Source organism: Colobus angolensis, unplaced genomic scaffold (assembly GCF_000951035.1).
Source record: "Colobus angolensis palliatus isolate OR3802 unplaced genomic scaffold, Cang.pa_1.0 Scaffold61, whole genome shotgun sequence".
Taxonomy (NCBI): Eukaryota; Metazoa; Chordata; class Mammalia; order Primates; family Cercopithecidae; genus Colobus; species Colobus angolensis.
Window position 1 is genome coordinate 1,304,955 of NW_012119710.1, and position 65,368 is coordinate 1,370,322.

General features: G+C 51.8%; 1 protein-coding gene across 1 annotated transcript; it reads right to left on the minus strand.

Annotated features, from left to right (window-relative positions):
* Positions 1 to 11,530: 11,530 nt before the first annotated feature.
* On the minus strand, positions 11,531 to 60,706 carry ALX4 (ALX homeobox 4). The gene is made up of 4 exons (XM_011963273.1): positions 60,124 to 60,706; positions 26,414 to 26,724; positions 18,295 to 18,423; positions 11,531 to 15,973 (listed from the first exon to the last, which is right to left on the minus strand). Exons 1-4 carry the CDS (start codon positions 60,581 to 60,583, stop codon positions 15,644 to 15,646), a joined length of 1,230 nt encoding a protein of 409 aa, XP_011818663.1. The 5' UTR covers positions 60,584 to 60,706; the 3' UTR covers positions 11,531 to 15,643.
* Between the last annotated feature and the right edge of the window lie 4,662 nt (positions 60,707 to 65,368).

Genomic DNA, 65,368 nt, shown 5'->3' on the forward strand with positions numbered 1-65,368 from the left:
CCAAGAATCTTTGACGGTTTTCAGCCAAGATAGTAATCAGAAAGTAGATGGAGCAGAGACTGGGTTTGGGAAGTGGTGGGGTTCTGGGAAGGCTCTTCGTAGCTCTGCAGTTAGAGCCTGTGAGGACCCAGCTGATAGGGTAAAGGCTTTGGGTATTGCAGACTTCCCATCAGCCACCCATCCTGAGCCTGCTGTGTTTCCTTTGCTTTGTAGCTCCTTTGGGGGTATGCTGCTTTTTCCATTTCTCTTGGCTCAGGTACTCTTCCACTGCAGCAAGAGAAGCCACAATGGGCTGTTCCCCAAGCAGCCCTGGCACGGAGAGGCAGAGTAGAGAATGCTAAACTGGCCCCATACCTCTTCCAGCCACTTCCTGAGGAGCAGTTCTGGCAGGAGTGTTAACCATATTGGCAGCAGCTTCCATCCAGAGAGACTTTGAAAGCAACTTGAGCTTTCCACTGCAGGGCCTGGAGGCATATGAAACCTGTGGGGCCTGCCCCTACTCACCTCACCCCTGAGCTCTGTCCAAGCCCTGGAGCTCCTATCCTCGGCGTGTGTTTGGTACTCACCCACTTTCTACTTCTGAGCAGAATCAAGGGCAGCATTTGGTCCCTTTATGCCAGCCATGCATCATCTATGAACAGGCCTTATTGAGCTTACCTTGGCAGAGGAAAGTCAGGCAGGCAAGACCCACTCTAAATTTTAATGTTTCCCCCTCATTTTAGGGTAGGAGCTGTGAGTTCATTTGAAGACGGGGTAAGGGCATTGTAAGCTCAAGCCACAGCCTCTCTTCCACCTCCATTAAATGCACTGTTAGGGATCCCCAGCTTCCCCACATTTCCTGGGAGGGTGTGTGGATCTGTACAGGCAACCTCGTGTCATTCTTTCAATCTCTGGCTCACCATTGCTGGCAACAGTGGGAAGATAATCAGAGAAAGTTTGGCTCCCTCTCCTAAGTTTCCAGGCCTCTTTCCTTTTCAAGAAATAGTTGAGTCACCAGCATCTGTATCTGGCATTTTGTTTCTTCACATTTGCAACCATTTTAGGGTAGAGCTTTTTTTTTTTTAAACAGAGTCTCACTCTGTCCCATCGGCTGGAGTGCAGAGCTGTGATCATGGCTTGCTGCAGCCTCAAACTCCTGGGCTCAAGCAATCTTCCCATCTCAGCCTTCCAAGTATCTGAAACTAAAAGCATGCACCGCCATACCTAGCTTATTTTTTTTGTAGAGACAGGGCCTCACTATGTTGCTTAGGCTGGTCTCTGACTCCTGGGCTTAAGTGATCCTCCTGCCTCAGCATCCCAAAGTGTTGGGATTACAGGTGTGAACCACCATGCCTGGCCCAGGATAGCACTTTTTCCTTTCTTCTGCTCTCCATTGGTTGGACCACTGGCTACATCTCTTCCCACTCTCCCTGAAAGGCACAGAACTATCAGACAGAAGACAAGGTAGTTCTCAAGAGGTACCAGGCAGCTATGTCTGCTAGAGGCTTCCTCAGCAAAGCCCCATCTTGTCTACAACCTCTCAGGAACTGCAGGCGGGGTGGGAGCGGCTGACAAAGCAGGGATCCATATGTCTTAGACCAAAGCCACCAGTCAGGCCTTGCCACCATATAGAACTTTCCCTTTAGAATATATTTATTTGGACTTTTACTTATAGCTGCAAACATACCATTGGCTACTATACCCAAGCATCAACTCAAGGAACATTTGGTTTTCTGGGGAGCACAGCTGAAGAACAACCAACTAGTTACTAATCCAGTTGAGGGAAGAGAACGTTTATTCAGTCATTCTGTTATTCCTACTATTCATTTTCTCATGAAAATGTAGTCTTTGGCCAGGCATGGTGGCTCACGCCTGTAATCCCAGCACTTTGGGAGGCCGAGGCAGGTGGATAATGAGGTCAGGAGATTGAGACCCTCCTGGCTAACATGGTGAAACCCCGTCTCTACTAAAAATACAAAAAATTAGCCGGGCATAGTGGCGGGCGCCTGTAGTCCCAGCTACTCGGGAGGCTGAGGCAGGAGAATGGTGAGAACCTGGGAGGCAGAGCTTGCCGTGAGCCAAGATCACACCACTGCACTCCAGCCTGGGCAACAGAGCAAGACTCCATCTCAAAAAAAAAAAAAAGAAAGAAAATGTAGTCTTTGCCAGGCAGTGTGGTAGGCCCAGGAGATACAGGAATTAGAGCTAAGACAGTGTCCTCACCCTGTTCTTGAGCTCCAGTTCTAGTGGGAGTTCTTGAGCTTGGTAAGATGGTATGAGTCCATCAGTGGCCCAGGACTCTAAGCATGTATGTTTTAGTCCCAGCTATAAATGAGGATTCCATTAACCCCATCTTCTCCAATGTATGGAGGATGCAAGAAGCTTTAAAATGTCCTTTTCTCACAGTGTCTTCCCTTGACCATGCCTTAGTTTCCTCAGCCAGAAATTGGAGATAGCAAGAGCACTTATGCCTGAGTTGGTGAGATGGAACGATGTATCAGATCTCTTCCCCTTTTATTAACTGGATCGTTTACCAGATTGTACCTGGTGATGCTGCCAGCCAGCCCTCTTCCGGCCCCTATTTCTGCTTACCCTGTTACCAGAGAGCCCGGGGGTCTGGATCCTATCTGGCCCCGTCAGGGTGGATTACCAAATGAGCAGTTCTTTTGCCCCAGTCCCTTTCCTGTGCTATAAATAAGCCCCATGTTTATTTTCTTACGTTATTGAAATGAGCACTTGTGATTTGGGCCTCTTTTGAGGAGTACAGAGAGCGTCCATCCGGTGCCTGGTGAGGGCCCTGCATGGCTGGCTGCTGTCTGAAGCTATTTGGAGTCCTCTCCCTGTGTTTTCTGTGTGGCTTAATTTCAATAGAAAGGGCTGTATGCAGCCCTGTATCTGCTGATTTTCAGGTTTCAACTTTCTGCCAGCATCACTGCCTGCTTAGAAGTAAAGTTATGTTTCTCATTAAGGGGATAACAGCCACAATTGAGGTAATTAACTAAAATTGTACATTGGTGGCAGCAGCTCCTATAGGATTTCCAATAGTCTTTCTCTAGTAGATCCTTGGGGGCTCACCTTGATCTCCTGTCTTCTGTCTACCCTGCACCAAAATACCTTGTCCTGTTTTCCAGATATAGTTTCAATAATTTTTTTCCTAACAGCCTTTTTGTCACCAGTTGGTTTGATATCTTACAACTTGGCCAAATGAGGGTTCCATTAACTCCATTTTGTCCAAAGCATGGAGGATTCAAGGATTTTTTTTTTTTCCTCTCTCTCTCTCATAGCACCTTTCAGTTGCCAGTTGTACCCTGGCCCTTCTTTGGAAGTCATAATGATGAATATCCTTTAATAGGAGATTGATGCTCTTTCAACTCTCATGTCATCTGTACCATCTCAATGGAGAGGATGACTTTGGATGAGGTTGGGATAGAAAGGAAACATTTGGAAGTCCACTGCAGTGCTGTGTGGAAGTCTGGGGTTTAGGAAATATTTGGAGGGAGAACTTCCTAAGGAATGATTTTTGGTTCCTTTAGGCCTTAACAACACACCAAAAGTATCCTGTGAGACTATAAGCAGGACACAACATTGTTTCTCGCCTTGGGCTGTGACTATTATCTACTTCTCAGTACAGATTACTTTGGTTAAATCACTCAGTAAAGAAATCTTTTCATGCCCACAATCTGAACCTGAAGGCTATTACTGAAGAGAATTGTATCTGACACCAAAATTTACTTTACTTTCAGAGAAAGAACCAAGAGAAGGTAAATTTTCACTCATGTTTTTAAGTCTATTGTCTTTAAAAGATTATTTTCCCTTAAAAAGTAAAAAACCTAATGTGATGGTTTCCTTCAGTCAACAAATACTTATTGAGCAGTTATTGTGTGCCAGATACTGTTTTTGGTGTGAGGATATGGCACGGAACAAAACAATATACCTATTTTCTCAAGCTTACATTCTAATGAGGAAGATAACCAAAACAAGTAACTGAATATAATTTCAAATGTCAATAAATGCTGTAAAGAAAATAAAGCAGAGTATTACATGTGGCTAATGACTTGGAGACATTTTAGGTAGGTTGATCAGAGGTGATATTTAAACACAAATGTAAATGTTGAGGAGTAAACCATGAGCACACCAGGCAGAGGGAAGAGCTGGTATAAAGGCCCTCAGGCAGGAACAAGCTCAGCTTATTTTAAGAACAGTAAGAATAATATCTGAAGCGTATTGAGTATGGAGAGCATGATAGATGATGATGCCAGAAAGGTAGACCAGTGCCAAATTGTGTTAGGATCATATGGGCCAAAAGGATTCTAGAGTCTTACTATGAGTAAGGATGGGAAGACACTGGATAGTTTTAAGCAAGAGAGTGACATATCTGAATGACATTTTTAAAAAGGTTATCCCTGCTACTGAGTGGACAATAGGCTGTAAGGAGCAAGAGTAGAAGAAAGGAATTCAGCTAGGACACTATTTTAGGGACCCGAAGTAAGCAATGGTGACCTAAACTAGGATGGTAGCAGCAGAGGTGGTGAGAAGTTATATTGGAAGTAGAGTTTGTTGGATGTACCGATGAATTGAATGTAAGACATGAAAAGAAAAGAGGATTTACAGGTAACTCCAAGGTTTTTATCCTGAGTAACTGCATGATACCGTGAGCTGAAATATGTCAGACTGAGCAGGTGAGGGCAAGGAAATGTTGACAGAGAAAAATCAAGAGCTCTACTTTGAACATGTTAAGTTTGTCTATTGGACATCTAAGGTATAGTGTCATTTAAACAGTTGGTTATCTAGAGCTCAGAGGAAAGGTTATGACTGAAAATAAAGATGGGATTTAAAACCCTAGGACTCAATAAGATTACCCAGAGAATTAGTGTAGTTAGAGAGGTGACAAGGATAGCAGCCCAAGTACTAGGCCCACTCTAACATTTACAGGTAGAGAACAAAAGGAAGAACCAGCAAAGGAGACGAAGTAGTTGCCAGTGAATTAGGAAGAAAACCAGGAAGGTGTCTGTAAGATACCTGTGATAAATTAAAAGTGCATGGTGTAAACTCTAGAGCAACCACTAAAAATCACTTTTAAAAGAGGCAAGGCTAATAAGGCAATACTGGAGATGGAATATCAAAAGTATACTCAATCAAAAAGCAGGAAAAGAAAAGTAAACAAAGGACAAAAGGGACAAATGGAAACAAAGAGCAAGATAGGGTTAAACCCAAACATGTCACCAATTACATTAAATGTAAATGATCTAAACACTATAATTAAAGGGCAGAGATTATCAGGCTGAATTAAGCAGCAAGTGCAATTACATGCTGTCTATAAGGAAAACCCCTATAACAGTTAAGTTTAAAAAGTAAAAGGGTAGAAAAGATATACTATACAAATAATAGTCATGAAAAAGTGAGAGTGATTGTATCATCAGGGAGCAAGAGGAACATTTCATAATGATAAAGAGGCCCATTCATCAAGAAGACAGAACAAGATAATCCTAAAATGTGTGTGCATTAAATAACAATGCCTCAAATATATAAAGCAAAAAGTAACACTTAAAGAGAAATAGAAAACCCACAATTATATATAGATGTTTCAACACTCCTCTCTTAGTAACTGATATAACAAGTTGATAGAAAAATGTAGATGACCTGAATAACACTGTCAACAACCTTGGCTTAATTGACAGTTACAGAACACTTCGTCTGCTGTAGCTGAATACACATTCTTCTTAAGTGCACATGCAACATTTACCTCAAATGCGTTACACAAAAATAAGTCTCAGTAATTTTAAAGGAATTGAAAACATTAAAAAGTTATCTGACCACAGTGAAGTTAAATTCTAAATCAATAACAGATATCTGAGAATATCCCCAGTAGTTGGGAATTAAATAACGTTTCTAAATAATGCGTGGATTAATAAAGACACAAAGGAAATTAGAAAATATTTTGAGTAAAAATGAAAACAGTGTATCAAAATGTGTAGGGTACTTAGAGATTTATAGCCTGAAGAGTTTAAATTAGAAAAAAAGAAAAGTCTGCATTAAGAAACTAGGAAAAAGAGCAAAATAAACTCAAAGTAAGTAGAAAGAATAAAGATAAGAGCAGAAATCAGTGGAGTAGAAAATGGAAAACAATGGAAAAAATCAAAAACTGGTTATTTGAAAAAGATTAATAACTGCTCAAGACTTCTAAAGGGAAAAAAAAGAACTAAGATACAAATTAACAGTATCAAGAATCAGAGGGGAACATTGGAACAGATTCTAAACATATTAGAAGGATAATACATTGCTATGATCTGAATTTTTGTGTGCCTCCCCGCACCCACTCCCCTCCAAATGTATGTGTTGAAACTTAATCCCTGGTGCACTGGTGTTGGCAGGTGTGGCATCTGGCCAACTAGGTGACTGACATTTATTAAATGCTGGCCATGTGAGGGATGCCATGCCAGGTTCTTCAGATAAACAGGCAAAGGAGACATCATTTCCGCCTTCAAGGAACTCATTGAATTGATAAACACAGGAGATTAATCAGTTGATAAACACAGGAGATTAATCACAGGAGATGTATCAGTACAACTGATATGCATAAGGCAGTGCATGACAAAGGGCAAATTGCACACATTCTCCACTGTGGAAGGATAGTAGGATTTCTACTGACTTGGTCAAGGAGGTACCACTTGAAGGGGCTGTGAAGAGTTAATGCATGAAGATGGGCATTAGGTGGACAGGGGTGTGTTGACCAATAACCCTCCTGAACATAATTGCAAAATCCTTAACAAACAAAGATGCACGCTGGGGCAGGCATTCGACCTGAGGGAAGTGAAAGGAAACAAGAAGATGGGAAAATATAAAGGATGTGCTAAGTTTTCAGGAGCACAGAGCCCAGACTGGGGAATTAGAAACAACAAGGTTGAACAGGATTTGAGGGCTACATGAAAGAGCTGGAACTCCAGTCTGTAGGCTGTGTGAAGGTTTTCAGGTTAATGTGCTGGTAAAGAATGGATCAGAGCTGGGTTTTGGCATCCCTATTGTTGATGGAGTGGACCAGGGAGAGACTGGGAATGAGATGTAGCCACTTAACAGTAGCCTGGGTAGAAAGTGAAAGGGCGCTGAACCAGAATGGCTGCTGGCAATGCTGAGACCCTTTTGGATATGGGGATGGGAAAAGGAGCCCCCTGTCCATTTCTGTGCCTTCCCCTCACCCCGATAACACATACCAGCCACACTGCTTGTTGTGTGCCCTCCCTTCATGTACTGAAGCCCTAACCCCCAATGTAACTGCATTTGCAGATAGTGCCTTTAAAGAGGTAATAAAGGTTAAGTGAGGTCATAAGTGTGGAACCCTACTCCAATAAGACTGGTGTCCTTAAAAGACGAAGGGGAACCAGACCTGTCTACATGTGTGCACAGAGGAAGGGCTATGTGAGGACACAGAGAGAAGGCGGTCTTCTATTAACATAAGCCAGAAAGAGGCCAGAAACCAGATTTGCCAGCACCTTGATCACGGACTTCTGGCCTCCAGAACTAGGAGAAAATAAATGTCTGTTAGCCACCCACTGTGTGGTATTTTGTTATGGCAGCCCAAGCAGATTAATACACTACTCTCCCCCAGGTCCCTCATTGCCTCCCCACTCCGCCAATCTGATAGACATAATATCGGACGTTCCCAGTGCTCCATAGTACGGTGTCACTTTTGTGAAGCAGTTATCTGATGTTTGGCGCCTGCCCTTAGCCACTTGGATGGAAGTCAACCCCTTTGGCCTTCCCAGCCTCCAGTGTGCGTGATTCCCCCACTGTACAACTCTCCACTATTTTCAAATATTTTTAACTTTTGGACTTTGTAACCACCTGATGAGATAAGCAGGAAACAGTTATCCCCATTTTACAGATGAAAAAATTGAACATGAAAGCGTTTTTGTGGATTGCCAAAGGTAACAGAGGTAGGTTGCAAAGTCAGTTCATAAACTCATGTCTCCTGTCTCTTGCTTCACCGTGTGGGTTCCTGGACAGTGCTCTCCCATGCTTTCGTCTGGACAGTGCTTTCTGTCCATACCTATCTTGGAGAAGAGCTGTAGTTTGCCTTGTGTTTCATCCTTCCTTAGGCTTTTATCCCCTTCCCCTGTCCTCTCAACACACACACACACATGCATACTCATTTATTTTCATTCTTTCCCATGATGTAGCTGGCCCTACTATCATGGCCACAGGGAGCCCCTTCCTTTCCCGAAGAGCCTGGAAATTACAGAGGTACACTGTGGGTAGAGGACAGAGAAGGGATGGAGAGGGGGCTTGTGATGCAACCAAAGGAGAAATCCCAGGAGGCAGGGCAAGAACACTGTGTCCTCTGCACATCTAAGAACCACATCCTGACTGGGGTTCCAGGCAGATCTCATGCAGGCACTACAGTGGGTTTTCTCCCAACTAGTTAAGGCAACACCTTAACACATGGTGTACACATGCTCATAAACTGAAGCTCCCTGTGGAGGTTTGCCCTTCCTCAAGCCTGTTGGTCTGTGTTGAGCTTAAAAAAAAAAAAAACTCTGTTTGGAATCACACAGAATTCCTGGGAAAATTTCAACTCTCACACCCCATTGTCTTCTGGCACTAACTTGCATCTTCTCACTTGTGCACATAGACAGTTTGCAGTCAGCCCTATTTTGGGGAACTGGCTATTTGTGGAGAGCCTATTGTTCCTTAGCTGCTGAACATGCAAGTCTAGACCTGTGGAAGGAGAGGTACCACCACCACTCCACACCCTGCTCGCCAGATTGAGGATTCTGCTGTCACATGGCCCAACCAGCTTGTGGAGCCCTGGGGTTGGCTCTGTTGCCTGTAGCAAGACTTGGGACAATGGGATTGGTGATGAGCTGAAGGCAAGAGTGGTTTTTGCTGGGGTTGGCACCAAGGCAGGAACGGAGCTGTCTTCAGCCAGCCGCTGAAGCTGGAGTTGAGAGTAGAGGGCTTAAGGGCATGAGGATTATCCAGGGATGCTGGAGCCCAGGGACAAGTGGAGAAGCTTCCAGATGCACACTCTTGGACACAGGACCTCTTGCGCCATCTTGGGGAGCTGGCCTGGTGCTGGCCCAACCCCGGCAACACTAAATAAAGAGGCCAGGTTTACTGCCGTGGCCACAGCTCATCATGAATGCACGTGAACCCTGGAGGAATGGGGTGGATGGGGTTCATGGTCAAGCAGAGGCTCTGACACTCCCGGAAGATCTCTAGTGGGCTGAGTCAGCTTCCAGCTGTCTCTAAAATGAATCCCTGAGTGTCCTCTGACCTCCCTCCTCCCACCCTTAATCAAAACAGAGCATCTCATTCTCACCTTCCCATTCATTCACCCAGTTACCTGACGTTCTTATTCTCTCAGGCATTCAGATGTGAACACAGCCTGTCTTCTCTTTGAAGAGCCTTTCAGGGACGTGAGGAAGTCAGGTAGATAAATAGGTAACTTATATGTATTATGTGCCGTCATGGTATTATGACACAAACAGTTTTGTGGAGGCACAGAAGGGCAGATGTTGACCTAGAGGTGGAAGTTGAGGTGAGGGTGTGGGCTTAGGAAAGAGCTTCACAGAGGGTGCTATCATTTGGAGGATACACTGCAGAGTGGCTGGGTGCATTGGAAGGGATCTAGGGAGCAGATAGAGGCATTCTACAAAGAGATAGCAAGTCCAGTGGTGTGGCCAGGTGAAAGGGCCTAGATGGCTTGGGGAACAATGAGCTGTGCTGGGTGGTCAGACAGCGAAGGGCTGAGCCATAGTCCACAGCCAGAGGAGGCCCTGCTGGCCCTGACCTTGTCCTTGTCCTCCCCAGAGACCACTGAGGCACAGGTCCCAGGGGTGGGCTACCTGTATCCCCCGTGATGCCTAAGTCACCCATCAGGCCAGTCTTCCTCTTCAGCAGTGGTGCTCATCTGGACTCTGGGATTTGGGGAGTGCTCAGCTCCCACAGGAAGAAGCAGGGGCGTGAGGTAGAGACAGCACCCCGTGGCTTCACATGTGGTTTGCACATGGCTTTTCTCCCTCTCTGCTTCAATTCCTGCCCTGTGACTTGGCAGTGATTTGGTGTGGAGCGTCCAAGTGCTGCCATGACCCTGAGCCCTAATATAGGACAGGTGTCATTTTTTAAAAAAACAAGGTCCCAGTCCAGGTCAACCTAAAACCCAGTTGGGTCTATACTGAATGTGAATGCACTGGCACAGGTATCAAATCTGAGATGTGGTTCCAAGAGAATAATGTTCAAATAGTTGGAAAGAGAGGATGAAAAGGAGCTTGTTGTTGTTGTTTTATCAGACTCACCACTGGGAGCTGGAGGGAGATGTCATTCTCTGGGAGTAATCATTGTCCCTTATGTCACTATGCCACGTCGGCTTACAAAGCCCATGCATGGACATTGTCCATTTAATCCTCCCCACACATTGGTAAGCCAAGCAGGGACAGGTCTTATTTCTATCCTTCAGATGTGAGAACTGAGAGTCAGCTGGTTTGGTCAACAAAAATGACTCCCTGTCCACACAGTGGTCCCCTGGAGGCTGACTGCCTCTTCCTGAGTCACCTTCATGCTGGAAAGCAAGGAAACACCTATTCCACAGTAGAACCTGGGTTCCTTCTGCTTCATAGTTTGTCTTCAGAGATTTGCTTTAAAAGTTGTCTGGCCATACCTCCCGGAAGGACAGTTCCCCTGGCCACTCAGTAGCAGAGCCAGAACTGGGACCCGCCTCTCCTGGAGGTCCCCCGCTCTGTGCTCCTGGTGCCAAGCAGCCTGGACCTCCACGCTCTGGCCCTCTCTTGCTTTCAGAACAACCCCTGGGAACAGAACGGTACTCAGTGGCACCGAGGGGCTGGCAGTGCTGGTTGTGAAGACCTCACTGCACAGTCTGTGCCAAGCACACCCCAGATGCAGGGGAGGCAGAGAGCTGCTGCTGCAACCCTTTGGGCTGCCCGAGAAGTGGGCTCTAGTACCCCCTGTCCCCTTCTAGCTTCCCTGCAGTGCAGACAGGTCCTCTGGGACAAGGGGGCTGGGTATGTCCCAGACCTTCGCAGGCCATGCACCCCTTCTTTGTGCAGGAGCATCAGCCGGCCACCTGTTGTTCATCTAGCCCTGGTAATCCCTTCTGTACTGTGTCAGCAGTTCAAAAGGGCACTGTTAGTATTTTTTGCCGACTTCAATTAACGTGAGATTTCAGAGGCCCCTCTGATCACATTTCATCTGTCACAAGTCAAGAACAAAACAGACAGATTCCAGTTGAGAGGAGGAAGGAGAAGGAGTTTATTGCAAATAACAACAACCAAACAGTTTGGGCTGGGCCAGCAAAGGGTGTTCTGGGAGCGCCCAGCTGCCTCTGCACTCCATTTTGCCCCGTTCCTGGGCCCCTACGTCTCCTTCCCATCCGTGTTCCTCCTCTCTCAAAAAAGATGTAAGTGCAATAACTTACTTTAAAAGGCAAGAACATTTCTTTTAATATTTTGCTATAATGTAGTTACATGGTGGTATAGGCAGTAAAACTTTATGGAACCGACCTCTTTTTTTTTTTTTTTTTTTTTTTTTTTTTTTTTTTACATTTTTCTAGATTTTTACTGTATTTTTAATATATATTTTTAATATTCCACCCCAGGCCATTAAGCTAAAGGAAAAGTTGCATTTATACAGGGTTAAAATATCTTACAATGAGAACAATAAGTATCGGTTGAGGTTCATGTTCCTTCTAGCACTCAGCTCTCTTTTTTCAACCACTGCACACCCAAACAGATGATTAGACATTGAAAACTGTCCTTCAAAATCAGTAGTATAAAGGCCTAGCTCTATGTGTGTGAGTGAAGAGGGAAGAAAGGAGAGGCTGAGGTGAGGTCATGGAAGCACCTTTCCTCCCTACAGCATCCTGAAAGAAGTGAAGTGGGATTGATGGGTCTTTGTCACCTTCTTATTTTTTAACTGGATCGTCACAGAATATTATCCTGGGGGCCCGTTTACCAACCATCCTCCCCCAGCTAGGCCTGTTTGCCTTTGCACCTGACAGTCAGGGCCATGAAACAGACCAGGAACCCCCACGTGTCTTTCGGGTTCTCAAAGATGGCCCCCCACTGTCTAGCCCAGGGAGGGAATGACTGCATAAGCAGGGTACATAAAAGTGTATGTTTCATGGAAACGTCCCTCTTGTCTGCCCAGCCGAAATGATGGGAGATGGGGCACGGAGCTGGGTCTGGTGTGATCACAGCCGTGTGTGCTGGGGACCCACCCCATACTTGCTGCACCCACCCCATCGCAGTGTCTTTGAGCTAACCTGGCCACAGTGCTTCCCGAAGCTGGAGGCATGGTACTGAGCGCTGAGAATCAAGTATAGTTAAAAGAATTCAAGGAAAGTTCTAAAAGCCCATGTCCTCCAAGTGCTATTTCAGCCTTGGAGACAAGCCTCTCTGTGTGCCCCCCAGAGCCCTCGCTCCCATGCCCCAGGAGTAGTGCTGGCATCTGGAGGGCAGTAGCAGCACCTTAGTGTCGAGCCTTGCCATGCTGAGACCTGTGCCCAGCAGGGACTGGAGGCTGTCAGTGTGGGGAGGCTGCCCATCCATCTGCTGGCTACCCACGACTTCATTTTTAAGTCGCCATCTCTGCTGAGATCTTAGGCAGATATCCAAAGGAAATCCTCACCTCTCTTAGCTTATTCGCATAGCAGTGAACCACGTGGCAGATAGATGCTTCTCTCCACCTGCCTTCATGAGCTGTAGCTCCAGACGGCCTTGGGCAGCTGCCCTGACTTGCTCAGTCAGCCTAGGAGCTGACAAGGCAGTGGCCCCCTGCTCTGCAGTGCAGAATGCCGGGCCTAGCCACCTGTCTGGGAAGGGACCGGGCCCCAAGGTTCTCTTCTGGAGAACTGAACTGCTGAGCGAATGCTCATGAGGCACTGGGGAGCTCTGTGCAGCACCGGCCACTCCCAGTGCCACCGACGCCGTGTCCCTCACACCCTGGGTGGCACATCCCAGGCTCCTCTCTCAGCTTAGTCTCAGGGCAAATGCAGGTCAGGGCAGTCACTTCTCCACTCTGGGCCAGGGTCTTCTCTGTTGTGAAGGGACTGGACTAACCAGAGGGTTTCTAAGCTTCCTGCCAACTCGGTGGTCCTATCATGCTCAGTGTGGTTAGGTGGACCCCAGGGGCTGGGCCAAGCCGCGGACGACATGCCTGGGGTATGTGGCTGCCTTTGACGAGATGAACAGGAACGTTTCACATTGGCGTGTTTAATCCTAGCCACTTCCTGGGTGTGTTGGGACAGGCAGCCATAGCCACAGGGCCTTCTAATAGACGCCTTTTCTTCTCAAGCTTTTGGGTTGAAATTTGCCTGACTTGGGTCTAGCCTAGCCACAGAGCGGACCCATGGAGGAACTGAGTGCCAGGGGCCCCTCCGGAAGAGCCCCCTTAAAGCTCTCGCTCTCCCTCCCTGCCTGCTCTGGAGCTCCCTGTCTGTCCTCCTCTTTGTCCTGATTCCCTCACTGTCCCTCCTGGCCCACTCTGGAGCTACCTGACTCTCCTCCTTTTTGTCCTGATTCTCTCATGGGTGAGAAAGACCCGGGGTGAAAGTTCCTTCCTCCCCCATCCTTCTTCAGCCATGAACATTTCAGAAGGGAAAGGGGGAGAAATGGGGGAACTGTTCCCAGCCTTAAGTTCTTCCTTTCCCTGGCTAGATTTTGGGGGAGTCTGGGTCATTTCAGCAAACCTCAGAACTAGAAAAAACTTCCCAAAAGTCACTCCAAGATCCTCAAATATTTGAAACACTTAAAGCCAAGCCTCCAAGAACATTTAATTCAATGTCCAAGACCCTTTCACCTCTACAAGCTCAATTTTAGAGCTACGATTCACAAAGAGGTCTGACTCTTATTAAGGGAGGCCATAGCCAGACCCTTCCTCAGCCCGGTTTCTAGAGCAGATGAGAACACCAGGCAGGTGGGAGACTGTCACTCCCAACCCCAGAGACCCTCATTCAACACCACCAAGTTTACCCTCAGCCCAACCCAGCAGGCCTTTCTGTGCCAGCGACCCTGAGCCCTAGTCCATGACAGGAATCAAGGGAGAAGGTAGGAAAGGCCAGCGCTTCAATGCAGGGGGCTGCCTGCTGGAGGGACCCCCCTGGGGTCTGACAGGCCTGCCTCTGGACGGTTACTGTGTACTCCCAGCTGAGGTGAGGGCTGGGGCTCAGGGCCAGACCTAAGCTGCAGGGGTCAGGCAGGCACGGAGCTCCGCTTCCTGGAGCGGGAAGCCTGGTTTCAGGAGGGCATCTTGCCACCCCCATCTGCAATAGCAAAGCCACGCCGAGGAGCCCAGGCCGGGAGCCCTTCCGCAGGCTGGAGAGAGGGCAGAGGGTCCCGGTCCCTGTGGAAGAAGTGTAAGGACGGAGTGTGGAAAGCTGTGTGGAGAAGAGCAGCACCCTCCCCAGTGCCTGGAGGGACAAAGAGCCCCCATCTGCCGTGGAAGGCTCTGGGCAGTGATGACACTGTGACAGATATGGCAGGGAGGACAGTCAGTCTGAGGCCGTGGCAGAGCCTGGAGGCCAAGCACGGCCACGTGTCCTCTAGCAAAGCCTGCACGTGGCTCTTGACCCTCTGCCGCCCGACCCCCGAGCCCTAGCTTGTGTGTTCCGAGTTGTGAGTCCTTCCACGCCGGGACACTGCTGAGCAGCCCCAGGGAGGGGCTAGGGTAGGGCAGGGAAGGGACGCGCCCCTCGGCATCCTCCCAAAGGGACCCTGCCTGGGCTCCGGATGGAGAACAAAGCTGCCTAGACCTCCCCTCTGTACCGGATGCCAGGCAGGCGGGAGAGCGGGAGAACTGCCCGGGCCCCTGCCCCACCCCGATGCCTCCCCCTCTCCCAGGACCTTTCCTTCTTCTAGCACCGTGGGAGCCCTTGTGGCATCCGTGTTCTCAGCCTCCCTCAGGTCTGGCTCCTCCCCTATAGTGTCCAGTGAGGGGCTGGCCCATGTCTCCCCTGGGGACTGGCATTGCTAGATGGCAGCAGGGGTCCTCGGCTCCAGCTCCTGTCGTCCTCTGCCCACTCCCTCCAGGTGTATCCAGCCCAGGGGACAGCCAGGATGCGGTCAGCCGGGCTCTGTCAGACTCGCTGCTGTTTGGGGGAAGGTGGAGGCCGTTGCCTTGGCCCCAGCTGGTCGGATTCCATGTGCTTTCAGAGAGAGAAAGATGGGAGGGTAGGAGGCCGGTTCTGCAGGGCAGCCTGTGCTTCAGACACAGCCACCAGCCTGGTGACCAGGGGACCCCACTAGGAGGGGGAAGGATGGACAAGACTGGGCTGGTGAGGCTGCTGGGTCTGCACGGAAATCTAACTTTGACTCATGGTCAACTAGGCAGGGCAGAGGAGGTGGCAGGAGGGAGAAAGCGCCTTCAGCTTATCATGGATGCGAAGCCGAAAAACGTGGCCGCTTGGCTTTCTCCACTGCCTGTGGCCGGGAGCAGGGGTCAGGGCCTCAGTGCCAGGAAGGGGCCAGGGGCCTGCTGCCCCCTCCCTCCCAGCAGTCCACGGGGCCTCAGACTTGGGGCGGCTGAAAGTGCTGAGGGTCAGGCCCCTGGCCCAGGCCAGGTTCCTAAGAGGAAAGTCGAGTGGGAGGCTGGGGGCCTGGAAAACATGGGCGTGGCCCATGGTGTCCCGAGGTGGGGACGGGGCAGGGGTGCCCTGTCATGTGGCCCAGGAGATGGCCGCACTGTGCTCCTTGGCCTTCATGCGGAGGGCCGCGATGCTTGAGGTCTTGCGGTCCGGCTCGCCATTGAGCTCATAGCCATTGAGGCCTGGGCTGAGGCTGGCTGCTCCAAACAGGCTGCCCATGTGCGTCTGGCCCACGTGACTGCCAGCTCCAGACACACTCAGGAAGTCGGTGACGCTGCTGGCCCCAGAGCCAGGAGGGTGGGCATGAGGGGACATGCAGGCAGGCACCGGGTCGCAGGGGACCACGCAGGCCGGCACTGGTGAGGCAGCCCCGTTGTTGCCAAGCCAGGACGGGTTCTGAATCTGGGAGAGGAAAGGAGAGATGTCACCGGCTGGCGGGCAGGCGCGATATGGAAGGGGCTCGCCCCTTCCCCCAGAGCACCTCTCGCGTCACTGTCCATCCTTCCCATGAAGCCCCTCGTGAGCATTTAGCCTTCATGGACATCCAGATACCCCTGCGGGGGTGGCTTTTACACCTTGGCAACCTCTGTTCCCAGGGCCAGGCTAGCAGCAGAGGGAAATTCAGTTCTAAGGAGTGACCTCAGGCTTCATCAAGGGTCCAGTGGAAGGGTGACACCCCAGCAACCCCCAGCTGGCTTCCTAATTTTAGACTCAGCTGTAGACTTGGCCTCCATCTGCGGATGGCAGCTGTGTCTCATTCACCTCCAGCTCCTCCCCAGGGCCCTCATATCCGCAGGCACCTGAGCAAGGTGAGTGGCCCTCAACTCAGAGAACTTTGGCATCACAGATTCCCTTGGGCCCCCACCAGTAGAAGGGAAGATGGAGGGGTTGGGTAAGGTGGGCAGCAGGGGCCTAAACCTCTCAGAAACCAAGGGTAGTGGCTGAGGTTCCAGGGCCTGAACTAGGAGGCTTCAGAACTAACTCAGGATGGAAGGGGCTGCCTCAGGAGTGGACAGCCAGAGCCGAGGCCGGACCTCCTCATACGAGGAGGGGGCGAGGGCATGAGCAGGGGTGAGCTGGCCATCTTATCTTCCATCGGTGCCACTGGGCTTCCCTTCCCTCCCCAACGTTCACCTGGGGCTTCCATCTTCCTCTGCCCTCTAGGCACGTATAAGGAGGTAGAATTAGGGTGTGGGGGAGATCCGGGAACCTCTCAGCTTATGCACACAGGATTCCTGGTAACCTCAGGTGGGCTTCTGCTGGCCTGCCCTCCTGCATGTGTCTGGAGCACACTCAAAGGAGGCATTTGAAAGCAGGGAGAAGGAGCTCAGCCCCAGTCCAAGAGGGAACCGCATTTCTCTCCGCGGTGCAGGGGAAGGGGGACCAGTTGGCTTCCATCACCCCATCTTGGAAGAGGTCTGGGCACGCACTATGTGGTGCTGTAGGTGAGGTGGGGGTAGGAGGGGGTGAATAGGGCCCTGTGTTGGTTTCTGCCTCCAGCTGTGTGCTCAGGCAGCAGAGCTCAAAGCCAAGGAGGGAGCTAGAGTTCCATCCTGCGAGGACAGAGGGAGGCTGAGTTTAGGGAGGGAGAGGGGAGAAAGAATGGAAGAACACAGTGCAAGCTCATGCCGATGGCGCCTGTGTGAGACGTCCCATATTCCTCAGCCTCACCTCCAGGCCTGCCCCCTGCCCCCCTGCCCCCCTGCCCTGTGAATCCCGGGTTGTGGGAGAGCGAATGGAGGGCTGGTCTGGGTGGAGAGCCCAGAGACCATTTGCTAGCACAGAACCTGCTCAGGGAGAAGTAAAGGAGGCAGGGGCGCCCGTGCTACTGGCTGGCTGCTGGGGAGGGCCGGGCTTGGAGCTGAGGCAGAGGTCATGCCAGAATGAGGCCTGAGCAGGGAGGGAGCAGCCACTTCTGCTGGGCAGGCTGAGAGGGGTCAGGAGTGGGCTTGGACTTGGCCAAAAACACATCTCTCCAGGCCTCCCAGGTGCCTGATGTGACTCAACACTGCTCGTCCCTTGCATCTCACACTGGAACAGGGGACTGGCTGACAGACACCCAGGGAAAATGCTCTGGGTGGGAGGGGAGGACATGGCCCCAGAAGCTGAGTGCAGGCACACAAGCTTTTTGAAACTGTACGATTCACAAAATACTTTTGCACGATTGAATTTAGACCTTACAACTGCCTGACAACGGAGTTGAGCAGATGCTTTTACCATGTCCAAGGTACAGGTGAAGAAACTGAGGCTCAGAGACTTGAGACTTGCCTGAAGTGAGAAAGACCCGGAGCTGGAGAGACAGCCTAAGTCCCCGGACTCGGAATCCCAAGCTCATTCCAACTTGGCCACGAGTCCTGGAGAGTTCAGAGCTCGCTTTTGGAAGAGACCCTCCGAGCGGTATCTGAGGGCCTGGTGGCCTTCTGCCTGCCTTGGTTCCAAAGCTCACAGCAGAAGTGGCCAAAGCTAGTGGAGGAAAGAGCCGTTCTCACTGCCCTAACCTTCCCTTCCCTAAAGTTCAGCCAAGCCTGGTTCAATGACTAGTTGGACAGAGTAACCCTGGGCCTCCCACATTCTGGCTATAAACAGGCACACCCCTGGAAAGAGACGGAAGGGCAGCCTGGAGCCATAAGTCATCTCGGGGGACCTGGGCTCTCCTCCAAGGGGCTCATTCTCAGAGCACCAGGGGCTGGGGATCGGTGGCGGCAGCTCAGGGCGGGACTTACCTGGGCGTAGTTCTCAGCTCGGGTGAGGAGGGGCAGCTCATACGCAGTGGAGAAGTGGGTTCGAACCTGCTGCATCTGCCCAAAACGCTCCCGCTTCCTCCACTTGGCCCTTCGGTTCTGGAACCAGACCTACAAGATGAAGAAGCCGATGTCGCGAGGGTGAGACGCCAGCCTGGAGGCCTCACTTTCAGGCAGTGCAAACTGTTCCCTTGAGCCCCCCATCAGTTGCAGTGTGTTTGGGAAGCGGTGGGGCCACACATAAATATCAACGTTGGTCTTTGTCCTCAAGAGCTGACGATCTAGAATCATCCACTCTGAGCTGGGAAGGTATCTTACCCCCACTAGCCATGGGTGTGATCCTGAGCCAGAACTTTATTTTTCTAAGCTTCAGAATCCAGAGCAGCCAAGTGTCACCACCTATGAAATAAGTCACTGGTCATCTTAGCAGTCATCTAACCCACTGTGGGTCACAAACTCCTGTGGAGAAGCTGATAAAAGCTACAAATGCTCCTCCAGATACGTTCTCCTAGACAGTCACACACAGTTTTCCAAAAGGTTCATGGCTGTCTAAGGCCTATTGGTCCAGATTCAGAATGCCTTCCTCCCTGCATCCTGTCTGCAGCCTTCTTGTTGGAAACAGTCTCCCAGCTCAAAACTCCCCTGTGTTGAAGGGAATGAGACCCTGTGGCAGAACAGGGGCTCTGCTGGGCAACAGAGGCAGTCAGGGAAGACTTCCTGGAGGAGGGACAGGAGCTGGGCCTTGAATGGTTGACTGAAAGGAGGAAAGCCAAGGCCTGGGTTTAGAAACAGCGAGGCGTGCTCCAAAAGCCTAAAGAGGTCAATTTGAAGGAAGTAGTGGGAGAGAAAGAGACAGAGGCAGATCGCAGGGGGCCTTGAATGCCAAGTAAAGCGGTTTGCCCTTGGTGTTGTCCGTAGAAGCAGTCGCTACAGCATCTTGTGTAGAAGAGTGGCCTGATGCTGAGAGGAAGCGGAGGCCCACCTGTCACTGAGCACGGGTGGATGGGATGTTGGCCTGATTGGGAGGGGAGGGGAGGTCTCTGAGTCAGCTGTGAGCACTGGGGTCTTTGGTGATGGGGAGTGTTGAGTCCTTTTCCTTTGCACAAGCATTTCTGGAAGGCTGAGAACTGTCCCAAGGCTCAGGAACGAGAGCTGCCCTACCCCTGGCCCATGACTTAGGATCTGGAGAAAGGGCGATGGGGACGGGGTGGGTGAGAGAGGGAGAATGAGGAGGGATCAGCTTCCAGGCCGGGAATGGCTTTAGGCTGATTCAGAAAGGGACCATGGTGCTCCTCAGAGGGAGGCTTCTGCCATCTTGATGTGCACCTGCCTGCTGGCTTTGCAGACTCAGATGCAAGTGGGCACACCTCAGACAGCACGCTGCAGACCGGGAGAACAGAGCCATTACAACAGCCTCAGCTGTAAAGCCATAAGGAGCCTTGCCAGGCCCTTCCAGGCCCAGGCATCAAGAAAGCCAACTTTCCTGAGGTCCAGTCCCTGCTCTCCAGGTGGAAACACTCCTCCATCCATCACGATCAATGCAGCTGCTAAGCTAAATATAGGAGTCAGCTCTCAAAATTCCTCTGCCTCAGAGCCTTTGAGCTTCCTAGGAACCACTGCAAGGAGGGGAGAAGGAGGCGTGGACATGCTTCCCCACAGATGCTGCCTGGCCTCTTCGGGCATCCAGTGTAGCTGGCCAACAGACAGGCTCATAGAAGCACTGGCATTGCCAACGGCCTCAGTTTCTGCGTGGCGAATGGTGCCTCATAGTCGCAGCTGGGGAGATAGATGGGAAATGCAGTCCAAAAATGTTTAGAGTACTTCCCATTTGTTTCTTTACAGCTCCTGATCTTTCTCACTGTCTTTTGCTAGAGGAAAGAGAAGTCAAAGAAGATGGGAATGTATCTCATGTTACTGTGAGGAGGGTGGGGGTGAGCAGGGGTGCGCATTAGTATGTTTCTCCACTCCTATACCAACTCACTTTCCCCTTCCTAATCCTAAGCATGTGTGTGTGTGCACGAGTGTACCCACTAGTGTGGCTGCATGCACGTGCGTGTGTGTGCACACATTGACTAGGGGAGGAGAAGTCTCTTCCCTAGAAATGGACCCTCTCCCAAGCTTGGGGTCTCAGCCCCTGCCCTGGCCTCCCAGGGCCCCTTTTCCTCCAGGGATTCCTAGGGTCCAGGCCCTGGCCGCCCACTGGGAGCCAAGGGCAGATGGGGTCTCCTCTCTGCGCTGCTGAAATGGGATCCCTCTTTATCAGTGGCCTGGGATGGGAGACTGGGGCCAGGATGAGAGAATGAATCAGAGGAGCTTGTTTTCATTTCATGTTTAATTTCCTGCAGGCTTAGCTCCGTCTTTCCGCTCCTTCCTCAGCCTCCCAGGGTTTTCTGTGGGGGAAGCTGGGGGGAGGGGAGAAGCCACTGGAGGCGCGCAGAGAGATGGCTTCTCTTTTTCTTTTTGTCACCGTGACTGTTGGGGTTCCCCTTGTGTCTCTGTGGGTTCCAGGTCCCCATGGTGGGGCTGTGGAAGTGGAAGATGTCCCTGCAGGCTCTGGAACAGAGGATCCAGGGATGGGCGGGGAGGGACCCTGAAGAGGGAAGGAGGTGGCCAGCGCCTGGCAAAGGGGTCTAGAGTGGAGGGAGGAGCCGTGTGGGGGAGTGGAATGTGGGGTGCGGGCTCGCTGGAGCTGAGTGTGAGGGAGGAGGAGATGCGGGTTATCTGGGGAAGACAGATGACCAGGCGGGGGAGAGGCCGGCAGAGCTAGCACCGTCTTTGGAACAGGAGTGGAGGAAGGTCAGGCTGAGGGATTTATTTGAGGGCTGAAGATGGAAATGGTGAGAGGCGGGCGAGCGGCCGCTGGGAGCAGGGCTGCCCACCTCCTCCCTCCTCCTGTTCCTTTGTCCTGGGGCCTTACCCTGTGCACCCAGCTCTGGATCTTCTGCCCAGATCCAGACATGAGCTAGGTGAGCCTGGCCGGTCCTCAATATCCTCCCCAGTAAATTGGAGGCGGCAAGGGTATCCCCGCGACCCCTTCTATGCGCACATCGGCAGGTCCTGAGGCTGGGAGTGTCCTTCCACTTCCGACCCCTGGCGCCCTAGGGGCTCCGAGAGCTCCCTTCCAGCTGCCACACCAACCCCCCGGCCTGCTCCTGTGCCTCCGAGCTCTGCACCGCAGCCTGTCTCCACTGTGCAGCCCCAGGAGGACAGCCAACCATGAGGTCCCCACTGTTCTCCCAGTCTGAATGTCACACCTCAGGACCACCCTGGCCTGGGCCTACTCAGCATAGGCCTCTCCGGAGGACCGGTCTGTGCAAGGAACCAACTGTCTTGGCGGAGGCCTCGCTAACCGCAGCCCATCTGGGGCCAGGGCGGGGTGGCCCAGGGCGGGGAGGCCTCTGTCTTATTGTCTTCAGACACCAGCTGCAGAGATTGGAATCCCAGACAGCAGAGAGAGGCCCCTGCAGCCCCCTGGAGCAGGGCCAAACCCCAGGCTTCTTCCCAGGAAAAGTCCATCTTGGGGCCCCCAATGCCCCGTCCCTGTCCCTACCACCACTCTACTCCAGGCACCTGGCTTGCCACCAGCTGAGTATGGGCCCTGAACAAACACTGCAGAGGCAGGAAGGGGGTTCCATCACCACCCCCTTACCCCCCCAGGGCACTGCCAGGCTTAGGACTCAACCCTTCAAGTCTGACGCACATGAAGATCCCACCCACCCTGCTGCCTTTATACAAAGAAAAGCCTCTGAACAATCTGGCATGCGTCCTTGTACAGCAAACTAAAGTCAAAGAAGCACTAGGCTGGGACTCAGGAGTCCTGGATTCCAGTCACAGCGCCGCTACTGAGTGGCTGCTGTTAACTTCAGGTTGTGACTTCCCACCTATGGGCCTCTTCTTCCTCGTCTATCAGGTGGGAAGATGGGGTGATCATTTCCAGCACTACTGTTCTATAATTCTATGGTCCTCCTACGAGATGATAAGATATGCAGCACATCAGAGTTTCCCTTTCTGCCTTGGCTGCCAGGAAGCTCCAAGTTGAAGTTTGTGCTCAAAGGCAGGCAACCATGAACCTTAGCCTAAATTTTTTTTAACCACATTACCTCTGCATTTCATGCCGTTGTTCTTGTTTTTAGATTGAACAAATCAATCTTTAATTGTAAGCTACCTCAACTCCATTTTGGAAGTAGGTATACGTGTGTGTGCGCGCGTGCATGTGTGTGTGCATGTGTGTCTGCAGAGAACACTGTTTTAGTTGTACGATGGTAACTGAAAAATGCTCTGTGTGCCTTTGTTTTCATGTTTTGTACTCATAGTGTCATTCTTCTTTCAGTACTTAGTGAATTCTACTCCCGGGCACTCCCATGTTTGTTAGGAAGCACACATGCAACCCACATATGCAAACACAAATATACACACATACTGCATAGAAAATGAACTGGTTTATCCCACACCAACACAGCACCTACCAGGCTGTCCCATAACCAGCCATGCCCCTTTCTCTACCTACACCGGTGGGTCCTCCACAGTCCATTTGCTGGAGATCAGGCTAGATGCTAGGATTCCCGTCAAAACTCAGGCATGTAAGGTCATGTGAGTGGCTGGTTGTCCAAATTCAAATGAGATCTGGGTGTGTGAGGGCTTCCGGATTCACAGGAAACCCCAGCTGCCCTGTTGTCCTTCCTCGAACATGCATTAGGCACTGGAGGGGGATAAAATGGCAGCCTTGCTGGGTGCAGCGGCTCATGCCTGTAATCCCAGCACTTTGGGAGGCTGAGTTGGGCCTGAGGTCAGGAGTTCAAGACCAGCCTGGACAACATGGCGAAACCCCATCTCTACTAAACATACAAAAATTAGCCGGGTGTGGTATGTGCACCTATAATCCTGGCTACTCGGGAGGCTGAGGCAGGATAATCGCTTGAACCCGGGAGGCAGAGGTTGCAGTGAGCCAAGATCACACCACTGCATTCCAGCCTGGGTGACAGAAAAAGACTCTGTCAATAAAAAAGGCAACCTGGGCCGGGCCATGGTGGCTCATGCCTGTAATCCCAGCACACTTTGGAAGACCAAAGCGGGTGGATCACTTGAGGTCATGAGTTCAAGACCAGCTTGGCCAATATGGCGAAACCTCCGTCTCTACCAAAAAATACAAAAAATTAACTGGGTGTGGTGGCATATGCCTGTAGTCACAGCTACTTGGGAGGCTGAGGCATGAGAATCACTGGAACCCAGGAGGTGGAGGCTGCAGTGAGCCAAGATCATACCACTTACTCCAACCTGGGTGACACAGTGAGACCCTGTCTCAAAAAAAAAAAAAAAAAAAAATGGCAACCTGCCCTCAGGGAACTTATAGCAACTCAACCATGCAACTCTTCAGCATCACTTCTGGTAGCTGCAGTTTCTGAACAGCTACATATTTACTGATAACCGCTAGTCCTTTTCCACATTAGCCATTTTGGAAAAAAAGTTTGTAGACTCTATTAGAGATGCCTCTGCCTTCTTAAACAGAACATGGTTGTAACAGATGAACCTTTTACTGACGCCTTAGAACAAGGCTGCTGAAGATGCTTTTGTGAATTAATGCAAGAGTCCCTGGGGCCTGCTGAGGATGGCAGGGTGGGGGCATCTCTCTCCTTACATGGAAGGGCCCAGCCCACTGAGCTGTATGGCGCTTTGCTGATTAAAAAAAAAAAAAAGATTGCTCTTTGTTCTAAAGCTGTTAATTTTTCTGGCCCACTGGAGAGGGAAAAACTGCTATATGGCAACACTATTTGCTATTTCCAACATGCTTTGGGTTGGAAAAGCAGACTGATTATGACATTTATTTTGTGTTTAAATTGAAACTTAAACTTGAGTGTGTGAATTTTGTCACCTGTATTTTGGTTACTCATGGGTCTTTTTTTTCTGATCCTTTCTTTGCTGTGAATTCATGCTGGTGGGGGAGACACAGCTTTCTGGACAGGGGTTGATTGATCCATGGATACTTATTTTTTAGCCTTGATGCTCTGCATTTGGCTTTCTCTAATTGGTGGGAATACAGTGATGAACAATCAATCAGTGCTTGATCTCGAGGAAATCACAGGTTAGTGGAAGGGGCCAAACAAGTAAAATAACTTAAGCCAGTCAAAAATCCTAGAAAGAAGACAAAATAGGAGTTGGGCACAGTGTCTCATACCTATAATCCCAGCACTATGGGAGGCTGAAGTGAGGGATTACTTGAGGCCAGGAGTTTGAGACCAACATGGGCAACCTAGCAAGACCCCATCTCTATAAAAAATAAAAAAACTTATCCCAGGCATGGTGGTGTATGCCTGTGGTCCCAGCTACTCAGGAAGCTGAGGTGGGAGGATCCCTTGAGCCCATGAAGTTAAGGCTACAGTGAGCCATGATCACACCACTGCACTCCACACTGGGTGACAGAGAGAGATCCAGTCTCTTTAAAAAAATGGACTAAAATACCCAGAAGATAAAATGGGCCCAGGCATGGTGACTTATGCCTGTAATTCTAGTACTTTGGGAGGCTGAGGTGGGAGGATCACTTTAGCCTAGGAGTTTGAGGCTGCAGTGAGCTCTAATCATCTTATTGCACTCCAGCCTGGGCGACAGAATGAGATCCTGTCTCTAAAAAGAAAACAAACAAACAAAAAATTTTAAAAAGTTTTTTTTCGTTGTTTTTTTTTTTTGAGACGGAGTCTCACTCTGTGGCCCAGGCTGGAGTGCAGTGGCCGGATCTCAGCTCACTACAAGCTCCGCCTCCTGGGTTTACACCATTCTCCTGCCTCAGTCTCCCGAGTAGCTGGGACTATAGGCGCCCGCCACCTCGCCCGGCTAGTTTTTTGTATTTTTTTAGTAGAGACGGGGTTTCACCATGTTAGCCAGGATGGTCTCGATCTCCTGACCTCATGATCCACCCACCTCGGCCTCCCAAAGTGCTGGGATTACAGGCTTGAGCCACCGTGCCCAGCCCTAAAAAGTTTTAAGAAGATAAAATAGGGCAGTGTAGCAAAAAGTGAGCTGGGTTGGTTGTGTTATGTTGGGTTGGGTTGAGTGTGTCAGGCTCCATTGTGTTGTGTTGTGTTAGGTTGAGTTCCATTGCAATGTGTTATATTGGGTTGTGTTGGAATGGGTTGTGTTAGGTTTAGTGTGTTGAGTTCCATTGTGTTGTGTTGGGTTGAGTTGAGTTCTATTGGGTTGTGTTGGGTTGGGCTTGGTTGAGTTCTATTGGGTTGCACTGAGTTGGTTGAGTGTGTCAGGTTCCATTGTGTTAGGTTGAGTTCCACTGGAGTGTGTTATATTGGGCTGTGTTGTGTTGGAATGGGTTGAGTTGGGTTGAGTGTGTTGAGTTCCATTGTGTTGTGCTGGGTTGAGTTGAGTTCTATTGGGTTGTGTTGTGTTGGATTGCACTGAGTTGGGTTGAGTGTGTTGAGTTGCATTGTGTTGTGTTGAGTTAAGTTCTATTGGGTTGTGTTCCGTTGGGTTGCAGTGAGTTGGGTTGAGTGTGTTGGGTTCCACTGTATTGTACTGGGTGGGTGTTTTGGTTGTTGACTGGTAGTAGGGGGGCTACTGCTTTAAGCCATGGTGGTCAGGAAGACTTGTCAGAGGAGGTATGAGTTGGGACCTGAAAAATGGAGGGGGAGGCAGCCATCTAGGCAGAAGGAAGAGCTAAACTGTTCTGTTTCTGCCCATTGCAATGCTGTAGACATTATCTTCATGTTTGATGTTTGTCCTGTTTCCTGTCTAAGATATAGGCCTTCCAGAGCAGGGACCAGTAACCCTTCTCTGTGAAAAAGCCAGGACTCTCACACAGTGTAAAGCCCAGAAACAGCCAGCAGCAGCCTTCCTGCCCCTCTTCTGGGAGCCCTCCTTCCTTTGCCCCCTCCCACAGTACAGAAGCCCAATATTAAAGAGGATAAAAGCAGAGTTGCTCTAGTTGGGACAGGGGCATGAGGGGCAGGCTAGGAGCCCCTACTCTCAGGCTCATGATGAACTGAGGTAAGGAAAGCCATGGTGTGGTTGGTGGGCAGTCAGGATACCCCAGCTGCAGCCAAGAGCCCAGGGGCAGGCTCTGCTTTACCAGCCTCACTCCCAGGTGGCCCTCACTGACCTGCACGCGGGCCTCGGTGAGGTCTGTCCTCATGGCCAGCTGTTCTCGTGCATACACGTCTGGGTAGTGGGTCTTCTGGAAGACCTTCTCCAGCTCCTCCAGCTGGTAGCTGGTGAAGGTGGTCCGGTTCCGCCGCTTCTTGCCCTTGTTGCTCTCCGAGTCGGCCTTCTCCAGTGGGCTGGGGAGGTCTGAGCTGGCCCGGTCCTGGGGCCCCTTCACCCCTGCCTCCTTGACATTCAGGTAGCTGCTGTCCATCCCCACAGTGTCAGAGTCGGGGGGTAACTCTGGCTCACCCAGAGAGCTTTCTTTAGCTGAGGGAGGAGGAGACAAAGTCAGAAAGCAATGGTTGAACGAAGCAAGAGAAGGGGGACGTCGGCGGGGGGACACTTGGGTACCACCCCCTGCCTTTTTCCTCTTAAAGCTCATTAGATGCAAGGTCAGGAGACTTGGCTTCTAATTCTGGCTTGTCATTAACATGCTGTGTGACCTTGGGCAAATCTCTTCCCCTCTCTGAGCCTCTTTGCCATCATCTTAGACTAGGTTCCTTCCAGCACCAATGTTATGTGAACCCAAGTCAGCCAATCTGACCTCTGCGACCTTTAGTCCCCACCTCACTGACCCTGAGCTCCTCTCTCTAGAGGGATTCCCTTCATCAGGACTTTTCTGGGTCCCGAGAATTCTGACCCCAGTGCCATGGCCTCCCTGGATGGAAGGGAAACTCATTCAGCAGCCATGTCTGGCCCAGTGGGGCTTGGGGTGAGGAGGACCCAGCACTGAGGCAGACAGGAGTGCCCCTCCTTTCCTAGCCTAGTCCCACCAGGAGTTCAGCAGGAGCTGGAGACTCTGCCCCAAGAGTCCAGTGCTGAGGGGTCAACACCTCCTTGCCCGCCCCCCAACCCTGCACGCTGGTCTCACCTATTGTTCAAGAGAAGGGTCTTTCTTCCTTGGGGGTGCATGGGATCGAGGCATGGGCCACATCTCCTGTTACAAGCAGCGCCTGCACATTGCTTACGGAGGCTGCCCAGGCACCTTCATCCCCAGCACGCTGACCCCGGGCCTGGGTGGGTGTACATGAGCACGGCTCCCAGCCACTGCGTCTAGCAGATGGAACCTCCTGGCACATTCCTAGGAGCTCAGGACTGCAAGGACCAATCAACCCATACAGGTCAAGGAAGAAGAGGTGGAGACTGGGGTGGAAGAGTGAGGCGGGAAGCCACTTTACCACCACACAGCCTGGTGAGCTTCCTAGGCAGACACACTCACCTCCTGGCAGAGAGTTTAGGACAGCAGTCCCTACCTTTCTGGCACCAGGAACTGGTTTTGTGGAAGATAATTTTTCCATGGATGGAGGGGGTGGTGGTGGGGAATGGCTTGGGGATGAAACTGTTTCACCTCAAATCACCAGGCATCAGATTTTTGTAAGGAGCATGCAACCTAGATCCCTTGCACGCATGGTTCACACTAGGATTCACGCTCCTGTGAGAATCTAATGGCACCAGTGACCTGAAAGGAGCCAGAACTTGCGGTAATGCTTGCTCACTTGCCGCTCACCTCCTGTGTGCGGCCCGGTTACTAACAGGCCACGGACCGGTACTGGTCCACAGCCTGCAGGCTAAGGACCCTTGTTTAGGGCGTGGACTCTTTAGCCTTGCTATGAATCCTGTGGCCGCGACTCCCCAGCTCTGTGCTCAGGAGAGCTTACCTACCCTCTCTGTGCCTCAGTTTCCCCCTGTATAAAATGGGGATGAAGATGCTTATAGGATCTTCCTCATAGGGTATCTGTGGGAAATAAAGAGGCTAGAGTGCTAGCTATGTAGTTTTGCCATTATTGATATTCACATTTCTAGTCCGGACTTGCAAACCCACAGACCCTGTGAACATTAGAGGACTCTGAACCCCGGAGAAGTCCTCCAAGCATGCAGGCCCTTGGGCGCAGGAGCATGTGCAGGGCGTGCACAGACGCCTAGGGAAGGGCAGCCAACTGGGTGTCTGCAGATGTGGGTGTGAGCTCCTCGAGAGCTGCATTCCTTGTCTGTAACTTGGGGAAAAGGAACTTCTTGAGTGAAAGAACGAACTCACTTAATAAGACGTGTGGGGAGCATTTGACACGACCTTTCGCATGCACAAGTTTTGGTCATCACAACAAGCACGTGTGGTAGATGTGAGCATCAACCACGCTGACCCTCGGTTTCTTCTTCTGGAAATAGGTCCAGGGGATGGGCATTAAGCATCAGAATGATGCCTGTGGTCCGGGTCTTCTGACTCCATCCAGATCCTGAGGGCTGAGGCTTCAGACTCAGTCTCATCCCTGGCTTTCTGTGCACACCGGGGAAGCTGAGAGGGACATTTGGCCTGTGGCATTCTCACCTCCCTCTCCAAGGCATCAAGGAAAGGGCATAGAGGTGAGTGGCCAGAGTAGGTCTGGAAGCAGCTTCAGGAGGCTGCTCCTGAGGGCCACTGGCAGTGCAGACGCCATGGGGGTGCACGACCGGCCCAGCGGCATCATGCATGACACCTGTGTGAGCCCAGGCACACGCAGACAGCCACAGCTTCAGTAACAGTATTCTGCAAACTGCAGCTGGCAGCTGGGCCAAGAGCTTTCAGCAAAGATATTTATCTTCCTGGCAGACAAATACATTTTATGTTTTAGGTTGTTTTTTTTTTTCTTAAACCCCACCCAGCCTCACCAAAAATAACCATCCCTGTTTTGCAACGTCCTGGAAGCCAGATGACGGGCTGAGGGAGGTGAGCACTGAGCCCTGAGCCCCGGTCCCCAGACCCCATCTCACAGCCCCACAGACCCTTGCTGGGGATTGGGACCAGCCTGTACAGCAATGGGAGCTCCATGTTACAGGAACCTAGAGTTGGTACGGACCAGCCTGAACTCCTAGTTTTAACTGGGGAGAAACTGAGGCCAGAGAGAGAAGGGAACATGCCCCAGTTCTGGACAGAGCACAGTCTCTCAGCTCCTGGCCTGCCCTCTACTCCCTCCTCCGGGGTCTTAGGCCCTATTCCCAGGGAGAGAGGTAGGGGCAGAAGGAACCCAGGGGCCTCACATGACCAAGGCGTCCTGCTCTGCCCATCTTGTGGGGAGCAAGATCAGCCCCTGAGGATGAGGGAGTGAGGATGTGGCCTGGGGGCAGCCTCTCAGCACTGAGACAGCTCTTGGCCTCTCAGGAGAAGTGGCAGAAGGTCCAGTCTTCATGGTGACAAGTAAGGGTCCAGTTTCGTCAATCTCCAGCTGCCCACTGAGACCAAGTGAGCAGGCAGAGAGATAGAGGTGGTACAGGGTGTGCAAAGACCACCAGCCCAAGAGTTGGAAGCCCTGGCCTGGGCCCCCGCTCTGCCCGGGACTTCAAATGACCCATTTCACCTCTGGAGTCTCACCTATAAATAGGGACAGCGGGGTGGCTGAGGGTCCTTCCTCCCTTGCTCACCAGCAGCTGGGACTGTCCCTGAGGACCTGGGGAGGGGAGGAGAGGGGGAGGGTGTGCCTGTGTTGGAGATGGAAGGAATTCAGGGAAGTGCTGCTCCTGGTTCCTCAAGGAAGAAGAAAGCAAACCTTCTAACCTGTCTTGAGTCAGCTTGCTTTAAATTCTGAGGCTGGATTCCTCATTTAGACAACAAAGAAAAATTCCCCAAAGTTCTGCGGCTCCACTCAACTGGTCAGAATGACAAGCACGGCCCTTTCAGAGTCTCAGTCTTAAGACCCCAAGCTCAGGCCTCTACGTCCACTTCCCGCCACTCTGCAGCATCCCCACCCGGCGCTGGTTCCAGTCTAGCGTAGCAGGGAGCTCACTGCCCCCAGGACAGCTGGGCCATTCGTCCTTAGACCCAGCCCATGTCTGTCTCCTGTAGGTCTGGCTCATTGGTTCCAGTTCTAACCTCCCAGCGCCCTTTCCCATGACAGCCCTGTCCCTGCGGACACTGGGAGGCTACTGCCACCCCTCTGAGTCTCCCTTCCTTCTGCAGTTCCCACTGCTGTTCCTCGGGCAGCCCTGAGTTTCTCCGGCCAGTGTGAGACAGAGGGCGGCAGGGAGTGGGGCCGGACCCTGGGCAAAGCCAGCAGATTGCTCTCCAGGGAGATGACCCCGGGCTAGCTGGAGAGTCAGGGTGGTGGCCGAAGGCCTGGGTGCTGGTCAGATCTGACTCCCTGCGAGATACCCTCCTCAACAAGATGGATGCTGAAAACAGAGGTCCCACAGCTCAGGCTGATTGTTCCTGACCAAAGGAAACCACAGACCTTGGTCCCCCAAGTCCCCATCTCGGGCCCCTGCCTGGAATGTCCCTCCTTCCAACTGACCTCCAAGATCCAGTGAAACACCAGCTCCTCCAGGAAGCCCTCCCAGATTGTGACTGTTTTCTGTCCTCTGCTCACCCTCTCCACTAAATGCCTGTGTTAGGTGACTCGTATCTCATCCAGTCCTGAATGTCCAGTTCCTCCTATAGAATGTCGGTTCCCCAAGGGCTGGGGCTTCCTGCCATTTGTCCCTTCTCAGCCTGAGGCTCAGCACAGGATAGGTCAGGTGGCAGAGATGCAGTAAGAGGTTGCTGAGCAATAAATGAACAATTTCTGACAAACAAACATCACTGAGCTCTCGCTCTGTCCAGGTATCTGTGTGCACCTTTGGTGAGCCGCTGTTCTACAAAGCGTGTGCAGAAAATGTCTGTCGAGTAAATGAACCAACCGCCTCATCCTCCTACCCACTGGGGAGAAAGTTGGGTGGGATGCATTGAAAAGGGGCATGCAATGACAAATGCCACCGTTCAAGGCTGACCGCACAAACAGCAGAGGTCACTGAGGGAGAGAGGGGAGAAGAAAGACCCAGACAGACCTTGAGTGATGTCTCCACGCAGCGAGCAGGGGACAGAAGGAGAAGCAGAGACAGGTTTCATGGGGGCGGCTCCAGAAGTGAAACCAAGGTACAGAAACCCAGTCCAGGATCTGCCAGGAACTGGCTCCACACCCACCCTGCAGCCACACTGGGGTAGGAAGACCACCAGGGAGCTCTCAGTTTGCCCGGATGCTGGGCAAGCCTTCTTCAGAGCCTTGGGGCACCTTGTGCTGGCATGAGGCTGAGCAGCAACAGCGCCCAGCCTGGGTCCAGGCCACCTGCCAGGGGTTGGACTTTTCACAGCCTCCCTGGAGCAGCTCCTTGTGGACCTGGAAAGGCTCTATGCTGACACCCCTCCCATGATGGGTTTGTCCCAGGGCTGAGACTATGGGGTCCAAGACAATGTAGTCCCAATCTGTAGCTTCCCAGTCTTGATCTGGAAGTAGACCCCTGACTACTCAGAGCCATCAATCAAGTAGTGAACCTATATCACCAAGAGCAATGCCTGCCCCACGGGGGGTGTTGTGCACGCGGTGTGGCCATCACGGTATCCAATGCTCTTCAGACAATCCTAGGTCAGCATTATTGCCATAGACTGCATTTGATGAAGCAGGAAGCATTCAGTTCAAGGTTATATTCTCAATCAGGAGCCACTGAGCCTTTCAACCTTTACTGGAACTCCCCGAGAGGACCCCCATACCTCTGGGAGCTGCCTATTCTAGCACTGGGAACCCCTGGCTGTTGGATTTCAGCTGGAGAAATGAATGAAGTGGAAAACTTTGCTTCATTCCCTTAACCTCTACCCACCTGTCCTGGTTCAACCCAATGGCATCACTCTAATCTAGTTTCACCTTTTTAAAACAGCAAAACCCTTGAGAGATTTCCAAAGGTGACTGATTTTTCTTTTTTCTTTTTTTTGGCCGTGATTTAAAGAATGACCTTCTAGAGTCATTTTAGGGAGAGGGTACTGGCAGCATCTGTGTGCACAGATGTAAACCCGGGGGCATGTAGCACAAGTCTGCAGTTGTGAGTGGATATAGGGAGCATATGTGTATTTGCTTGTAGATAGGTTTGTGGAGTGTGCATGCTTGTGTGGTCAAATGCAGGCACACAAATGGGATGTGTGTGCCCGTGGGCATGTGGGTGGTTGTGTGTGGGTGCAGATCCACATGGGTGGGGATGGACATGGGTGGTGTGGACCTGTGTGGAGCTGTGCACAGGCCTATGCATATGGCATACGGAGTCTCAGTCATTTTATCCTCCACGGTTTTGAGTACATCTATTTTTCTTCCAAACATCTGTTTTGTGGGGGACATGCCACTCACTCTGTTCTCGGGTGAGCTGGCCCCACACACCCTGTGGCGGAGTGCACACAACGATGTAATCTCCTTAAAAAAAACAGGCCAGCGTGGGGCCCTTTCATGCTATTGAAAGGGCACTGACTAAACCCACTGCTGTCCAAACAGTCCTGTGGGGGTGAGTGCAGAGGTCAAAGGTTAGCCATTGATCACGTCCCCACCCCCCCACCTCATCCGCCACTGGGGTCTGTCCAGAGCTCAACTTGGATGTCCCTAATTTAGCTCCAGTCCCAATAAATAATGCCAAAGGGGTAGTAGTGACTGGGCTTAGATTTCAGCACACATGCACGGGGCACAGCTGTTTGCAGAGACAAACAGTGTCCCGGCCCTCAAGGGGCTGCCAGTCTTCAGCAGAGTGGGGTGGAAATGGCAGTCCTCAGGCTAGCCAGTGGCACAGGCCATCCTGCTCACCCACAGCCACCAACCCAAGCCCTGAAATGCTCTTGACATAAGGAAAGTCTGAGAAACTGACCCAGACTAGAGGAGGCCAAGGAGGCATGAGGACTAAGTGTCATCAATGTGTTCTGGGTGGGATGCTGGAACAGTAAAAGGACATTGGGGGAAGCCAGTGAAATCTGAATAAAGTGTGGAGTGTAGTTAATAGTAATATTTAACAAAAAGTGGCAAAATATTCTAGCAGACACTTCACCCAAGATGATATACAAGGAGCAAATAAGCATGAAAGATGCTCAACTTCATTACCCGCTATGGAAACGCAAATTAAAAGCACAATGAGATACCACTATGTGCCTATCACAGTGGGAATAAGAAGACCTGATGATGCCAAGTTACGGCGATGTGTGGAGCACCCGGAACTCCCATCCCCCACGGTGGAAACACTTGGGCGGTGTCTTATCTAGTTAAACTAACACTGACCTCATGACCCAGCAATCCCACTCCTAGGTATTTACCCTACAGAAATAATGACTTATTTTAAGAGGAGAGGAACCCAAACCCATAGGCAAATGTCTGCAGCAGCTCTATTCAGAATCACCCCAAAATGGAAACACCCCAAGTGTCTTTTGACAGGGGAATGGAAACGCGAGCTGTGGTCCATCCAGGCCACGGATCGACTCCACAGTGAAAAGAAAGAACTGTTGACAAACAATGACATGGATGAATTTCAAGGGTGGCCTTAGGGTCTGTAAATGAAGCCAGTCTTAAATTTACATAAAGGGCAACTTCACTCAGCTAGCACATGAATTCTGGGACAGGCAAAACTACGGGGACTCTAGGTAACAGATCGCTGGTTGCCAGGCATAGCAGGAGGGAGGTTTGTCTACAAAGGGCTTGCACTGGTGTGATGGAACTACTCTGTATCATGACTGTGGCAGTGAATACATGAATCTATATATGAGCGTGTTAAAACTCATAAAAGTGTACACCAAAAAATGTTTTACAGCTGGGTGCAGTGGCTTGCGCCTGTAATCTTAGCACTTTGAGAGGCAGAGGCGGGTGGTGGATCACCTGAGGTCAGGAGTTTGAGACCAGTGTGGCCAACACGGTGAAACCCTGTCTCTACTAAAAATACAAAAATTCACCGGGCATGGTGGCAGCCACCAATAATCTCAGCTACTTGGGAGGGTGAGGCAGGAGAATCGCTTGAACATGGGAGGCGCAGGTTGCACTGAGCTGAGAGCGTGCCACTGCACTTTAGCATGGGCAACAAGAACGAAACTCCATCTCAAAAAAAAAAATTATTCTAAATTAATAATGGTAAGAATTCACTAGAGAGAAAGTTCATCATGTCATTGTTTAATATGTAGGAAAACCGACAGTAATCAAAATATTCAACAACAGGGGATTGGTTAAATAAAGGATGATATTTCCATAAACGGAAGATCCTTCCCGATAGTCTTTATTCTGCAGGTTATTTCTTTTTTTTTGAGACAGAGTCCCGCTTTGCCACCAAAGCTGGAGTGCAGTGGTTCGATCTCAGCTCACTGCAACCTCACTTCCTAGGTTCAAGTGATTCTCAGGCCTCAGTCTCCTGAGTAGCTGGAACTACAGGCATGGGCCACCACACCCCGCTAATTTTTGTATTTTTAGTAGAGACGGGGTTTCCTCATGTTGCCCAGGCTGGTCTTGAACTCCTGGCCTCAAATGATCCACCCGTCTCGGCCTCCCAAAGTGCTGGGATTACAGGCCTGGACCACCGCGCCAATATTACGGGTTTATTTGTTCTTCTGTTTTCCCTTTGTTTATTGTCTCTCTCTCTCCCTCCCACGGAGCAGGGAATATTTCTGAGCATGTGTGCTTTGTTTACCCTGCTATGTAACACCTAGTAGCGTAGCTGGCGTGCAGTAGATACTCAGTAGACATCTGATGAACAAATGAATGAAATTGATGCTAAGAAAGTGTGGCGTTTTAACACACGCAAAGATGTTCAATTTATATCAAATAAATCTCATTTTGACCAAAAAGAGGAAGGGAGTAGAGTATTTGTCTTCAGAAAACACTACAAGTTTCCAAAAGTGGCAATATGGATCTATGGGTTAATTTTGTTTCCTTTTTTTCTTTATTTATTTTTTATTTTTTTTTTGTCGGTTGGGGGGGGTGGTGCTGGTCCGAATTAATTTTCTATTTGTTCTCCCAGGAACAGGTTGAAACGTTACCTGAAAGCAGTGATTAGAATCCTGGACGGTGCATGCTCTGAGAGCAGGCTGGGCTCTGTGCTGTGGGATTATGGGAAGCAAGAGACAAGAACCACTTGGAATGGGCTGGAGGAAGGTTAGGGAAGCTTCTGAGAAAGGCCCTTTTTTCGCCATGGGGATTGGCCACTGTTGTCACAAACTGGGCCCCTGCAACTCAGACCTCTGGACCATGATGGATCCCGGTGATGTTCAGGGTGACGCTCAGTCCCGACCTCCTGAGGGGTTTCTCCACCTTCAGGCTCACCACCCTCAAATACAACCAGAGAGTGTGTCTAAAACATACACAGCCGGTCATGTCATGGCCCTCTCTGTAGCCTTTCACTGGCTCCCAGATTCCTCCTTAGAATGGCCAGAAATAATACAGAAGACTCGGTTAAACTGGAATTTTAGATAAACTGTTAATACTTTAAACAATATAAGTATATGCCAAATATGGCACAAGAAATACTTATCCTACAAATTATTATTTCAAATGCAGATTTGACTGAGCAACCTGGTTTTGTTGTTTGCTTGCTTGCTTTTTGCTAAATCTGCCAACCCTGTACATCAGGCTTATGTGGCATTCAGGGTCCCGAAGGCAGGACTGGTCCCCACCTGACTCATGGACTTACACCCCAGCCTTCCATCTAGCTTGAGTCTCATAGACCTACTTCCACTCTGCAGCGCACTGCACGAGTGACTTCAGGCTTCCGCACTCCTGCGGGCACCCTTCCTTCTACCTATCACGTCTCTCTGCCTCTCCTGTCTGTGGGTAGCTACTACTTTCACCCAGATAGCTTTCTCTGTAACTTTTGTGACTTTTCTTTCCCCTTACAAATAGTAATCTATGTTCTGTATGGAAGATTTAAAAAAAAATCAAGACAGACCAAAAGAAAATCACACACACACACAGAGAGAGAGAGAGAGAGAGAGAAAGAACACATTACTTTGTAAACTTTTTTGTTTTTCAGATAGAGTCTCGCTTTTGTCTCCCAGGTTGGAGTGCAGTGCTGCCATCTCAGCTCAGTGCAACCTCCACCTCCTGGGTTCAAGCTATTCTCCTGCCTCAGCCTCCCGAGTAGCTGGGATTACAGGCGCCAGCCACCACACCTGGCTAATTTTTGTACTTTTAGTAGAGACGGGGTTTTGCCATGTCGGTCAGGCTGGTCTTGAACTCCTGACCTCAGGTGATCTGCCTTAGTGAAAACAATGGCTGTTTTATTTAATCCACCCTCTTCTGTTGGGCTCACAGGTTTCTACTTGTTTGAAATCATAGCAGGTCTGTGATTTAAATCTCTCGATACACACATGGCGATTCCCTAGAGGAAGCTCCAAGACCTAGAAATACAGGGTTCAATTTTCCACACATCTGAGGGGCTCTGGGAAACATGGCCAAGCTGTCTTCCAGAAACACGTAATGTCCTCAGCTGCCGCGGTGTCCGCTCCCACTTCACAGCCAATAATGGTCATTAGAGTGTCATTTTGGTCATTTTAAAATTTTTGCCAGCATGATGGATGAAAGTGAGATCTTTCCTTTCCTTTTCTTTTTTTTTTTCTTTTTGTTTTTAAACTATGGAACCTTTTATTTTTTGTATTTCTTCTGCTGTGAATTCCCTCTCCTAGGCTTTCGAGGCTCAGCCAAGGGTCACCTTTCTTCCTCCCTGACCACCCTTGCCTCTTAAACACTGAATCCCCTGCTTTACAGCACCAGCTTATGGGCCTTCTCCCTCCCTAGACTGTGAGCTGATCAGAGTGGGCCTTCCTGATGTACTGCTGGGATCTGGAGCTGGGGCCTGGGCCTGGTGTGAGTAAGGGCTCAGGACACACCGCTGGACTTAATGCAAATGCCCGTGTGTGCCTGCGTTGGGGGAGGCTCCTCTGGGCTCCCTCTGCCTCTGGTATGGCTGGGGCAGCTCTGCAGGGTGGCCAGTGTGTCTGCAGGAAAGGGCCCCAGGCCCCGCAGCTGGGCTCCAGACGCAGGAGGGCCTTGGTTCCCTACACACACTGCTTGTGTCGGGAGGCTGCTGCATGGAGTTGGAAGAAGGGACCTTGCAGGATGAGGGGGATCGAGGAAACCAGCCACAGCGCAGGGCAGGAAGGACCAAAGGTGACCCTGGCAGCTCCCTGACCCTGGACAAACTTCTTGGCTTCTGTTTCCTCAGTTCAACAACATTGCATGAATTCCTGCCAGGGAGGGGTATGAGAAAATAGAGGGGCACAGCCTTGCGGGAAGCCAAGACTGAAGAGGAGTCCCCGGCCCTGGCTGCTTACCTAGAAGGCTAAGCATTCAGGTTCCAGGGCCCAACTCCCAGCAGGCCAAGATCAAGACTGCAGTTGCGCATTCTGGCCACCAGGAGGCACTGCAGTTCCAATAAAGTCACTGGACGGAAGGTGGTGATCCTGGGGCCCCACTGCCTGATGAGGTTTCTAGAAGTTTGTTTGAAGACCCAGGTCCCAGCTGGGAGGATTTGCCACCCAAGAAGTAATTCAGCCCTACTATGAGTCTGCCACCGTCCCAGCACTACAAGGGACAAAGAGATGGATGGGGCCAGTCACTGGCCTTCCTTGCAGGGGTCTTCTCTCCCTAGTTCTGGGTATTTTCACACTCCTGCCCATTCCAGTCCCCTCCGAATTCCCACACGGTGGCCCCAGCATCCTCATTGGACAGATGGGCAAAGTGAGGCGCCGAGAGGAGGGACCCGCGGGTGTCACCAGCGACTGAGTGACAGATAGGCTGAGACCTGGGCTCTTTTCCATTCCCTAAGTGGCCTCCCTTTGGAGACCTATGGGGATTCCTTGGCCCTCCAGGGAAGATGGCGCCCAGTGGGTGCTCGGGAAACTGACTAACTTGCAAAAGGCTTTGCCTTGCAAAAGCTCCCCAGGACACCCCTGTAGCTTGGCCCAGCGGCTCTCCATGTGGCTGGCAGATTTGTTACCAGCTTCCCTGTGGGTTCTTCCTGAGGCAGGCATCTGCCAAGGCAGGGTCTGCAGCCCCCTCCTCCACCGCTCCGCCCTCACACAGAAGCTCTCTCAGTTCTTCCCTCAATGGCAGGCGTTGTGGGGGGTTGGGGGGCTGTCTTTCTCTTAGTCCAGAGATGGAGTGGGCTTCCCAGAGTCCAGGAAGGAAAAGGGATTAATGCTGGGCTCTCTCTCTCTCTCTCTCTCACACACACACACACACACAAAACCCAAAAAACAAAACCAGGAACTGGGCTTTGTACTTTACAAAGTACTAGGGCATCTATTATGCCACCAGTAGCGTTCCAGCCTCTTTACAACCATCGGATTTCCATTTTGCAGCCCCAGAAACTGAGGCCAGAGGAGTAAATGCCTTGCTGAGAATCCATAACTATTAAGAAGGTCCAGGGGTGGTGGATCATCCCTGTAATCCCAAAATGTTGGGAGGCTGAGGTGGGAGGGTCACTTGAGCCCAGAGTTCCATCTAGCCTGGGTGACAGAGGGAGACCTGTCTCAAAAAAAAAAAAAAAAAAAAAAAAAAAAAAAAAAAAAAAAAAAGAAAAGAAAAGAAAAAGAAAAATGGTAAGAGGCAGAGCTGAAACTTGGACTCTAGGCCTGGGGCATGCCCGCTGGGCCCTCCTGGGATGGATGCTGTGGGTGGGACTGGGACAGGCAGACAGGAGACAGGGTCAAGGAGGAAGGCAGGAAGATGGAGAAGTCACAGGAGAATGGCTGCTCTCAGCTGCCTTGAGAGATTGGCCCCCTCATAACCACCTTCAGGGCTGCCCCGATCAAACTGCCCTGCTGAAGATCAACTTCATTGACCATTTGGGACCGTAGATGCGGACCAGTGCCTTGTTTCAGGGCCTACACACACTGAAGTACTTAGAGGCAAAGAGGCATATGTCTGCAACTTATTCTTTTCTTTCTTTCTTTTCTTTTTTTTTTTTGGAGATGAAGTCTTGCTCTGTCACCCAGGCTGGAGTGCAGTGGCACCATCTTGGCTAACTGCAACCTCCCCCTCCCGGGTTCAAGTGATTATCCTGTTTCAGCCTCCTGAGTAGTTGGAATTACAGGTGCACACCACCACGCCCAGCTAATTTTTGTATTTTTAGTAGAGTCGGGTTTCTACTATGTTGGCCAGGCTGGTCTCGAACTCCTGACCTCAGGTGATCCACCTGCTTTGGCCTCCCAAAGTGCTGGGATTACAGGCATGAGCCACACTGTGCCCAGCCTGCAACTTACAGTTAAATGATTCAGCTGTATATGGTATGCATGTACATCAATACATACATACACAGAGAGAGACACAGAGAGAGACCCAGACAGACCGAAAATGACAATGCAAATATGGCAAAACATCACCATTTGGGGAGTCAGCATAAAAGGCATCTGGGAATTCTTTGTAGTCCATTTGTAACTTTTCTCTAAGCGTAATATTATATCAAAATAAAAGGTTTTTTAAAAGCAAAGGTATGTGGACTAATGGAAAGAAGGCACCTTCCCTAGGAACTCCTCTTGTGAAGCTGGCATTTGTAAGCATTTGAACAGGACTTGGACAAGTTTACCTAGCAACCTCCCCGCCTTCCCCTCATCACCACACCATTCACAATTCTACAAGGGGCCTTGTATGTTGCAATAAAAATCACAGAACAAATGCCAACTCTGGGAGCACACCTTGCTCGCCAGCCCTCTGGAAGCCCTCACTTCCACGGAAGCCATTGTGACCAATGAGAACACCGGGCTCCTTTGAGCAGCTCTTCTGAGAGCTGTAGGAGGCCGAGGTCAAGCTACTGTTGGAACTTAAAAGTTTAAAAAGTACTTTAATTTTTGAGTCTACTGTAATTTCAACTGTCCTACAGTCAGTCCAAATGAGTAGAGTTTCCTTGTATAAAAAAAAAAAAAAAATAGTGGAAAGAAAGAACCATCCTTAGGACCTCTGTCCAGCCCTCAGCCCCCACGGCCCCTCTGCCAAGGCCTGGGTCCCCTCCACCCCCCAGCTCGTGTCTGGAATTTGTCTTTCCTGTTCTCTCCCCGACCCTGTGTCTTGCTTCACTGATTCATTCATTGGGCACCTCGTCAGAGCTTCCCTTAGGAATCATGGGCTAGGGGAAGAGATGGATGAGAGCCAAGCATAGTCAAGTGTTCCAGGGTCTGCAGGGCAAGAGTCTTGTTTCCCAGACATGGCAGGGCCCACAGAAAGGAGCGGTCGGTTTCCATTGAAAAGGTCGGAGAAGGCTTCCGCGATGGAGTGGCTCTTGAATTGGGTATTGCCAGCCAAGGAGGGCTCAGCAAGGCATGTTGCATTTTATGGTAAAACAAGATACCAATATACCATCCCCCCACCCCAAATAGGGCAAATTCCAAATTACCAAGGGAGAAGCCTTAGACAGGAGCTCTCCAACCAGGGCCGATGACAACCATGACAGCAATAATGTAATGCCTTGTATTCGCGTTGCGACCCACCCACTATCTCCTCTGACCCTCTATCCCATGAGGTCAGTGTTGGTACCTCCATTTCACAGATGAGAAAACTGAAGTCCAGTGAAGATGAATGACTTGCTCAAGATCATGTAGCCAGGAGGGGCAGACCAGATGGTCCCATGCCAAGCCCACTGCCTCTCAAGGTGGTGACAAGTCATGTTTCTAACATGGAGGACTCCTGGAGGGGTCAGGCAGGCTTCATCTTGTCCTAAGGGGGCACCGCTCAGCCACTGGGGTCATTTCTATCTCAAAGGACTGGGGTAAACCAAGCTTCAGGGTCTCCATGAGAAGCCCACGTGTGATCTAACACTTGGAGATCACTTTCTGATGCCTTCTGGAGTGGGACAGGTGTTCTGGCTTTAGTCCGGGCTCTAAGTGCCCCTGTCAGCTTCTCTCCTCAAGGAGGCTAGAAGTTTCCCAGCTCCTCGTCCCATCCCCAAGCTCCATCTCATGGCGTGGGTGGCTGGATGAGACCCTGTCCCCTGCAGGACCCACTGCCAGAGAAGCAGAGTCTCCCATGCTCTCCCCTATCCTAGCAATACATCTCCAGGGCTCAGAGACCCCACTGGACCAGACCCTCCCTTCACAGTCAAGGTGCAGAGGCCCAGAGCGAGGTCATACTGCCTGATAATGGAAGGGCCAGGACTCGAACCCTGCACCTCCCACGTCCAGCCCTGTAGTCTCTCCGCCCATCGTCCCTCTCAACAACCCTAAACCATGTGGTCCCGGGCGTGTCCCGAGACATCTCTCACTTAATTCCCCCAAGCCTCTGTTTCCCTTCTGTAGCAGAAAGAATCCTGCAGCTCCACCACCTTCACCAAGACACTGTAATATCGCTTTCATCCGGAGGCAGGCGAGACGGAGAGGCTCAGATCCTGCACGAGGCGAAATGGAATGAATGAGAAGTCTTTGGCGTAGGACAGGCCTGGGCTTGGCCCCTGGTTCTGCCACTTATTTGCTACATTCATTCATTCAAGAGCATTCCTGGAGCATCAGCTATGCACTGGGCACAGTTCCGGGTGGTGAATATACAGAGCCCAGTAAAACACAGTCCCTCCCTTCAAATGGCTTGCTGTGATTACAGTGCAGGGTGGTGACCGGGGCAGGGGCACCTAGCCCAGCCTTGGGGCGAATCCAGATCTCTGTAGAGGAGGGGTTTTGAGGCAGCGATGTGGTTGGAGAGGTCTGTTGAAGCTGTGTTTAGCTAACGTGTCACATACAACTAGGGAATGCCAGTTTCCCCCATGAAAGAAATGGGGGCAGAGACTAAAGGAGATTATTAAGGAGGCTCCCAAGTCACCCTGTGGTTCTGCCACAGAAGGGTATCCTTGGAAAAGTGACTTGACCTTTGTGTGCCTCAGTTTCCTCATCTGTAAGATGAGGCTGAGAACATTCACAGCCCAGAATGGCTGAGGTCTGACTGAAGTAGAGTGCAAGATGGCATATCCCCTGCCCCACACATGGCACCCACTCTATCAATGGGATGCCGCCACGATACATTAATACAGTTATGATTTGGGGATGAATTTGGCCGTGGCAGCTGACAGCCAGGGCAACATCACTCAGCCTGCAACTGTGTCATCCCCACCCGCTTCCTTCCCCAGGTGCATCCTCTCCAGTTCAGGTTTCCCGAGTGGCAACTCCCAGAATGACATTTATGAACCATAAACCTCTGTCAAAAGTAGCTCCCTGGGTCCCTTTCAATGAAGGGCCCATTTCACATACATATAACAGAGACTATAAATGGGGTGAAATACTGGCAACTGCTGTAAAAATCAAATGTTAAATGTACATTTATTTGGTTATATAGACTTAAAAAACTTTTAAAGAGTGGAATCGTGGCAGCCTCTGCCTTTAGACTGTGCCCTCGCCAAGGGCAGGGGAGGGGTGTTACGAGGCAGTGTTATCCCTTGCTGTGCCTGGTGTCGGTGTCTGGAACCCAAGAAGCATGTGCTGAATTGAACTAATCTTAAACAACTGAATTTCTTTCTTTCTTTCTTTCTTTTTTGGAGATGGAGTCTTGCTCTGCTGCCCAGGCTGAAGTGCAGTGGCATGATCTTGGCTCACTGTACTTCTGGGTTCAAGCGATTCTCCTGCCTCAGCCTCCCGAGTAGCTGAGACTACAGGCACACGCAGCCATGCCCGGCTAATTTTTTGTATTTTAGTAGAGACAGGGTTTCACCATTGTTGCCCAGGCTGGTCTCGAACTCCCGAGCTCAGGAAATCTGCCTGCCTCGGCCTCCCAAAGTGCTAGGATTACAGGCATGAGTCACTGCGCCTGGCCAAGCAGTTGAATTTCTTAGCCTGCAGAAGCAGCGTATGACCCCAGAAAGAATGTGCTGCTTTCACCAACATCAAATCTTTTCTTTCTCAAATGTGCTCATTCTTTTATTTTTATTTATGTATTTATTTATTGAGATGGAGTCTCGCTGTGTCACCCAGGCTGGAGTGCATTGATGTCATCTTGGTTTACTGCAACCTCTGCCCCCCCCGGGGTTCAAGCCATTCTCCTGCCTCAGCCTCCCGAGTAGCTGGGGTTACAGGCACCCGCCACTGCACCTGGCTAATTTTTGTACTTTTAGTAGAGATGGGGTTTCACCATCTTGGCCAGGCTGATCTTGAACTCCTGACCTCAAGATCCACCCACCTCAGTCTCCCAAAGTGCTGGGATTACAGGTGTGAGCCACCTCACCCGGCCCAAATGTACTCATTTTAATCTAGAGAATCACTTACAAACGGAAAAAGCAACAAGGCTTTTCTCCCCTTGGATGAGAAGGGGAAAGTAATGGCTCAATTAATTATAGGATTGCTTTTTTTTTTTTTTTTTCTGTTGCCTAGGCTGGCGTACAGTGGTATAATCACAGCTCACTGCAGCCTCAACCTCCTGGGCTCAAGCAATCCTCCCTCCTCAGCCTCCTGAGTAGCTGGTACTAAGGGCGGACAGCACCACACCCAGCTAATTTAATTTTGTTTTGTTTTGTTTTTTGTAGAAACGAGGTGTCACTATGTTGCCCAGGCTGGTCTCAGACTGCTGGATTCAAGTAATTCTCCCACCTCAGCCTCCCAAAGTGCTGGAATACAGGCGTGAGCCACCATGCCCAGTCCTACTTTGTATTTTAAGAAAGTCATCAACTTCCTTAAAGCTGATAAGAATGGAAAAGATTTTTCAATATTTGCTTTTTAAAAAAGCATTTACAACTATAAGATAGTCAATAATTCAAAATATCTAAAGGATAATTATATCTAAGTTTTGGTTGGTGTTTTTGTATAAATGGCTGGGATTTGGAGTAGATGGGTTCCAAGGATTTTGCCTATCACATATAGTAAGGATAAAATACAAATAATATTTCAGCAGTCACAATTAACATGTTAGTTAAAAATGGTTCTTTTGGCCCTGCATGGTAGCTCATGCCTGTAATCCCAGCATTTTAGGAAGCCAAGATGGGCAGACTGCTTGAGCTCAGGAGTTTGAGACCTGCCTGGGCAACAAAGTAAGACCCCCATCTCTACAAAAAAAAGTAAAAATTAGCTGGGTGCGGTGGCACAAGCCTGTAGTCCCAGTTACTCAGGAGGCTGAGGCAGGAGAACTGCTTGAGTCCAGGAGATTGTGGCTGCAGTGGGCCATGATTTAGCCATTGCATTCCATCCTGAGTGATAGTGACACCCTGTCTGAGGGAGGGAGGGAAGGAAGGAAGGAAGGAAGGAAGGAAGGAAGGAAGGAAGGAAGGAAGGAAGGAAGGAAATGGTTTTTTCATTGACTTCTGCTCATCTGAACAAAATAAAAAATTCAAGTAAGTCTCTGCTTTAAAATCCATGGTGTGGCCGGGTGCAGTGGCTCACACTTGTAATCCCAGCACTATGGGAGGCTGAGGTGGGCAGATCACCTGAGGTCAGGAGTTCGAGACCAGCCTGGCCAACATGGCAAAACCCCAACTTAAAAAAAGAAAAAAAATAAAATAAAATACATGGTGTGTCCCTTCTACCAAGAAAACCTTAATCCACAGCGAACGTGAGACAAATACATCTCTTTTCCACCTGTTACTACTTCTCGGGAGGATGGATCCCCTGCAACAGGATGGATCTCCTGAGAATATACTTTGTGTAGCACAAAACTGGGCTCTGTGGAATCTTCTCTCATGGGGCTAAATCCTGGGAGACGCGTTAGTACAGCAGGGGTTGGGCACACGTGTTCCCTGAGGAGGCCTGGCCCTCACTGTCCACCTGCCACATGGTACGAGCGATGTTTCCAAACTGGCCTCTTGTCCCTGGCCTTGCCGACGCTGGGCAAGTGACAGGCTATTACTCATTCTGTTTAGAAGGGTTTGTCTCCTCCTTCTTCACCCACAGGAGCTGCTCCCACACATCACGTGGGGGTCCTGGGCTGGGCTGGCCTTGTTCTCAGGATGGCTCTGGAGGAAGGAGGGAGTGGGGTCTGGGGGGTCAGGGGACGTGGTCATCATTTCAGTAGATGAGCGAAGATGGTGTGGTACACGTACAGCATGTGGTGTGCTGAAAACCCCTCCCAGTGCGCCCCCTCCACAGTTCACAGAGCTCTCATATGCTGGTTGAGTCTGATGGGCACATAGGCATGAGGGCGTCCAGGCAGGGGAGTGAAGAGGAAAAGGCTCGTTGGCTTCAGGAAATCTGGGTTCAATTCACAGCGGGACACCTCACCTTCCTCACCTGCAAATTGAGGATACTAGTATCCCCCAGTGGGTTTCCGTGAAAAGTCTCAGCCCAGGTCTGGCCCAGGGCAATGCCCACCGGGTGCTTTCTTAATTGCAGGTGGGCAAGCTGGGGCCCAGGGAGGGTGCAGAGCCTGCCTAACATTCCCTGAGCCCGATTCTCTGTGCCCAGCCCTGTGCTGATCAGAGAGGAACACAACACAACCACTGCCCTGGGGACAGGCTGAAGTTCTGGGTCAAATAAACACAGAAAACACATTCAGCAGGGACAGAGTTATTCCCCAGCTCATGATGCATGGGTACGAGGTGCAGCAGCCCATGGGGAGGAGGGGCCGGAGGGGCCTGGGTGGCCTTTGTCCCTCCTTGAAGCCTCCTGCCACTGCATTAGGTAGAGATAGCAGCCCCCACACCTCCCATCACTCATCCATGTTTTAAAAGACAATGTCAACCACACAATAATCATGGATTCAGTAATAATTTGTTCATTGTCCAACTCTATGCATCCCAGTCAACTTTAATTGCCTATCAAGGTTTCTGGCCAGTCTGACAGAGTCAAGGTTGCAGCAAAATCTTACCAATCATAACAGCTAACATTGACTGGGCACTTACTATACTCCAGGAACTGTTCTAAGATCCTTACCTATTTATTTATATATTTATTTATTTAGAGACAGAGTTTTACTCTTGTTACCCAGGCTAGAGTGCAATGGCGTGATCTCGGCTCACTGCAACCTCTGCCTCCTGGGTTCAAGTGATTCTCCTGCCTCAGTCTCCCTAGTAGCTGAGATTACAGGCGCCCACCACCATGCCCAGCTAATTTTTTGTATTTTTAGTAGAGACAGAGTTTCACTATGTTGGCCAGGCTGGTCTCAAACTCCTGAATTCAGGAGATCCACCTACCTCAGCCTCCCAAAATGCTGGGATTACAGGCGTGAGCAACCACACCCGGCTCAATTCTTACCTGTTTTACCTTATTTAAGCCTCACCCTATCACTAACAGGTAGACATGATTCTTATCCCCATTTGACAGGTAAGGAAACTGAGGCAAAGAGGGCAACTAATTTGCCTGAGGTCACTCAACTGTGTGGGCTAAAATCTGTTTCCAGGTCCTGAGCTCCACTGGCTTCTCCAAACCAAAGGCATCTAAAGCATCAGGCAGCCTGTGTAGCCCAATCGTGGAATGAACATAGTTTCTATGATTTTCCAAGAACTCTAGAAATTATGCCTTAGGGCACATGGCTGGAAGACCAGGCTCAAGCAGGCCTCTGTTTAGCCACCTAGGCCGGGGAAGTCCCCAGGAGGGGGAGCAGGGGACAGCTGCTTCTCTGCAGCTGTGCTCCCCTTGGAGCCTGCTGTCCCATCCCTGGAGCCCCAGCCCCTGGTTGTGCCGCTCACTGGATGGCCTGGGGTGGGGGACAGGGAGTTGCAAGTGCCTCTCTTGGGAGTCAAAGAGAAAATCTTCAAAATATGCATAGGGCCAGCAGCGTGGAGCCACTGGCTGCTTCCCTCTTGGAGCTCCTCCCAGCTCCACTGGAAGCATTCTGGAATCATCTTAATAAAGGAAGTGGTCCCAGATCTGAGCATCTCAGGAGGTGGGTGTATAGACCCTCAGAGCACATGAGAATTTCCCCAAAGGCCACACGTCCTCATGGGATGGTCAACTGAAGGGGCAGAGGGGCCCCCAAATAGCCAGGGGCCTAGCCAGGGCCAAAACTGTGGCTCCAGAGTCCTCGCCTGTGGCTCTGCCCTCCACCCCTTCTCACCAGCTCTAGGTCCTGGAAAACAAATTTGTCCCTGAGCTCAATTTCCGTGACCTGTCAGTCACTGGCCAGCAGGCAAGGAGATGAACGGATGGCCTACGAGGGTCCTTGTACATTCTGCGATCCTGGACTTCACATCAGAAGGTCATTCAGGGGCCAGACAGACAGACAAATGCAACAGAATAGAGACCAGACGTAAACTCTCAAATATATGCTCTACTGATTTTCAACAAAGGTCCCGAGACCAGTTGGTGAGAAAAGGGCCATCTTTTCTACAAATGGTGCTGGGAAAAGTGGATATCCCCACGAGGAAGAATGAAGTTGGAGCCTTATGTTATGTCATATTCAAAATGAAAGTGCATCAAAGACCTAAACCTAAGAGCTCAACTACAAAGCTCTTAGAAGACATAGGGGAAAATCTTCATGACACTGGAGTTATTGATGATTTCTTGGATGTGACACCAAAAGCACAAACAACAAAAGAAGAAGTTGAAAAATTGTGCTTCTTCATCAAAATGTAAAACTTTTGTGCATCAAAGGACAGTATCCAGGGAGTGAAAGGACTCCCTGGAGTAGAACGAGAAGAAATATTTGCAAATCATATATCTGAAAAGGTATTAATATCCAGAATTCCTATGACTCAAGAACAAGGAAACAAACAACCCCATTCAACAATGGGCAAAGTACTTGAATACACTTCAAAGAAGATACACAAATGGCCAGACACCAAAGGAGAAATACTGTATGATTCCACTTATAAGAGGTACCTACGGCCGGGCGCGGTGGCTCACACCTGTAATCCCAGCACTGTGGGAGGCTGAGGCGGGTGAATCACCTGAGGTCAGGAGTTCAAGACCAGCCTGGCCAACATGGCAAAACCCCATCTCTACCAAAAACACAAAAAGTAGCCGGGCGTGGTGGTGGGTGCCTGTAATCGCAGCTACTTGGGAGGCTGAGGCAGGAGAATCGCTTAAGCCTGGGAAGCAGAGGTTGCAGTGAGCCGATATTGTGCCATGGCACTCCAGCCTGGGTGACCGAGTGAGACTCTGTCTCAAAAAATAAAATATAAAATAAAATAAAAGATTGTCTTCGGCCGTGCCCCTGCCATTCCTCAGCCCACCTCACTGGCATCCATCATGCCCCTGCGCTCCACACACTCGCTTCATGTTCTTCCCTTACCCAAAGGCTTAGTTCATGCTGTTTCCTGAGTCTAGAGGGCCTCTTTCAGCTCCTTCAGCTGGTGAGTCCCTATTCAACCTTCAAGGTCCACTTCAAATGTCCATGCTCAGGAAGCCCCAGTCCATTCACCTTCCCTTGGGATTCCCATGGCATGTAGCACATTCTAACCAGGCTATGGGCTCTCTGAGGGTAGGAGCCAGTTCCTTCACTGCCAAACACTCTGGTCCCTGCCTGACACAGAAATGCCAGGCTGAAGGATCTGTTAGATGCGAGGAGGAGCTTTTTCCAGGAGCACACTCCTCCGTGCGTTTCTTCTGAGCTGTTCCACCTCTTTGAGCTTTGACTTCCATCTGTAAAATGGAGATTCGATTCCTCCACATAGGCCTTTGGTGAGACTCAGGGGATCATGGATGTTCAAGTGCCCTCAGATTGCAAATGCTGGGTTGGGGCAGGTGGAAGGAATCACGGGTGTGCTGGGAAGAGCCCAGGCCTTGGAGCTGGATGCCCTGCTGGGAACCCAGGTGAGGTCAGATGGCATCCTGGCCAGAACAGAGGGCTGCATCCCTTGCAGGTGAGTCTCAGAATCCCAGGATGGAGGATGAGTGAATGAGGGACTAAGGGAGGAGCTTCAGCAGCTCTCAAGCAGCCCGCTGGGCAGGCGGCAGGAATGGAGGTGCCAGGGGGAAGGACACAGAACTCACTGTAGGGAATGGGGGAGACCTGAGAAGATTTGGGGACGAAGGGAGAAAACCACTTGACTAGAGCCAACCCCGGGGGATGTGGCAGTCAGACTGCAGGCCTGTGGCCTGTGGGGTGAGACCCAAAAGAGGAGCAGTGAGGAAAAGGGGTGCTCCTCCGACTGCTAGAGTCGGAGAGGACCAAGGCTTGTGCTAATTAGAGCTACCCAGAGCCTCCCTGCTCCTATACCCCACAGGAAACCCTGCAAAAAAAAAAAATCAATCATTTTCTACCAGAATGCAAGAGAACGACAAAGCAGGCTCTCACCCCAGGCCTCAATTCAAAGGAAGGATGAACGAAGAGAGAGTGGAAAGATTTACAGAGTTCCTAGCATGTTCCCCTCCCATAAGATCCACTCATTCATTCACTGAGCAACAGACATTTATTGAGCATCTACTATATAGACTAGCTCCAGGTTCTGGGAAAGTTTGAAACAAGACAGACAAAGTCTCCTGCAGTCTCATGTTTCCTAGAGGGCAGGTGTTATTTCCCCACTGTTCCCACAGATGGCTTCTCAGCTCCACCCTACCTAAATCAGAGGTTCTGTCATGTTCCTGAAACCTCTGGAAACTCATGCAGTCATTCCTCATACCAGCTATGAGGCCCTATGCCATGCCTGGGACCCTGTTTTCACCTAGTACAGGTGAGAAAGCTGTGCCCAAGGTCACAGAGTCCGTGTAGAACTTCAACCTGGCAGGTGCTGAAACTTACTCTTGACACCATTTGTCTTCTGCATCCCTGGATGTGAAGCTGAGAAGAATGCTTTGGGGGTTAAGGGTTTATTTTTTATTTTTTATTTTTATTTATTTATTTATTTTGAGGTGGACTCTTGCTCTGTCGCCCAGGCTGGAGTGCAGTGGTGCGATCTCAGCTCACTGCGAGCTCCACCTTCTGGGTTCACGCCATTCTCCTGCCTCAGCCTCCCGAGTAGCTGGGACTACAGGCGCCCGCCACCACGCCCAGCTGATATTTTGTATTTTTAGCACAGACGGGGTTTCACTGTGTTAGCCAGGATGGTCTTGATCTCCTGACCTCGTGATCCACCTGTCTTGGCCTCCCAAAGTGCTGGGATTACAGGCTTAAGCCACCGTGCCCTGCCCTGGGGGCCATGTTTGTAAGACCCTGTCTTTCATCTCCACATCATCTGGGACAAAATTAGGGTGATCTCATGTCTAATCAAGTTCATTCTAGAACAGGATGCCTTTCAGGTTTCTTGGAGCCCTTGGCCAGCAAGACTTGACGCTTCCTTCCTGGCTGTCTCACTGTGGATGAGTTACTTATTTTCCATGAACCTCAGTTTTCATCCATGAAATGGGGATGGTAATACTACCAATCTCATAAGATTGTGATGGCAGTTAAGTGAAATAATACATAAGCAGCACTGGCGTACTGCCTGGCACACAGGAAGGGACGCTCAGTCGTTCTGGGCTGTTACGTGCTTCTGCGGCAGCAGCCAACTCTAAGTCTTCTTTGCCTCAAAACCCATTATTGTCTCTGCCCTGCAGATGGGAAAACTCAGACCAGGAGCCAGGCCTGATATCCCAGACTCTTACCTTTGGCAGACTGCACCAGCTTTCCCCCTTTCCTGGCGCAATGAATGGGGAAGAGTGTGGGGTCCTGAGGCATCTGGAGGATTCTGGAGGGCCCATCCGTCTCTCTTGGTGAATATCACAGAACCCCAAGGCCTCTGAAACCACCAAGTCCCATGAAGAAGGTTCAGAGATGGGGAGGTTGAGGCCACAATAGGGGAGCCGTGCAGTAGAGCTACGTGCATGTTTGTCTTCCCCATTTGAAAGTGAGCTCCCTCCTTGAAGTCAGGGGCCATGGAGCTGGGGTTGTCCCAGCTCCACGCTGGGATGTGAACCAGGTGTGAATGAATCCTTGTGGCCACGTAGAGACATCAGGAAGGCTGACACATCCAGGAGGACCCCAAACTCTACATCCCTACTCTGAAACCTGATCAGAACCCCACCACTATCATGTGCAATATCCCAGCACCCTCAAAGGGTATAGTGTGAGGGGTGGGGAAGAAAACCTGGTGGTGCAGGATGTACAGAGCAGGCGCATTACCTCTCTCCATCATCACATCCTCCTCACACTCCCCTCACAGGTGGGACAGGGCCAAAGTGCCATTCAACACATGGAGAAATGGAGTGGCACTAGAGAGGTAAGGGGGCTGTTATACACAGCTGTTTCCGTAGAAAACCAAGACCTATTGATCTACAGAGAAAGCATGGAGACAGAAAAGCAGAAAGTCAAGAGAGAAGAAGCCTCAGGATTTCCAGCCGCTAGAGAAGACTCATTGGCCTGGACAAATCCCAGCTTCCCTCAACTTTCCTGAACCCTCCCCTTAAGTGGCTTCCAGTAAGCTCCCAAACCCTGGTGGCGCCTGCACACCCCATGGCAAGCCAGCCTGACCTTCTCCTCAGAGCCTGAGTCAGGGCTTTCCCCATCTCAGCACCCATCCCACTGAACTGGAATTTCAAGGTCACTTGTCTGTCTCTTCCTCTGGACCTGAAGGCAGGGGCTGCATCCAGAGCTTCCCTGGATCCCCTACAAGGCCTGGCATAGTGACGGGCAAAGTTTGGTGAGCCATGCGTAAATGGAATCAGGCCTCTCAGTCCTCTTGTCTGTGAAATAAGACATGTGGGCCAGGCGATGACTACCATCTCTTCCAACCTTGGGTGGGCCCCCCACCATGTCACCATGACCCATTGTGTGTGTGCTGCAGAGTCAGGGGAGGTACCAGGTTCCTGGATATAACCAAAGGCCCTCAGGGCCTGGTGGATGGTCCTGCACAGTGGGAGGAGTTGGTCATCTGGCCTCAGCTGACCCTGGCTTGTGGTTTTCACGAACTTAGGAAAAGAAAACTCAGCTTGGGGAGCTGGCCAGAGAGCAGGAGTCCCAGCCTGGTGTGGCTGCATTAGAGTCAGGTCCCTGCAGGCCCACCAGGGATTCCATGGGTGCTCTCCTGCTGTCCTCTAATGCCCAAGAGCTCACGGTGGGGTTTGCTTTACTTCTGACTGAGGCAGAACTGCAAGCATCTGCCCTATTTGATGCACAGAGAGTGCAACTTACTGGACTTACTGCAGGAGCCACATCCAACAAGAGAGGAGGTGAGTGGAGCTGATTCCCCAACACTTTCTGCCTTTCCACCCATCGTAGTGGAAGGAGGAGAACTCAGTGAGTTCCCGCCCTCCTACTAACCTGGCTGTGGGGGTCCATTTCCCCTTGGGCCTCAGTTTGCTCATGTGCTAAATGGGGTCAGCAGTGTGCATAAAGACAGTGCCAAGGTCGCATCTCTTCCGTAGTGAGCCACATGGGACAGAGGGTACATTCCAGAGTTAGTGGCTTGTCAGAAGGCCTTGCCGCAGTGTGGGTGGGCTGGATGGGCCACGTTCGAGGGCCTTAGGATGTCGCTGGGGGTGGTTGGACCCCACCCGGGGACTTGCCACAGGGAGATTCTGCCTGCCACTCACTGAGTCAGCTGCTCCTGGGAGCCATGACCAGGGACAGGAAGGCCACAGGCCATGATGCAAGGGCGCTTAGTCACTGTCTCCCTAGGGGCACCTCTGGAGGCAGAGGCTGCGCCACCCACAGACTCAGAGAAGCTCCAGAGCCGTGCACATGGGTACTCACCCTTGCACACCTGAGGCTCACACACTGGGGTACATAGACACAAGTACCGGAGGACAGGCATGCCTTTCACTGGACTACACACAAACCCTCGGCCTCGCCCGGAAACACTCAGACAGCAGGATGTGGACCCAGAGAGAATGGGCGCGGCACACGCGGCTCACATTCACGCCGTGCACACGCTCACACAAACACCTAAGCCGGCCCTCACACAGCCAAAGGTGCTCCTGGGTGCACTTAACCATGCAGGCGTAACACTGCAGGAGACACCAGTTCTTCATTCATTCTTCCAGCCAGCGAACATTTGTTAAGCCCAACTGTACAACGCACTTGGAAGGACATAAGCTGTAACACAGGAGGCAGGGGCTTGGCATGTTCTATCTTCTGGGAGAAGGTCTGTCCAGGGAAGGTGCTCCATAAATACTGGGATAGGGAAGATGAGTGGACACAGGGACCATGCGCCCAGGGCCTTAGCTTGAGCCTGGTCATGTGTGGACACAACGACAGCCGCTTACCCTCTCCCTATTTACATCCCAGTCCTGAGCCCAGAACCTGCATTCCACCGCGGCCCTGCAGGACCTCCAGCTGCCTTTGTGTCCTGGGATGGCTCCCCACTCAGGACCTGTGTCAGCCTCCAGGGAAGCCTCTTCCACCTACCTTACCCCAATTTCTCCTGGACAAAAATGCGTGTGGGGGTGAGGAGGGAAGACAAAGGGGGTAAAGGTGGGCCCAGACTGCTACCAGCACAGAAACTCCGAGACGGTCTTTGGAAATTGTCAACACTCCTGCATTTCATACAACTGAAATTCAGACCCCGGAGCAGAACAGACTTCTCGAAGGCCATGCAGGAGTAGAGAATGCAAAGGTGGAGGCTGAGGCGATCTACACCCGGACTGTGGGCCCTGGTCCCCATGTGTGCCACACTAGACATCAGTGTCGTGGTCCAAACCTCCCACAGCTTTCCAGCCTGGGTTGTGCCCTTCAGAGCCCCGGAGAGCCAGTTGTTCTGCTCTGACCTGGGTCACCAGGTCCTGTCCCTCTAGGAGGTGCGTAGGGCCAACGTCCATGCTCGGGGATCTCCAGTTCAGAATAAAAATCCACTCTTAAAGAATCTGCTTTAAGAATCCGGCGAAGCCAGCACTGGCTCCCTCTCTGCCCCCAATGTGCACGCGCGCCAGTGCCCTGCAGCTATGACTAAGCGGTCCTCAGTACAAGCCGCGCCTTCACCGGGAAAGACAGGTACTTGGCAGCTGATGGCGCCTCTTACCCCGCCGGTATCTCCCAGTGACCCCATCCTCGCCAAAAGGGCACCCTGGGAGCCGCCAAGCGCCAGGGTGACCCTTTCAACTGCCTCTGGAGTCCAAATCTGAACCGGCCTGCAGCCCAGCATGCCACCCTACACACCCCAGCCTTGGCTCCTGGGAGCCTTGCCCCTGCGTGGCTCTTCCTCACTGCTGAGCCACAACGTCCTTCCATTCCTCCCTCTCCTCCGCGCTGGCTGGTGCGGGTTGGGGTCAGGTGGAGAAGCCTGCCGGCCGTTGCTAAGGTGACAAAATGTGCTGCGGGTGGGGGCCGGGGCAGGGCCGGCGCAGCTGGTGGGAGGCCGCTGTCCCTTCCTGGACACAGTGGAAGCTTCTGCCGCATCATTAAATTTTTGTCATCCTTTCTGAAGGACCTGCTTCCAGGCAGCACGCAAGTTGTTGCCTCAGGTTTATTCCGCACCCCTGTACTGGGTGAAAAAGGAGCATCTTGAAGGAGATGGGGGTGTCGCCGGTTTGTATATCTGCAGAGGAGAGGTGTGCCGGGCTGCACCTCTGGAGGCAGCTCCCTGGAGGCCGCGGGTAACTGATGTTAGAGAAGACCCCGGCTGCAGCTGGGAGGGCTCACAGGCTGGAGAGAGGTGCCTCCTCCTTCCAGCAAAGGGCCCTGTTTGGAAGGGCTGCTTCTCACTTGTCTAGTGGCACCGCAGGACGGTCGGCTGCCACTCGAAATCCCCCGGACTGCATCATCACATAGCCAGGTCCTCGCAGTGTTGGTTTCCCAGTCCGATGACTGTCACCTCGGTGAGGACGTGTGCCGACGGCTGGAGAACCCTGCGCTGCGGGCGCACATGGCCAGGTGGCGCCTGGCAGGGGACGTCCGGGTGCAGGACACTGCTCTTACCGCCCCACCCCAAACCGTTGCCTGGGCCTAGGTCCTTCGGCTTCCTGAGCAGGGGTTTGGGGGGCTAAGGACACTGAGGCTCCGGGGGCAGGAAGTTCTCTCTGGTCAAGCGTTCTCTCTTCTCTCCAGCATACACCCCCGTATCACCCACCTCGCCTACCTTCGCCGCGAGAGGCGCACCGAGGCAGCGCACCCCCCATGAGCCATCCCAAGGCCTCGGAGCCTCAGGAACTCCGGGCAACTATCCCCCTCCTCTCCTGACCTCGGGCACCCCAGTCTAGGGGTCTTCAGAGAAGCCCGAAGCCCGGACAGACGCACCAGACGTCAACCACCTTTCATCCCTGGCAGCAGCAAAGGCCAATATATTTCCATTTCTTATTTCAGTTTGCCACCAAAACAAAGCTGCGCGCGGCTGCGGGTAGGAAGGGGCTGATACCGAGAAGAACGGACGTGTCGGAGAAAGTGCGCCCAGCTGATCTTAGAAACCAGAGTCCTCGGGGGGCCTCAGGGACTTCACCGAGATTTTCTGTAGGGCGTTTTAATCTGTTTTCCTACTGCGGGCCGGCATCGCAGTGCGTGCGGCTCAGGGCTTGGTGACTCCGGCTTAGCCCAGTTTTCCGGGCGAGGTTCCTGGGGCAGCCGCTTGGAACTTCGCATTAGAATCGGGACTGCAAATGTCTGGGCGAAAGTGTCACCCTATTCAAGAAACACTGCTGTCAGGAACAAAATGGGGTCCCCGGTGCTCCGAAGTATCTTCTGAAATTTTCTTAAAACAACTTACAAAAAAATGTTTTTGCTTTAACGTTTTACAACGTTTAATGAAACACTTAAATGGTCTGTTTCTTTATCCAGATGGTCGTCCTAACAGTGTACACATACATAACAATTCTTCCAACTTTCCTCCTCAGAGCTAAGCACTTCACTGTACGTAAAGTATAATAAAGAAAAGATTGTGCAGGATTGTGCAAGTCGATTGACTTAAAATATTGAGTTTTAATCCAGGCCCTCTGTTTTTCTATTTAAGAACCTATGTGTTTGGACCAGACTGGTGAAGCAGGCTGCCGGTTATGGAAATTAACAAAGTAACAAATTAAAAGCATCTTCTTCCTTCGCCATCCCTCCCTCCAAAATTAAACAACAGTCGCCCCTTCTCGAGCAGGCTTCAGTCCCAGGCTCGAGTTTTCCCGCGATCACCCCAGTCACCCACTGGCTGTTGCTGCTTCTGTCGGGTTTTCGTTTCTGCCTTCTTTGGGTCGTCTCTCGTATACAAAACACAACCCAGTTTTCTAACTAAATTCAAATACGACCCTCGCAGAATTTACACATTTCGTGCTGCATGGATTGTGTCTGTGCAGGGGAAATAAATACCCGCTGGTATTTAACCACTGCGTCTAATTCGAAAAATCGGGACTGGACCCCTAGGCGGCACCCCAGGGGCTTCAGCCTGGCCCGCGCCTCCCCAGACCTTGGCGCTGAGAGCGCTGCTTTTGAGGGTGGGTGGATGGAGAGGCAGCAATCTGCTTTCAACAGAAACCTGTCTGCACCGAATCGAAAGCGAAAGGGAAGGGGGAAACGGGGCAGCTTCCCGCAGCGGCCCCGCGTCTCGGGACTGGTAGACTAGGACCGGCACGCGCCGGCTGCGGCTCCGGGGGTCGGATCCGGAATTTGGGGGCAAGGCGCTGGAGTCCCTGCCCTGAGTACAAGGAGGCTCTTGCGTCGCTGAGAAACGTCGGGTCTCCAACCTGACATGTCTCCTGGGGCCCAGGCGGCCCACCCTGGGCTCGGGCAAGGAATTCAGGAGGCCAAAGAGCGGACCCAGAGTCTGGGGGTAGACTGGTGAGGTCTTGGGTTGCAGCAGAAGAGGGCTCAGTGGGGGCTCTTTCGTAAAACCGCGGTCTCCGCACCCAAAGGACACGGTGGAGCCGCCTTAATCATCGTTCTTTTAGCATATTTGGGGAAAGGAAGGCCCAAGTTGGGGCAGGGACGCCTGCAGCCCAGAAGGGTTTCTCTCACCAACTCTTTTCGCAACCCAGACCAGACTTGGCCAGCAGAGACTAGAGGCGGCTTCCCGGCCCCGCATTCCCTCGGCTTGGCCCTGGCGCAGCTGCCCGGGGCACCTTCTTTGACGAGGGGTAGTTTGACTCTGCCAGGAGTGGGCCCCGAAGCTGAGGTCCAGAGGGAGGCCTCCGAGCTTTATCATTTTGTTAGGTGTAGTTACACACGTGAACGACCAGCTTTTGTCCCCACCCCCAGGGCTGGGAATGGTTGCCAGGTCTCAGCTGCCTGCCTGAAGACCGGAATCAGCCAGCCCAGGTACTGGCACCAAGGTTGCCCCTGCCTCCGACTTTCCCCATGCTCCTGGGAAAGTCTAAGGATTTTTCCCTGAACTCCATCTCTCCCCTTTTGAGCATATACACTCTCACAACTGTGGGAGAGAATTGTTGTGAGTGCATGCCTCAGTTTCCCTGCTTGCTGGCAGGGTAGGGATCCCACTCCAGAGGCCCTCCTCCTGGCTACCTCTGTAAAGGGCAGAGCCTCACCTTTTGGAGCCTCAGTTTCTTCATCTGAGACCTAACATGCCTAATCCCTTTCCTAGAAGGACCAGACATCTCCTGGTTGGGGAGACTCAGCTGCTGAGAGAAGGAAAAGAACAGTGACTTGCTGTTTATTGTTTGTGGCTTTGCCCCGAGCAGAGCCTCCATCTTAGGCAGCATGGAGTGGGGTCCTGCGGGTGGTTAGAGGCTGCCTTTGGACCCAGCCTGCAGTTCACGACCAGAGCAGTGGCAGGGGCTTGCCCTATCCTCAGAATTGGGTGCTCTTAAGTTCCCAACAGCCCGGAGATAGACAGGGATGGAAATGTGGGTGGGGGTTGGGGGGATAGAAGGGGGGAGCTCTTGCCTCTTGCTGTCTCTGCAGAGGCACATTTATGACCCAGCAAGGCCTTTCTGTTATCACCCCAGGATGCAGATGAGGAAACCAGGGTTTGGGAAGGTGTTTGCTGTCAGGTCACACTGCCACAGGTTAGGGGCAGTACTGGGTCAAGTGGCTGGCTCTTTCCCTCAGCTCCAAAGGCTAGTGCAAGTAAAGGAAAGGCCAGGCTGGCTGTGGGGATCCAGCAGGGCACAGAGAGAAGGTTCAGGGGAGGCCAGCCCTCTCTGCTTTCCCTCTGGACTCGAAGGCATTTAACCAAGAGGTGGGGAGCTCCTTAGGCTCTCTTCTTGCCTGATATCTCAGCCTCTTCAGAGGTCTCACTGGTAATTTTCGTTAAAATATGGCATTTCAATGCAGTGGAGAGAAAACATGAGCCCCCTGGCTATGCAGGATGAACCTCCATGGGTCCCCTAGTCTGCGACCTGCCCTCACCTAATAGTCCTGAATGACAAGGATGAGCTGGGGCTTGCGTCCCTGGGCTGGGAAGGCCGGCTGGTATGGACAGGGCTGAGATTCTCTGCCAGCCTAGCACGGTGAAGGAGCACTTGCATGAGAGGTGTGTGTGTGTCTGCGTGTGGAGTTGTGTGTGTCTGTGTGTGGAGCTGTGTGTGTTTGCGTGTGGAGCTGTGTGTGTACGTGTGTGAAGCTGTGTGCGTACGTGTGTGGAGCTGTGTGTGCGTGTGGAGCTGTGTGTGTCTGCGTGTGGAGCTGTGGGTGTCTGCGTGTGGAGCTTTGGGGGTCTGTGATCTGAATGCCTGGTCTCATTCCAACTGGAGGTGAAGAGGAAGGTGGAGGAAGTGGGGAAGGGCCACTGAAGCTTTCTAAATCTTCTCTCAGTTCTGTCCTTTGGGTTTGGGAGTATGTGGCTCATTCAAGGCCACATGGGCATGTGTTCTTGGGGTATGACCACATCGGCTCCTAAAGAAGATGCGTGTGTATGTGTGTGTGAGTGCATCTGCAGACAAGCGTATGACTGAATGTTTGTCAGCAGCCATCTATGAACTAGTTCTGCGCCTGTGAAAGAAGGAACCTGAATATGAGAAAACATCCGCCATGGGCTGTTTTCTCAAGGTTATTCCAGCCACCAAGGCCTCTGCCGTGTCCCAGCCTCTGTCCCCAGGCCTAATGCCTCTTCATCAGCCTGGATCAGGGCAAATTCCCTGCCCCCAACTCATCTCACCAGGGCCGGGCCTGAAGGCCAAGGCCTCCAGGAGAGTATGTGCTCAGGGCTCCCGACTCAGAGAAGGTTTTTCTCTTTCTGCGTCGTTGCTCCCCCTTGCGCATTGGGGTTCAGGAACCCCGATTCTGTGGAAGAAGAGAAGGCCTGGGCTACCGAGCTGCTCTGGCTGGAGACCCGCTCTAGCTAGAGACCGTCCTTGAGTGTCTCTCTCCCCGGCAATGATGGCTGTGCTCTGGGGGCCCAGGCCTGCCTCCTGTGGCTGCGTTCAAGGGGGCTTGGAGGTCATTTAGGCCAGCTCCCTCGGGTTCCCCATAGGCTCAAATCAGGACCCAGACCCTTCTCTTTTGCCACAGCCCTGGCCCACCCGGGACTCGGGACTTCCTGTCTCCCCTGCTACTCCGTCCTAAACCATTGTTCTGAGGCCTGCCGCCTCCAAGAATCGCCGAGGGAGAAACTCCCGGGGAACGGGCCTGCCCGCATCCCCACCGCCAGTAGTGCTCAGGGTCCCAGGACTCGGGTCTTGCCAGACCCCAGTTTCTCCTGGGACCCCACGGTCTCTGACACCGCACTGTGTCGCGCCAGTGCGCCTGGATTTCCCATGAGCTTTCGGCCCACCACGCTCCGGGCTTCCTGCCGGGCTCCACACCTGCGGCGCTCTCACCTGCGGCGGAGCCGCCCGAGGAGCCTCCCAGCCCGCGAGGAGCGAGGCCTCTGCAGTCCCGCAGCCCCTCAGTCCCGCAGCCCCGCGGCCCCGCAGCCCAGCGGCCGCGAGCCAGAGCGCTGCGCGGAGACCCCTTTGCGCCGCGCGGAGACTCCTTGCCGCCGCACACCCTGGGCCGGTAAGAAGCATCCGCTTCAAATCCCGCCCAGCAGGCAGCGCAAAGCGAGCGGTTTGGGGGAATGCTGAAGGGACCGGGAAAAACAAACTCCAGGTCGAGTTTAACAGCCGAAACGTTCCGTGCCTAGGCCGGCGGACATGAAGGAGACAGAACAGATCCCTTGGCTTCCTCGCAGCGATCGATCCCGTTTACTGACCGGAGTCACCCGCGGCTGCCCCCAGCCCGCCCCCAGCCCGCCAACTCATACCTCCCGCAAGCCACCAGTTTCAAGGGATGCGGAAGCCAAGCACACCGTGGTCCCCAGCCCCAGGTGACCCGCACGTGCACTCACCGTAACAGGGAATCTGCAAGGCCGCGTTGTGGCCACTGCTGCCTTCCTGGAGTTTGAGGCTGCCGTCCGGGGGCGTCTTGCAGGCGCCTCGCTGCAAGTAAAGATGTGGTTGCGCGGGCGGTTGGGGCTGCGGTTGCTGCTGCTGGGGCTGCGGCGGCGGCTGGGGCTGCGGGGTCGACGGCTGGGGCTGGAACTTGTTAAAGGAGCCCCGCGCCCCGGCGCCACTCTCCAGGGGTGTCGCTAGGTCCTGCTGCCCAGCGCTGTAACGGGCCCGGTTCTTGGCGTCCCCGAATCCCTGTGCTTTGGCGGCGGCCGACAGGAAAGTTGTGCCGAACTTGTCGCCTCCGGGAAATGCCCTAAAAGGCGACGAGCCCTCCCGACTCTGCGACACCGGGCTGTAGTAGGCGTCCATGGCAGCAGCCGGCGACTCGCAGTAAGAGACGCAAGTCTCAGCATTCATGCCTGGCTTGCGCGGGCGGCGGGCGGGGGCGCGAGCGAGGGCGCGAGGACGCCACCGCGCGCCTTGGCTGGGAGTTTGGGGAGGCGAGGAGGCTGTGGCTGTGCACTCCGCGCCCGGCCTGCTCGCTCTCCCTCCTCCCCTTCACGCCTGCCTCTCTCTCTCCCCTCTTCTTTCTCTCTCTCTCTCCTCTCTCTCCCTCCTCTCTCTCTTCCCCTCCCTCCCCCCTTCTCTCTTCCTCTCTCTCTCTCCCTCTCTCTTTTTCCTCCCTCCCCACAGCTAGCCGAGGGAAAGAACGGAGGGCAGTAAAAAGATTCAGATGTTTCGGAAAGTTGACCAGATCTCCCAAACCCTCTTAAGGTTTTGCAGCGGAAAAAAAAAAAAGGAAATTTTTTCCCCTCACTTGCTTCTTCCTTTCCCCCTCTCTCGTCCCCTCCTTCTCTCTCCTTCCACTGGCCCCTGCCCCCTCCTCTCCACTCTTAAGGAGATGCTGCTAACTCGCTAGCGGGGATTCAACCCGGAGGTGCCCGAGGGCTTTCCGATTCTAGGCGGGGCTGGGGAGGTGCCAGGACCCCCAGAGCTCCCGAGGCTAGGCTGCGAATTGACGGAGTGTAGGAGCTTTGTCCTAGGGCAAAGGGAAATGCAAATTTTAATGACAGGTTTAAAAAAAGCCCCCCAAAATAAACCTAACAGGTTTTGACAGTCGAACCAGGGGGACCACGGGCCTGCGGATGCAAGCGAGTCCTTTGGACTCCTGCGCGCGAGCTCACGGGCGCCGCTACGGGCCTTCCCGCTGGCACCTTTTCCTAGGTTTCCAACCTTCCTCCCCATTCCCGTTCCTCCGGGAGATTAACACACACACAAGCCTTCGTCGTCCAGTGCACGGTCACTTTCACGTCTTGTTAACTGTTTCCTTCCGCTATAAGGGCTCTGGGCTGGGAGGCAGCGGAATCTGTGCTCGCTCAAGCCCTGGGGAAGCCTCAGAAGCTTTAGAGCGCTGCCCTCTGCGCTCCCTTCCGGAGGCCGCAGAGCGCACGCCTCATGTCCGCGCCCAGGCCAGGGGATTTCCTGCCAGGCAAGATACAGGTACAGAGTCTGGAGACCCCCTGACCTTGCCCGATAGTCGCGCTGTCACCTGTTCACTCCTTGGGGTCAGGGGTCGGGGAGAGGGGTGAGGCTGTCTCTTTTCTTTCTGGCCTCACTGCCCCCGACTGTAAACGAACTGCTTGGTTTTGATAGGTTGTGGTTTTCCCACCAACGCGAGCCTCAAGGCCCCTGGCACAGCCACAACAAGGGAAAAGAACTTTGCTCGTGGAGCCCCTCGATTTCGCTTCATGACAACCTTGTTAGAGATTGGTGCCCCCAATTTTCTGAGGAGCTAACGGAGGCCAAGAGAGGGGCGGCCACCTGGCCGAGGTCACACAGCTGGGAAACAGCCGCCGCGCCCTGGAACCTCTGCTCAGGCTAGTCCCTTCACCGATCTGGAAGGCCGTGCGGACAGCGGAGACGCAGAAAGGAAACTGGCCCCCGGCTGTGAATGCTTCAAGTTGAAGGAGACCAGCGAGAGCAGCCCTCCTTAAACCGCTGAGAAAATCGTGAAGGGAGAACTTACCTCGAGGGAGTCTGGGAGTGGGGTGAGAGGTAAAAGGGCAAGGTAAAATTAAAGAGGGCCTGAGCACCCTGAACCCAGGAATGTGGGTCAGATGTCAACTTTCTGCATCTAAGGTCTCCCAAAGAAAAAAAAATATCTGGGGGGTCGCGCTTCTGCTCCCAACTTCATCTGGGCTAATTCTTACCCCCACCCTATCCCCTTAGTATCCCTGGTCCTTGCTCCGCTATCCCGCCGACCGCGCGATCCCACATCTGGTTTCCATCGCCGGCTTACCTTGAAGTGCTCGTTAATAAAGATATTCCGCAAACCAAGCCAGGAGCGCGCAGGCTCCAGCCGCCCCCTACTCCATGCCCAATGGGAACCGTGCCTCACTGGCCGGCAGACCTAAGCCCCTTGAGAGTCCTTTATTTACTGAGCTCCTGTTGTGCCAACGATCTGCAATACAAGGTTTATCATACCCATTTTGCAAATGGGTAGACTGAGACTCAACCACAATAATTTTCCAAAGTTAGATAGCAAAAAGCCGAGTGCTCCTGCCATCTTCCGAAATACTCCTGTCCAGCACTTTCTTCAAGTTCCTAGAACCTGCCAAGTTCTCTAGCCTGTGCACTGTAGCATAGGTGGTTTCCTCTACCTGGAATTCCCTAACCTCACTCCTGCACTTTTGTCTGGCTAATGATTCAGAGTTCAGCCTAGTGCATCTTCCTCTAGGAAATCTTCCCATCTCTTCTAGTTTAAGTTGACGCTTCCATTTGCCTCATCTCTGTCCCAGGTCTCGTGGTTGTCTGGTTGCCTGGTTATGTGTGTATCTCATCCCCACTAGTTGCCCCAGGGCAGCCTCCTACGTGCCTGGCACCCCACAAATATTTGTGGAATAAAAGATTAAACCTGGGCCCCGTGCCGTGGCTCACGCCTGTAATCCCAGCACTTTGGGAGGCCAAGGAGGGCGGATCCTGAGGTCAGGAAATCAAGACCATCCTGGCTAACACGGTGAAACCCCGTCTCTACTAAAAATACAAAAATGAGCCAGACGTGGTGAGGGGCGCCTGTAGTCCCATCTACTGGGGAGGCTGAGGCAGGAGAATGGTGTGAACATGGAAGGCGGAGCTTGCAGTGAGCTGAGATTGGGCCACTGCACTCTAGCCTGGGTGACAGGGTGAGACTCCATCTCAAAAAAAAAAAAAAGATTAAACCTGGGGCGGTAGGACTTTATCCCCTCAATTTATTCCAACTGCTCAGTGCAGCACCAAGTTCTGAGACTCTTTCTTTGGTTTCCTTTAGTCAAGGACAGCTGGTTACCCACCCACCCCCTCTTCAAGAATCACGTAGGGGAATTAACAGCATGCTGGCCCTTACTGTGCCTGTGCCTTGAGAGCAGTAAGTTTTCTCACAGCGGGGACCAGGTCTGTCTTGTTCACTGTAGGGCTTGGCACTCATAAAATGCTTGTTGAGTGAATGAATGAAAGTGTCCTATGGTTCCCAGGGGCTTAGAGATGCCTTTTTTTGTCAAGGAGTTCCAAGTCAGCAACCTACTCCAGTCTCCTGTGCCCAGCAGTTGCCTGAAGGCACCCAGAAGGTGGTGGCAATACCCCCACTACTTTCTCCACCCCCATTCCTGCCTAAAATATGAGGGAAGGACTATGAGAGGCAAATTGTGGTGGAGAGGGTTGGGGTGGGGATGACAGCCCGAGGACAGGAACAATTGCAATTATACGCTATTCCTAGAACCTCTGAACCAGGTGCACCCAATGCAAAAATTTGCTGTTTCATGAAGCATTTTTTGAGCATCACCACGCCTCTTACCACCTAACTACTCTGAGCTTATATTACCTGTTTAATTACTGCCTCACTATTCAACCTTTCCCTGACCACCTGGATATTCAAACCTGAGGATTTCATGCCCTAAGCCAGAATCTCTACTGTCTCACCTGAGACCCTGTGTCCCTGGAACGAGGGCCTTTAGTCCTCTGCATTTTATCTTATAGATGGATCCAAGAAGAATGAGCGCATGCCAACCAGTGAGAAAGTACCTTGGAGACAACGTTCCGGTCAAGTCGTTTGAGTGTGTGACCTGAAGCCCTCATGCAAACCTCCACTGACTCCCTCTCCTAGTTCCCTTCCAAAACATTCCAGGGACCGTGCTAATAAGAGGAGCTAGTTATTTCTGTTCGTGTTCAATCATGTGTTCCTTTATTGGTCCTTCCATACTTGAAAGTGGAGCCACTCCCACCTGGTTCTTGAGCAAGGATGTAGGGCATCCTTCCAGCTTTCTGGCCACAGGGAGAGTGCTGGAGCTTGAGTCTGGACCCGACTGCTGCTCTCCAGGTGGGTTATTTCTCCCACAGCTGAGGCTCTCCCTGGCTTACTGCCTGATTCCTTCGCACACCGGGCAGTTTCCGCATGCTGGGTTACTTCACTGCGTGTACTGGGAGACCCAGGGGACTACACCCACTTCAGCGAGTCATGTGCACCACTTGGCTGGAAGTTGCCAGCTCTGCAAATGGTGGAAGGCTACGATAACTGCTTCAAGTCCTGCACCCCGACCCCTGGCAAATGCACCGCTGGCTGCCCCTTTCTCCCTCCCTTTTGCTTCTCCAGGTCAGCCCTCCAGGAAGCAGCTTCCCCATTCTGTGGCCTCAGGCTCCAGGCTCCATACTTGGGAAGGGTGTGGGGACGTGGTGAAGAAAAGCCTTTCTTCCTCAAACCTAGTGCTGGGTGTCACTTCCTCACTGAAGCCTTCCTTCACCCCCCTGGCTACCCTTGTCACATCTTCCTTTTCCTCCATAGCATCTACCGTGATCTGACATTATCTCCCACACTTGTTAACATACTTGGTTTATTGTCTGTGTTATTCCTAGAATGGAAGTCCCTGGCCACTGTCTCCCCAGTGCTGAGTGCAGTACTTGGCACACAGCGCTGCTCAGAAAATATGTTGAATGGATGATTCAATGAATAGCCCAGAGGACTACCCCTGGCTGGAGGGTAGCTGTCCAGTCCTGGTGGCTCCGGCAGAGCCCAAGGATAGGGGATTGAGTTGGTTAGAGGGTGCCCAGTGGGGAAAGAGCACAGCAGACTCTTTCTTTCTTTCCTTCCTTCCTTCCTTCCTTCTTTCTTTCTTTCTTTCTTTCTTTCTTTCTTTCTTTCTTTCTTTCTTTCTTTCTTTCTTTCTTTCTTTC

Excerpts from the sequence above, each read along its gene's own strand:
- ALX4 (XM_011963273.1), bottom strand. The coding sequence starts at position 60,583 with ATGAATGCTGAGACTTGCGTCTCTTACTGCGAGTCGCCGGCTGCTGCC. Across the intron at positions 18,424-26,413 it reads TCACCGAGGCCCGCGTGCAG|GTCTGGTTCCAGAACCGAAG; the intron begins GTCAGTGAGGGC and ends TTCATCTTGTAG. Across the intron at positions 15,974-18,294 it reads GAGCTGAGAACTACGCCCAG|ATTCAGAACCCGTCCTGGCT; the intron begins GTAAGTCCCGCC and ends TTCCTCTCCCAG.